Source organism: Aegilops tauschii, chromosome 1 (assembly GCF_002575655.3).
Source record: "Aegilops tauschii subsp. strangulata cultivar AL8/78 chromosome 1, Aet v6.0, whole genome shotgun sequence".
Classification (NCBI taxonomy): Eukaryota; Viridiplantae; Streptophyta; class Magnoliopsida; order Poales; family Poaceae; genus Aegilops; species Aegilops tauschii.
In genome coordinates this window covers 130,473,555-130,545,643 of record NC_053035.3, presented here as the reverse complement: position 1 = coordinate 130,545,643, position 72,089 = coordinate 130,473,555, and the positions used below count along the sequence as shown (strand labels likewise).

Genomic DNA, 72,089 nt, shown 5'->3' with positions numbered 1-72,089 from the left:
ATTTCCTCGCCGCTCCTCGTACGCGGGCGTCTTCAGGGTTCGGTTTCACCATCGAACAGATCCTTGCGTATTCTCCATGGGTCAACGTCGCGAAGCCACCTTTGATGTCCCATGAACACGGTTTTCGAAGACCCGGGATCTCTATCTAGCTGGCGATACGTTGTGTCATCCATGCACCTGACGCATCCAGAAAATCCGTGGACCACCTGCCCCGCGAGATATCCGTAACCGAGATAGTCGTGCACCGTCGTGAGCAGTGCGGCTCTCATAGGGAAATATTCTTTCTCTGCAGCGTCCCACGTATTAGCTGGCGTTTTCCACAGCGTGTCTAGCTCCTCTTTCAGCAGCCCCAGATACAGATTGATGTCGTTCCCTGGTTGTTTCGGCCCTTCAATTAGCATACTCATGTGAATGTACTTCCTCTTCATGCACAACCAGGGGGAAGGTTGTACATCCACACAAACACAGGCCAGGTGCTATGTGTGCTTCTCTGGCTGCCAAACGGATTGACTCCATCGGTGCTCGCGCCCAGCACGATGTTCCTTGGATCGTTCCCAAATTATGGGTGTTCGAAGTTCAACGCTTGCCACTGGCTCCCATCCTTAGGGTGACTCAGCATCTTGTCTTTTTTATTTATCTCCGGATCATTTGCGTCATCTTCTCGCTTCTTCTCCTCCCTATCCGCGTGCCAATGCAATAGCTTTGCTACCTTAGGGTCCGCGAAATACCGCTGCAGACGAGGAGTGATCGGAAAGTACCACACCACTTTTCAAGGAGCTTTCTTCCTCTTCTTGTATCGAGTGACGCCGCACACCGGACATATGGTAGACTCCGCGTGCTCGTCCCGATAAATGATGCAATTGTTCATGCACACATGGTATTTCACGTGCGGTAATCCAGAGGACACACGATTTTCTTCGCCTCCTCGAAACTGGTCGGGCACTTGTTCCCCTTGGGAAGACGTACGTGCCAGAATGACATGTTCTCGTCGAAGCATGCGTCGGTCATTTTGTGTTTTACCTTCATCTCCAGAGCCATGAGCATTACATTCAGGCGGGTATCCTCGGGCCTGCATCCTTCATACAATGGAGTAACCGCGTCTGTCTCCAGTTGATCCAGCTTGGCTTTCTCTCGGGCGGCAGCTCTTGCGTTATCCGTCTGCTTGAGAAGCAGCTCTTGAATATGAGGGTCTTGCACCCAGCCCATCGATGGTCCATCGTCGTCTGCTCTGGCATCTTCATCTTCATGATCATGCCCTTCGTCTGCTCCGGCATCTTCCTCATCATCATGTCCGGCATCTTCTACATGATGACTGTGTAGTGCATCTACTTCGTGATCATGTCCTAGAGATTCTTCGTCTTCTCGCCCGCCCTCGCCGCGGTTGTCTTGCTGCCTTCCTCATTTCTTGCCGGCCGGCCCCCATGGACGACTTCATAATCATCTTCATCACCTTGCCACTGATAGCCATCCATGAAACCACGCAAGAGCAGGTGGTCCCGCACCTGTACGGAATCCGGGTCCATAAGGCTCCTCAGTTTGCATCTTCGGCACGGACATCTTATCTCCGTCTCGTTATTTTGAAGCATCTCGGCCTTCGCGGAGCTCAAAAACCTATTCACGATGCCTTCGGTCATCGTGCGGACCATGGTCGCCTGCGGGGTAGAGCAAAACGATATTTTAGAACCAAGAAAAAATTTGGCATGACTTTGCCTAAAAATAGGACCAAAAAGAATGCATAGTGCCAAAATTCTCGCCGAAACGGAAATGAATCAACATTCCGGCAAAATATTGGAAACTATCACATTTCAAATACCGGTACCTACAAACACAAACATATATGCAACACCACAAACATATGCAACACCACAAACATACATAGATCTAGCTAGGCCATAAAAAGTGCATGTGCACGTTGTTGGAGGGAGAAAAAAGTAGATCTACAACATAAAGAAAGCTTTCCCCTTACTTACCGATCAAAAAAAGGTAATTTAACCACTTAATTTGGATGAATCTATGGTGCAAATGAGGTGAGGAGGAGGAGGCACCCGAGACAAGCTTGGAGGAGGAGGTGGAGAGAATGAAGTGGGGAAAGTGAGTGTGTAGGTGGCTGTCCAAAATATCTAGCTGGTCCCAGGTTACTAATGGCGCACCACCAACAAATGCGCCATTAGTAACCCTGGTTACTAATGGCACACCAGCTGGCGGTGCGCCATTAGTAGTTTTGCAAAAAAATGATAGTAGTGGCGCACGGGGTGACTGGTGCGCCATTACTAGTTAAAACTAGTAATGGCGCACTGCGCCCCGGTGCGCCATTAGTATTTTTGGAAAAAAAATTGTTAGTAGTGGCGCACCATGGTTGTGGTGCGCCATTACTGTGACAGACACTAATGGCGCACCAGCACACGGTGCGCCATTAGTATTTTTGGAAAAAAGAAAAAAAATGTTAGTAGTGGCGCACCATAGTTGTGGTGCGCCATTAGTGTCTATCACACTAATGGCGCACCAGCACACGGTGCGCCACTGCTATATAGTAGTGGCGCACCGCATGTCTGGTGCGCCATTAGTGTGCATATTGTCTATAGCCCTTTTCCTAGTAGTGGAGGGGGTGGCGCCCCCCTTTCCCTCTTCCTCTCCTTCCTTTTCCCCTCCGATGAGAAAGGAAAAAGGGGGTGAATCCTACTAGGAGTGGAGTCCTAGTAGGACTCCCCCCCATGGCGTGCCCCTTGGTGGCCGGCCTCCTCCTCCCCTCCTTTATATACGGGGGCAGGGGGCACCCCATAGCACATCAATTGTTCTCTTAGCCGTGTGCAGTGCCCCCCTCCACAGTTTACTCCTCCGGTCATAGTGTCGTAGTGCTTAGGCGAAGCCCTGCGCGGATCACATCACCATCACCGTCACCACGCCGTCGTGCTGACGGAACTCTTCCTCGACCCTCTGCTGGATCAAGAGTTCGAGGGACGTCATCGAGCTAAACGTGTGCTGAACTCGGAGGTGTCGTACGTTCGGTACTAGATCGGTTGGATTGTGAAGACGTTCGACTACATCAACCACGTTAACCTAACACTTCCGCTTTCGATCTACGAGGGTACGTGGACACACTCTCCCCCTCTCATTTCTATGCATCTCCTAGATAGATCTTGCGTGAGCGTAGGAATTTTTTTGAAATTGCATGCTACGTTCCCCAACATCTTGTCCATCACATCATTCTCCTAATGATGTGATCCCGTTCATCAAATGACAACACATGTCTATGGTTAGGAAACTTAACCATCTTTGATTAACGAGTTAGTCTAGTAGAGGCTTACTAGGGAGACGGTGTTTTGTCTATGTATCCACACATGTATCAAGTTTTTGGTTAATACAATTCTAGCATGAATAATAAACATTTATCGTGATATAAGGAAATATAAAATAACAACTTTATTATTGCCTCTAGGGCATATTTCCTTCAGGCTAAGCCCTGCGGAGATTTTTCTTCACCACCACCGTCGCCATTCCGTCGTGCTACCGGAACTCGTCTACTACTTCGCCTCTCTTGCTGGATCAAGAAGGCGAGGACGTCATCAAGCTGAACATGTACTGAACACGGAGGTGTCGTATGTTCGGTACTTGATCGGGACGGATCGTGAAGGTGTATGCCTACATCAACCGTGTTGATAAACGCTTCCGCTTAGCGATCTACAAGGGTATGTAGATGCCTTCCCCCTCTTGTAGCTATGCATCTCCATGGATAGATCTTGCGTGTGCGTAGAATTTTTTGTTTTCCATGCAACGTTCCCCAACAGTTGATTGTCGGTGTGGCGGTGGACATGTAGGGCGATGCAACATTCAGTTGATCGGCATACTTTGTTGCATTTTTTTAGGAAATACAAATGAATGCCAAATCTCATCAAAATGTTGATTAATTTTTGTTTCGTCGAGTTGGTGTCACTCAATATGTCCCATTTTTAGTAAAGGTCATGGCGAATTTTTGATTTTTGCATATTCTTGAATCAAATAGTAATCGATTACGTTATCTCTGTATGCTGCATGTGGTGATGGATCATAGATGTATGTGTAACTCCTTATTATGGGCGTCCAATGATTTTGTTAATGGTTTGCAAACAACTGCTCGTGGAGAGGCTACCGAAATGATGACTCTCGTGAAAGACTCGACAACTCCATCGTACGCTAGCTGGTTGCAAGCCGAAATACACCCACCTAAGTGTCACGATAAATCTTTTGGACATTAAGGCAAAAAGCAATAGCAGAGACACGTCCCTCGATATGAATTTCAAGTTTTTGCATGATTTTCTTCCTGAGGGAAACATGCCTTACTGTGACGCCCCCGATTCGATCTTACACTAATCATGCACGCAAACGTGTACGATCAAACTCAGGGACTCACGGGAAGATATCACAACACAACTCTAAAACATAAATAAGTCATACAAGCATCATAATACAAGCCAGGGGCCTCGAGGGCTCGAATACAAGTGCTCGATCATAGACGAGTCAGCGGAAGCAACAATATCTAAGTACAGACATAAGTAAACAAGATACCATAAGATGGCTAGCACAAACTGGGATACAGATCGAAAGAGGCACAGGCCTCCTGCCTGGGATCCTCCTAAACTACTCCTGGTCGTCGTCAACGGCCTGCACGTAGTAGTAGGCACCTTCGGTGTAGTAGGAGTCGTCGTCGACGGTGGCGTCTGGCTCCTGGGCTCCAGCATCTCGTTGCGACAACCAGGAAGAAAGGAAAAGGGGGGAAAGGGGGAGCAAAGCAACCGTGAGTACTCATCCAGAGTACTCGCAAGCAAGGATCTACACTACATATGCATGGGTATATGTGTAAAGGGGCCATATCGGTGGACTGAACTGCAGAATGCCAGAATAAGAGGGGGATAGCTAATCCTATCGAAGACTATGCTTCTGGCAGCCTCCATCTTGCAGCATGTAGAAGAGAGTAGATGGTAAGTTCACCAAGTAGCATCGTATAGAATAATCCTATCCGGCGATCCTCTCCTTGTCGCCCTATTAGAGAGCGATCACCGGGTTGTATCTGGCACTTGGAAGGGTGTGCTTTATTAAGTATCCGGTTCTAGTTGTCATAAGGTCAAGGTACAACTTCGGGTCGTCCTTTTACCGAGGGACATGACTATTCGAATAGATAAACTTCCCCGCAGGGGTGCACCACATTACCCAACACGCTCGATCCCATTTGGCCTAACACACTTTTCTGGGTCATGCCCGGCCGCGGAAGATCAACACGTCGCAGCCCCACCTAGGCACAACAGACAGGTCAGCACGCCGGTCTAAATCCTATGCGCGCAGGGGTCTGGGCCCATCGCCGATTGCACACCTGCATGTTGCGTACGCGGCCGGAAGCAGACGTAGCCTCCCTAATACAAGAGCAGGTGTTCCAGTCCAATATGGCGTGCGCCGCTCAGTCGCTGATGCCACGAAGGCTTCGGCTGATATCACGACGTCGAGTGCCCATAATTGTTCCCGCGTAGTTGGTTAGTGCGTATAGGCCAGTGGCCAGACTCAGATCAAATACGAAGATCTCGTTAAGCATGTTATTTTGAAGTAACCGCGAACGCCGACCAGGGCCAGGCCCAGCTCTCACCTAGGTGGTCTCAACCTGCCCTGCCGCTCCGCCACAAAGGTTCACTCAGAGGGCCGTCAGGACATACGTCCTTTCGGTCCCAATCCGTGAATCACTCGCAGGTACTCTGACAAGCCGACCCGACTTTAGTCACCACAGGTATCATATATTATGTATATAAGTATATACCCGTGATCACCTCCCGAGTGATCATGGCCCGATAGTATAGCATGGCAGACAGACAAGAATGTAGGGCCACAGATGGAATACTAGCATCCTATACTAAGCATGTAGGATTGCAGGTAAAGGTAACAACAGTAGTAGCAAGGACAGGCTATGCATCAGGATAGGATTAACGGAAAATGGTGACATGCTACACTACTCTAATGCAAGCAGTAGAGAGTAGAATAGGCGATATCTGGTGATCAAGGGGGGGCTTGCCTGGAAGCTCAGCCGAGAAGGAGGGGCCGTCAACACCATAATCGTACTGGGTAGCAGCGGCGTCGGTCTCGGTGTCTCGCAAGAGAAGAGGGGGAAGAAACAATACATATAAAAGGAAACATATGCATGACGATGCATGACATAACAATGAGCGTTGCTAGTGGTGCCTAATCGCGGTAGTAGGTGATACAGGCGAAGGGGGGAAACATCTGTGAAAGTATTCCCGGTGTTTCACGTTTCTGAACAGATAACCGGAGGGGGAAAGTTGCGTGTTCGATATGTTAGGGATGTGTGGCAGACGAACGGGCTGCGTATCCGGATTCGTCTCATCGTTCTGAGCAACTTTCATGTACAAATTATTTTTCATCCGAGTTACGGATTATTTTATATGATTTTCTAAAGTTTTAATCATTTTTTGATTTTAATTATTTATTTAAATTCGAATTATCCAGAATAGTAAATGATGACGTAAGCATGACATCAGGGTGATGTCAACAGGTCAACTGGTCGGTTGACCAGTCAAACTAGACAGGTGGGACCACTAGGACCCACATATCATTGTCAAGGGCACTAACAAGGGGGTTTAGACTAACTAAATGGGTTAATTAGTGGGTGGGGCCCAGTAGTCAGTGAGAGATTAAGGTTTTAATTAATTAATTTAATTAATTAGCAATTTATCTATTTATTTTTATTCATTTATGGCGTGGGGCCCGCATGTCATAGACACAGGGGAGCCACGTCAGGCTGACCGAGTCAATGATTCAACGGGGCCCACCCGTCAGCGACACAAGGGGGCCCACGCGTCAGGCCAGCTCAGCGACGGCCGGCGACTCGTCGGAATCACGCCGGCGAGCTCGTTCGCGGCGGCGTGTCCTCGGGCATCGTCGGAAATCGCCCACAGGGCACCATTTTGATCGCGGTCGGGCGCGTTAGAATGGCAAGACGACGACGTGTCAGTTGGTGGTGGTCTCGCGGGCTGCGGTAGCCGAAGACGAGCAGTACGACGTCGCCGGCAGTGGGGTGTTTCGGGCGAGCAACGGCAACGGTGATGCGGCGCGCTATTGGGCAAACGGAAGGGCGGGGCGAGGCCTACGTGCGGGCACGAGCCCGGGACCAAAGGGTCACCGGACGGCTGCCGGCGATGAGCGTGGGCGGCGACGCATACGGGAGCTCAGGAAGATAGGAGCTACGCCGAGCTAGCGAACAAACAGAGAGGCTGGGAAGGGTCTATAGGGCGCGGCGAGTGCAACCAGCACTGGCCCGTGACCATTTGGTCACCGTAGACTCGTCGGCGACGAGCTCCGCGGCGCTGAGTTCGGGTGCTACGGTGACAGCTAGCTAGGGCGCGCGAGAGAGAGAGAGAGGAGGTTGCGGGGGCTCACCGAGCGGCACACACGGTGGCCCTTGGGGGTTTAGTAGCAGCAGGGGCGTCGCCGAAGTTGGTGAAGAGCGGTGGCGAAGCTCGTCGGAGCAGAGGAGGAAGACGGCGGCGTCGTGGGCGTTGCGGTGGCTCCGGAGTCCAACGGGGTGCACCAGTCGAAGCAGCGGACGACGGCGGCCCTTGGAGACACAGTGGGGGCAGCGAGGTGGGCACGGTGGCCGTGGCTAGGCCGGAGCCATGGCGGCGGTGGCGCTCGGATGCGAAGGGGAAGGAGAGGCAGCGAGGTGGATCTGAGGGGAGAGGAAGGCGCAGGGACCGAGAGGGAGAGCGGGGGCGAGTGGGAGATGGGATCGAGGAGGCGGGGGCGTGGCGGCCTTATCCCCTCCCGGCGTCGGTGCCGGCGAGGCAGTCGGGCGGGGACGCGCCCCTGTTCCGACCCTTGTCGTGGGAACATGGAAGGGGAGAGAGCGACCGGGGGAACGGGCTGGGTCGGCCGGATGGGCCAGGTGGGCCGGCCTGGCTGTGAGCTGGGCCCTCTAGTCCAGGGGGTTTCTTTTCCTTTTGTTTTATTTTCATTTTATTTATTTTCTTTTCTGTTTTATTTCATTTTAAAATATTTAGGCACTTTCTAAAAAATTGTTTTCTCCACAACAATTACCAGTGCAATATTTGGCACCCACCGAACATTTTTGTTTCAAGGTTTGAAAACTTTTGTTGTTTGCCATATTCAAAACTGATTTTTGAATCGGTTTTGAACTAACGAAAGATTAGCAACAGTAATGGAGGTGACGTGGCATCATTAGCAGAGTTTTACTATCACTTAATTATCCGGGCGTTACAAATCTCCCCCACTACAAGAAATCTCGTCCCGAGATTTAGGAGGTAGAAGGAAACAGTACGGGGTATTCATCACGCAGGCGATCCTCGCGTTCCCAAGTGGCCTCATCTTTAGAATGGTGCGACCACTAGACCTTGAGGAACTTGATTGCCTTCTGACGTGTGCAGCATTCAGCTTGGTCGAGAATGTGAAATGGATGCTCTTTATAGGAGAGGTCCTGTTGCAATTCGAGCACTTCATGATCCACTGCTCGGATTGGGTCCTTGAAGCAGCGGCGGAGCTGTGACACGTGGAACACATCGTGAACCTGAGAAAGGTTCGGCGGAACCTCCAGTTGATATGCCACTTTTCCACGCCTTTCCAGAATAGTGAATGGGCCAATATAGCGAGGAGCTAGCTTGCCCTTGATCCCGAAGCGGTGAGCACCCTTCATTGGTGTAACTCGAAGATAGGCCTTTTCGCCAGGTTGATAGACCATGTCTTTATGATGACGGTCATACTGACTCTTCTGACGTGACTGAGCAGTCTTGACATTCTCACGAATAATGCGGACTTGTTCTTCAGCATGTTGGATAATATCCAGACCAAAGAGTGGACGTTCCCCAGTTTCTGACCAGTTCAGAGGGGTTCAGCACTTTCGTCCATATAACACTTCGAAGGGGGCCATCTTCAGACTAGCTTGATAGCTATTATTATAAGAGAACTCAGCATACGGGAGAGATTCCTCCCATTTCTTGCCGAAGGAAATAACACAAGCTCGAAGCATGTCTTCGAGAACTTGGTTGACACGTTCAACTTGCCCTTGCGACTGAGGATGAAACGCAGTACTGAATGACAGATGAGTTCCCATAGCTTCTTGGAAACTTGTCGAGAATCTTGAAGTGAATAAGCTGCCACGGTATGAGCTGATAACCAATGGAATATCATGGAGTGCAACAATCCTGGACATATAGAGCGTTGCCAGCTGACTAGCAGTGATCGTTTCTTTGACTGCCAGAAAATGTGCAACCTTAGAAAGCCGGTCAATGACGACAAGAATTGCATCATTACCTTCCTGCGATTTGGGAAATCCAGTGACGAAGTCCATCTCGAAATGGTCCCATTTCCATTCAGGAATAGAGATAGGTTGCAGAGTTCCAGCAGGCCTTTGATGTTCTGCTTTGATACGACGGCAAACGTCACACTCGGCAACATAACGAGCAATGTCTTGCTTCATATTAGACCACTAGAATCTCTGACGAATGTCTTGGTACATCTTTGTACTACCGGGATGAATAGACAAAGGCGTATCATGAGTTTCTTTCATAACCTCCTGTGTCATATCCAGGTTTTTCTCTGAACATGGCACCACTAGGCGGCCCTTGAAGTACAAGGTGCCATCATCAGCAACAGTGAAGAATGAGGGCTTTCCTTCTGCGAGGTAGTGTTTAATCTTCTCAACTTGAGAGTCATACTTCTGAATTCTCTTGATGGAGTCCAAGAGATCTGGTTCGACAGCCAGGGTATTGAGGGAACCCTGGGTAACAACACGGAGGTTCATCTTGCAAAAATCCTTAGGGGGGAGCGAGTGCACCAGGAGGAACAATATGGAGGTTCAGCTTTCTAAATTCTTCAACAAGTGAGGGCTGAACTTTGTGAACCTGGAGGTGGTTGCAGTAAGACGTGCGGCTCAAGGCATCAGCCATTATATTAGCCTTGCCTGGTGTATAGGGAATACCCAAGTCAAAGTATGCAACAAACTCCATCCATCTCTGCTGACGGAGGTTCAAGTCTGGCTGAGTAAATAGATACTTCAGACTTTGGTGGTCGGTGAAGATCTCACAACGATTACCGAGAAGGTAATGTCGCCACTGTTTTAGCGCATGAATGACAGCAGCAAGCTCGAGGTCGTGAAATGGGTAGTTCTCTTCGTGAGGGCGCAATTGCCGAGAGGCATAAGCAATCACTTTGCGGTCTTGCAGTAGGACACAGCCTAATCCTTGATGGGAAGCGTCACAGTAAATGACGAAGTCCTTCTTAGTATCAGGTGGAGCTAGCACTGGGGCAGAAGTCAACTTGTCTTTGAGTGCCTGGAAACTTTCCTGACATTTGTCTGTCCATTGGACCTTGACGCCCTTATGCAACAGGTTAGTCAGAGGCCTGGCGATCTTGGAGAAGTTCTCGACGAATCGACGGCAATAGCTGGCGAGCCCGAGAAAACTTCTGACTTGCTTAACGTTCTTGGGAGGAGTCCAATCAAGAATAGCCTGGACTCGTTCAGGGTTGACGGTAATACCATCCTTAGAGATGACATGCCCAAGATAGGTTACTTCGGGAAGCCAGAATTCACACTTAGAGAACTTGACATAGAGTTGATGCTCTCTAAGCTTTTCGAGAACAAGAAGAAGATGTTCAGCATGTTCTTCTTCATTCTTGGAATATACCAGGATATCATCCAGATAAACCACGACGAACTTGTCGAGGTAATCCATGAATATATAGTTCATCAGACGAGAGAAAGTGGCTGGAGCATTGGTTAAGCCGAAAGACATGACGGTGTACTCGTATGAACCATAGCGAGTCACAAATGCGGTCTTTGGGATATCCTCTTCACGAACACGGATCTGGTGGTAACCCAACCTCAAGTCCAGTTTAGAGAATATCGACGAACCAGCCAGTTGATCATACAGATCATTGCTCCGAGGAAGAGGATATTTGTTCTGAATGGTAGCTTGGTTTATAGGACGGTAGTCTTGGACTAATCGGTTTGTCCCATCCTTCTTCTTGACAAAGAGAGAAGGTGCTCCCCAAGGAGAGCAACTTGGGTGAATGAAACCACTGCGAAGAGATTTGTCGATTTCCTCCTTAAGCTCAATGAGTTCATGCGGCGGCATCTTGTAGGGTCGTTTGGCTGTAGGAGTGGTGCCTGGTTTCAAGTCGATGATGAATTCGACAGCTCTAGCAGGGGGAATCCCTGAAAGTTCTTCAGGAAAGACGTCTTGGAATTCGCGAACGACAGAATGTTTTCAATGCCCTCGAGGGGTGCAGCGTTCAATGCATTCAAGGCATAAAGCCGTGCGTCGGCATTTTGCATCAGATGAGCTTGGTAAGTAACTATTTCATCTGAAGGGTGTAGCAGATGGACGGTCTTAGTGGTGCAAACTATAGAAGCAGTATGCGCTTTCAACCAATCCATCCCCAAAATGAGGTCGATGTTAGACGACTTCAGGGTAATGGGCGAGGCATAGAATTCCAGCCCTTCGATTTCCACGGGGACGTCGATGCCAACCATGGAGGTTTGACATTGTCCCACGGGTGTTTTTACTACTACCGAAGTGTTCATCTCCTCACATTTAACGTCATGCTTGTATGCAAAATCTTCTGACATGAATGAATGTGATGCACCTGTATCAAATAAAAGGGATGCTGGTGCTGAATTTACGAGGAGTGTACCCATCACAGAAGCAGGCTGGTCTTGAGCTTCGTTCAGATCAACGTGGTTGGCATGAACACGACCATAAGACTTGGCATTGTTGTTGCGGGGCTGGTTGCTTCCACGGCCAGCTGCTGGAAGGGCCAGTTGATTCTGGTTCTGGTTGCATTCCCTAGCACGATGCCCTGGTTGACCACACCTGAAGCACAGACCATTATTGGGAGCGGGAGCAGGAGCTCGGGGTGGTGGTGCTGGAAGCCTTGGCTGCCTAGGTGGTGGAGGAGGCAGACGAGGTGCAGCATAGGACTGTCTTGGAGCAGGTGCAATTGGCTGGTACATGCTGTTGGGAATCCATACCCTACGCTTCTGTGAGGGCGAGCCCGAAGATGAGCCCGTGTCACGGTTGCGCCTATGAGAGCTCTGGTGTTCCTGTAGACCAGTCTCGACATTGATAGCCTTGTTCACCAAGGTGGCGAGATCAGCAAAGCCATGCACTAGAAGTGCGAGCTTGATGTCAGCTTGAAGGCCGTCACGGAACTTCTCATGTCTGCGTGCATCAGTTGCAATGTCCTCTTCAGCATAGCGGGATAAGTCCAGAAACTCCCGCTGATAAGCTTCCACAGTTTTGTTGCCTTGGGTGAGGTTGTGGAACTCACGCTTCTTCCGGTCCATGACTCCCTGAGGAATGAAGCGGGCACGGAAAGCAGCTTGGAAGTCTGGCCAGGTGATGATGGTTCCAGATGGCAGAGTACGCTTGTGGCTGTCCCACCATTGAGCTGCGGGTCCCTTTAGGAAGAAGGAAGCAAAGGTGACATAGCTCGTTGGGGCTACATCAGCAGACTCCATCTCATAGGTGATGTCACTGAGCCAGCCATCAGCATCCAGAGGCTGAGTTGAGCTACGGTACACAGTTGGGTTGAGGCGCATGAAATCCTGCAGAGTCACTTGGGCTGGCTACTGATTCATATTGGGGCGAGGGAACTGAGCCATCATATTTTCCATGAACTATCGATTCAGCTCGAACTGTTGGATCATACCAGCCATGTACTCAGGCGGTGGTGGGGCATCGCCACCACGACCACGACCACCTGGTCTAACCATCCTGCTAAAATTTAATAGGGGTAGTTCAGCATTGAGAAATTTGCAAGGACAAGAATCATTCATGATGAAACATGCATAATGAAAGGAGCACGATAGATACTACATAGTAGTCGGCATATCTTACAAAAGGGATCATGTATAGAGTTCGTACACAGAGTTCAGTACATAGACTAAAGACATCATAGGCGGCACGCAGGCTCGCGGCGAATGCATCTAACACTAACAAGCAAGACTACATCAGTCCCAGGAGGAACTGTGGAGGTAGGTGTAGCCTGAAAGCTGGTACTGTCGCATCGGGAACTCCACGTCAGCAACCTGGGGTCCGCGGATACGCTGGTGCAGAACCCGACGCTCAGGTGGCAGAACAGGACCAAGTGCGGGAGAGTAGCCTCCCACATCTGGCCAGCCGACACCCTGGGGCATCACGGTCCTGGCTGGGTAGACCGCAGAACACGACAGCCCACCAGATCGGACTAAGGGGTGCAACAGCGTCAGAGCACAGTAAAGGTGCTGACGGGTGGTGTACAACTCATGGCGAAGAGCTCGGTTAGCTCGATCCAGCCCATCAGCATGCAGAACCAGGTTCTGATGGTAGAGGGCTCTCGGGTGATGGTGGAGTAGGCAGCAGTGTAGTATCCCTCCGCACCGACATCGATGCGATAGAAATGTGCCTAAAAGGAGAGGTGTCCAACTCCCGATACTCTCCACGAAGATGTGTCAGAGTAGCATAAGCAGCATCGTGAACTGCCATATCGATGGTCACTCCAACACCATGAGCAGTGTGCAGCACAGTAGTGGAGTCATACTCCCGAGAGTAGAGGTGGACGATGGCACGATACTTCTCCTGGTTAAAGTCCTGGTACTCCTCGTAGACGGTGTACTTAGGGTGCCAGCGATAACCCAGATAGGTCATCATCTCAGCTAGCACGGCAGGTGATCCCGAGGCACCAATGGCCGTCGTGTGGTGCACGACCTGCCTCGTGGGTTCCATCTGAAAGCAAAGATGTTTCAAAGGAGTCAAATAATAGTGTGGGAATTGTTCAAAACACTATTCTAAGGAATAACTATGGCTTATCCAACTTTGGGGTGAATGTGGTCACGGGATCCTAGTGTTAGAGTTAGTAAATTCGTTATACCCGAGTAGAAGAGAGTTCAGAGTCCCAGAGTAAGGATCGAGGAGTAAAAGATCCTAGTACCACCCAATGGCGACGTGGGTCCGTAAGACACACAGCCATGTTAGTAAAAGTTTTTGCAATGTCTAGATTCGACTTCGGCCAAGGAGTGTGGAAGGGGGATTCCTACAGGCAGTCGGCTCTGATACCAACTTGTGACGCCCCCGATTCGATCGTACACTAATCATGCACGCAAACATGTACGATCAAAATCAGGGACTCATGGGAAGATATCACAACACAACTCTAAAACATAAATAAGTCATACAAGCATCATAACACAAGCCAGGGGCGGCCTCGAGGGCTCGCATACAAGTGCTCGATCATAGACGAGTCAGCGGAAGCAACAATATCTGAGTACAGACATAAGTAAACAAGATACCATAAGATGGCTAGCACAAACTGGGATACAGATCGAAAGAGGCGCAGGCCTCCTGCCTGGGATCCTCCTAAAATACTCCTGGTCGTCGTCAGCGGCCTGCACGTAGTAGTAGGCACCTCCGGTGTAGTAGGAGTCGTCGTCGACGGTGGCGTCTGGCTCCTGGACTCCAGCATCTGGTTCCGGCAACCAGGAAGAAAGGAAAAGGGGGGAAAGGGGGAGCAAAGCAACCGTGAGTACTCATCCAAAGTACTCGCAAGCAAGGATCTACACTACATATGCATGGGTATATGTGTAAAGGGGCCATATCGGTGGACTGAACTGCAGAATGCCAGAATAAGAGGGGGATAGCTAATCCTATCGAAGACTACGCTTCTGGCAGCCTCCATCTTGCAGCATGTAGAAGAGAGTAGATGGTAATTTCACCAAGTAGCATCGTATAGCATAATCCTACCCGGCGATCCTCTCCTTGTCGCCCTGTTAGAGAGCGATCACCGGGTTGTATCTGGCACTTGGAAGGGTGTGTTTTATTAAGTATCCGGTTCTAGTTGTCATAAGGTCAAGGTACAACTCCGGGTCATCCTTTTACCGAGGGACACAGCTATTCGAATAGATAAACTTCCCTGCAGTGGTGCACCACATTAACCAACACGCTCGATCCCATTTGGCCGGACACACTTTTCTGGGTCATGCCCGGCCGCGGAAGATCAACACGTCGCAGCCCCACCTAGGCACAACAGAGAGGTCAGCACGCCGGTCTAAATCCTATGCACGCGGGGGTCTGGGCCCATCGCCCATTGCACACCTACACGTTGCGTACGTGGCCGGAAGCAGAACTAGCCTCCCTAATACAAGAGCAGGTGTTCCAGTCCAATCCAGCGTGCGCCGCTTAGTCGCTGACGTCACGAAGGCTTCGGCTGATACCACGACGTCGAGTGCCCATAACTGTTCCCGCGTAGTTGGTTAGTGCGTATAGGCCAGTGGCCAGACTCAGATCAAATACCAAGATCTCGTTAAGCTTGTTATTTTAAAGTAACCGCGAACGCCGACCAGGGCCAGGCCCACCTCTCACCTAGGTGGTCTCAACCTGCCCTGCCGCTCCGCCACAAAGGTTCACTCAGAGGGCCGTCGGGACAAACGTCCTTTCGGTCCCAATCCGTGAATCACTCGCGGGTACTCTTACGAGCCGACCCGACTTTAATCACCACAGGTATCATATATTATGTATATAAGTATATACCCGTGATCACCTCCCGAGTGATCACGGCCCGATAGTATAGCATGGCAGACGGACAAGAATGTTGGGCCACGGATGGAATACTGGCATCCTATACTAAGCATGTAGGATTGCAGGTAAAGGTAACAACAGTAGTAGCATGGACAGGCTATGCATCAGGATAGGATTAACGGAAAACAGTAAGATTCTACACTACTCTAATGCAAGCGGTAGAGAGTAGAATAGGTGATATCTGGTGATCAAGGGGGGGCTTGCCTGGAAGCTCAGCCGAGAAGGAGGGGTCGTCAACACCGTAGTCGTACTGGGTAGAAGCAGCGTCGGTCTCGGTGTCTAGCGAAAGAAGAGGGGGAAGAAACAATAAATATAAAAGCAGACATATGCATGACGATGCATGACATGACAATGAGCGTTGCTAGTGGTGCCCAATCGCGATAGTAGGTGATACCGGCGAAGGGGGGAAACATCCGGGAAAGTATTCCCGGTGTTTCACGTTTCTGGACAGATGAACCGGAGGGGGAAAGTTGTGTGTTCGATATGTTAGGGATGTGTGACGGATGAACGGGCTGCGTATCCGGAGTCGTCTCGTCGTTCTGAGCAACTTTAATGTACAAAGTATTTTCATCCGAGTTACAGATTATTTTATATGATTTTCTAAAGTTTTAATCTTTTTTTGATTTTAATTATTCATTTAAATTCGAATTATCCAGAATAGTAAATGATGACGTAAGCATGATACCAGGGTGATGTCAACAGGTCAACTGGTCGGTTGACCAGTCAAACTAGACAGGTGGGTCCAGTGGGACCCACATGTCATTGTCAGGGGCACTAACAGGGTGGTTTAGACTAACTAAATGGGTTAATTAGCGGGTGGGGCCCAGTAGTCAATGAGAGATTAAGGTTTTAATTAATTAATTTAATTAATTAGCAATTTATCTATTTATTTTTATTCGTTTATGGCATGGGGCCCGCATGTCATAGACGCAGGGGAGCCACGTCAGCGCTGACCGAGTCAATGATTCAACGGGGCCCACCCGTTAGCGACACAAGGGGGCCCACGTGTCAGGCCAGCTCAGCGACAGCCGGCGACTCGTCAGAATCACGCCGGTGAGCTCGTTCGCGGCGGCGTGTCCTCGGGCATCGTCGGAAATCGCCCACAGGGCACCATTTTGATCGCGGTCGGGCGCGTTAAAACGGCAAGACGACGACGCGTCGGTTGGTGGTGGTCTCGCGGGTTGCGGTAGCCGGAGACGAGCAGTACGACGTCGCCAGTAGTGGGGTGTTTCAGGCGAGCAACGGCAACGGCGATGCGGCGCGCTATTGGGCAAACGAAAGGGCGGGGCGAGGCCTACGTGCGCGCGCGAGCACAATGGCACGAGCCCGGGACCAAAGGGTCACCGGACGGCTGCCGGCGACGAGCGCGGGCGGCGACGCGTACAGGAGCTCGAGAAGATCGGAGCTACGCCGAGCTAGCGAACAAACGGAGAGGCTGGGAAGGGTCTACGGGGCGCGACGAGTGCAACCGGCACTGGCCCGTGACCATTTGGTCACCGGAGACTCGTCGGCGACGAGCTCCGCGGCGCTGAGTTCGGGTGCTACGGCGACAGCTAGCTAGGGCGCGCGAGAGAAAGAGATGAGGCAGCAGGGGCTCACCGAGCGGCACACACGGTGGCCCTTGGGGGTTTAGTAGCAGCAGGGGCGTCGCCGGAGTTGGTGAAGAGCGGTGGCGAAGCTCGTCGAAGCAGAGGAGGAAGACGGCGGCGTCGTGGGCGTTGTGGTGGCTCCGGACTCCAGCGGGGTGCACCAGTCGAAGCAGCGGACGACGACGGCCCTTGGAGACACAGTGGGGGCGGCGAGGTGGGCACGGTGGCCGTGACTAGGCCGGAGCCATGGCGGCGGTGGCGCTCGGATGCGAAGGGGAAGGAGAGGCAGCGAGGTGGATCTGAGGGGAGAGGGAGGCGCAGGGACCGAGAGGGAGAGCGGGGCGAGTGGGAGATGGGATCGAGGAGGCGGGGGCGTGGCGGCCTTATCCCCTCCCCGCGTCGGTGCCGGCGAGGCGGTCGGGCGAGGGCGCGCCCCTGTTCCGATCCTGGTCGGGGGAACAGGGAAGGGGAGAGAGCGACCGGGGGAACGGGCTGGGTCAGTCGGATGGGCCAGGTGGGCCGGCCTGGCTGTGAGCTGGGTCGTCTGGTCCAGGGGGTTTCTTTTCCTTTTGTTTTATTTTCACTTTTTCTTTTTATTTATTTTCTTTTTTGTTTTATTTCATTTTAAAATATTTAGGCACTTTCTAAAAAATTGTTTTCTCCACAACAATTACCAATGCAATATTTGGCACCCACCGAACATTTTTGTTTCAAGGTTTGAAAACTTTTGTTGTTTGCCATAGTCAAAACTGATTTTTGAATCGGTTTTGAACTAACGAAAGATTAGCAACAGTAATGGAGGTGACGTGGCATCATTAGCAGAGTTTTACTGTCGCTTAATTATCTGGGCGTTACACTTACCGACCCATGTACACCCTTCTCTGGCTTTACGCTTTCGCTTTCGTACCTTTTTCCTTCATATCTGTTTTCACGTCTCAAAACTTGTGATTTTCTCATGTTGGCGGTATGTTTCTTCTGTTCTGTGCGGCAACCATTGGGTTTCCCTAGGGGCGAGACCACAAAGGTGGTTGTTACTTGATGGATCCCATGAAGAGCCCGGGAAAAGACTGGTTGCTTCTCAAGGACCTTCTAGATGAATGTCTTTTCGATTGGAGTACTTCAGGAGACCACCCGGTTGAAAAAAAACTACAAAGGTAGTGGAAAGAGAATAATTTTCTTCAAATGAAACAATCTATCTTGTAGGCAACAACCGGTGACTAGTCTTACTTGTGGCTTCTACGATAAAATCCTCAAATGGGGTCAAGAACTACAAAACAATATGGTCGAAACTGGCTTAGTGCTCAAACCACTACAAGCCATGTTCGCGACTATCATAAACAAGGAGGTCCGCTCGTCGTCTGGCCTTTTCTATAATAACATCGAAGAAGATGACTTAAATAAACAAAAGAGGCTTACCTAGCTAGCTTATTGAAGCGGGCACTACTGCATGCGTGAATAAACATATTTGGCATATTATGTTCTTTAACTTTATCAGCACACTGTATTTGATGACTATATATTGTTCGTTACTCGTTTATTCTTAATGTACTTCTCGTTCTTTATTCTGAGTTATTATCACTAGTTTTATTTCTTAGGTGATCCCATTTAATGAGAATTGTTCACTATTTGCATTAGCTAACGTTGTCATGGCAACAATCTACACGGTCGTGGCAATGTTTTTCATTACAACCTGGTGCAATAATCAGTGACGGGCGGTACCAACCAATGATGCATGTCCTGGGCTAGGGGGTACTCACCATGTCGTGTCCCGACCAGAAGGGCCGGGTCGAGGACCCCGTGGCAATTAATTATTGGGCCTCTTCGGGCATCCCATGACGTATACAAGGAAGATTCCACAAGACTTGACATACAAGATGAGGACTCTTCTAAATTCCAGGCCTCCGGCACATTATATAAATCGAGGCTAGGCTAGTCGATAGAACATATTCTAGACATCCTAGAAGTTAGAGACCTACACATACAATCTCGAGGCAGATCATCATGTACTTTGTAACCCCATCCACAATCAATACAACAGAAGAAGGATGTAGGGTTTTACCTCTTCGAGAGGGCCCAAACTTGGGTAAACATCGTGTTCTTCTTTTGTCCTCTTACCATCAAGCTAAGATCCACAACTCGGGACCCCCTACTCGAGATCCGCCAGATTCAACCCCGACACCAATTGTCCGCCTCACATACATCTACACAACAGTGGCGGGTGGGCAAAGCTGCCCGTCCTTGATAAAAGCGCCATCACTGCTATGAGACCGACGTCACTGGCGGGCAATTTCCAACGCTCGCCACTGTTATACTACTACTACTGGCGGGCGGGCGCCTGCCATGCCCGCTACTGATGTCATGTTAGCAGTGGCGGGAGGTCAGTAAAAGGCAGACCTGAGAGCCTCGCCCGCCACTGTTGGGCTTTTGGCGCCCGCCACTGGTATGCATTCCTGCAGTAGTGAGCAATTTGGCAAGGTGTGCATGATTGGTTTCATGAGCAAAAACAATATGAGCCCTATAACAGGGAAATGATCCATAATATAATCCGATAGCTAAGCCACTGATGGTACACCATGAACAAGTATTGTGGTGCGTATGCACTAATGGAAAACCGGTGGCCAAGTGACGCGTCACTCCTTGAGCTTGTAAGTTTTTGCATCGTGATGTTGTATATGTTGGTCATTTGATTTATTTTCTCTATGTTGCAACTTATTGAACATGTCATTCTCTTATTTTGCTACCCCGACCATGTTGCCATGTTGTGCCACAAGGCCGAGGCAAGCCATTCATGATGATGCATTGTTGGGAAAATTTGAATGCGCAACATTGCCAATTCTGTCAAAACTGCCAACGTCAAAGCAAATCATGAAGGTAGGCGGTGGAGTTGGAGGAGGGCTTGCACCGGCCATCCGTGTGGCTAGGTCGAAGGAGGGGTGGGCGGGAGGGAGAACGAAAGGAGATGCAAGAAGGGGCGGCAACCAAGATGACAGAGAAGTTTAAAAACATCACGTTGAGAAAAGGGGAAGCATGTGCCAAGCGCAATGAGATCAAAGATGAAAAGAAGGCAGAGTTGTTTAGATTGTTCATGGAAATTCAAAAGAAGAAGATTGAGCTAAAGTAGAGGAAGCTTGCAGTCAAGGAAAGGGTGCGAGGACAAAATGTCTTATACGTGAAGGCAGGCGACTTAGATCCCGATGCAGTGAAGTTTGTTCATGACTTGCGTGATAACAAGTAAATGGTTTTCTGGGAAAGAAGGGGGGATGAGAGGCAAAAAATAGAGGCATCTAGTAGGGACATCCGGTTCATTTGGTTCGATGGATCTTCGTTCATACGGAGCTGCTTGCAATATCTATAAAATTTATTGAACATACGGTGCTTTTGCTATTAGATGCATTTGTTTGCAAAATGTACGATGAAAATGTTATTAATTTAGAAAATCTGACAATGATTAGAGACCAAATAAATAGGGAAGATTATAAATGACATAGTTGGATGACCTCCATCTAGCCAGATGTCAGCAGACACGTCCGACCATGTTCACATACATTTGAAGGTGTCCATTTTAATGATGCCCTAAGTGGTTGCTCATGAGCTGCCAACAAGGCGTGTCATGTTCGTCGGAGCGGTTGCTCACGCTAACATGAGCATCACCCGTAGTTTTAGAATAGTTCATGTTCTAAGAACATCTCCAACGGTTAGATTAAAAAACTAGATATATAAAAATAATGGAGAGAGAGAAGGTTTTAAGTAGCCAAAAAATTGTCTACTTTTATAGCATGACTAAAAACTTAATATCTAAATTTCGGCTCCTACTTCTACCAAACAAATTTGTACGCAATGCTCTAAATAATAGGAAACTCATGTCAAATAAATTGTAAACAAATAAAACACTAATATTACTTAACTGCCATGCTTCGGCCGCTTGTTTTTCTCCTTGTTGATCAATATGATTATGGCACTCGTCTTTGGGTGGCAGCACAGAGAACGGCCATAATCCGCGGAATAGGGCAACGGCGACCCAAGCTTCGGCAGCGGTTGCGACAGATGTCCCAAGCGGCGGTAATGAGTGGCGGGGCTCATGGGGGCTCGGGACGGCGATGGCGTCCGGTGGCTGGAATCGGGCGGGGACGGAGGCGGGGTGAGGCATCCTGGCGGCGGAGAAACTTCAGGGGGCGACAGTTGGGGTTCCCACGACTGTGATTTGGCTTTAGGCTTTGGGTTGGTGGAAGCCTATATTTTGCAATTGGGTAGAAAAATATAGGTAATGTCAAAAAAATAGTAATCCATAAAGATTTAGATTAGTTGTTGGAGCTATTATTTGGCAAAGAAAAAACTCAAAATTTTAGTTTTTTGGTATTCACCTCATTTTTAGGCTAGCTATTGGAGATTCTCTAAGCATCTTAAATTCTAGGAGTGACTTCATCGAACAACGTTCCATCATTGTCACCCATCATTTAGCTATGCATTGAAATTTTTGTCCCCAAAACCATATATGTTAAGCTTGATGTCCAATTTGAGATCCGTTCAATAAAATCCATCGTTTCACATTTTTCAAATTCCTTACCATTGTTTTCATCTTGTAGATATATTTGAATCAAGATCAAGGCATTCGGTGTTTTGATTCAAAGGATTAGAATTTTGAAGGCCACGGGCATGGCGTCGTGCGAGCTTGCTTAGCGGCGGCCGTCGACAGTCACGGGGTTGTGTTTCCCCCGGTCCACCGGGACTGGATGGGAACGCGGGTGTGGACACCTCCTACTGTGGAGGCGTCGACCCAAACTTCGTGGCTGATGTCGGACTAGGAGTGGAAGGAGGCGCCTTCGACTCTTCCTACCGTAGTTGGTGCTCCGTGATGTGGGTGGTTGATAGTGTCTTAGACATGGATGCCAGGGTGGCGGCCCCGGAAGGCGGTCTGCATGGTTGGCTCTCTGGCGGGCGCCATGGCGGTGGTGGAGGCTCTCCTTCTTGCTCATGTGGGCGGCAAGAGGGGTAGCGGCTGGTAGCTTGGGCGTGTCTCTATCATTGGTAATGGCATTGCCCAGATCTGCCCTTGGGGTTCTGAACTCGTCGTGCGTGTCTTGGAGGCCCGAGGCTGACATGCGTGAGCTGCCGAGAGAAAGCTTCGCGCTTTGGCGACAACACTCGCGGGCATCGCTCTTCTTAAAGACATCATTGTGGTTCTCCTCTCCATGTCAGGGTTTCGGGTGAAGATCTTTATCTATTCTGGACTCGGCAACGGCGACGCTTAGCGCCGTGTTCCCTCTTGGAGGCGTTGTCGTGGAGTTTAGGTTTTCTAGGGCGTTGTGTGGTGTTGTTCTCAATTCTTCCTATGTTCTCTTTCGGTAGCATAGCCGCTTGCGTTCTACGTGATTCGGTTATCTTAGGATCTGCTTAGTAAGAGGGTTACCTCTCCACCTTGTATCGTTCGGCCGTATACTTTGATCTGTTGCTTTATATATAAAACGGGAAGAAAGCCTATTTCGGAAGGAGGATTTAAATCCTCAGGAATTTTTCCTACATGGGTTGTTTGATTCATAAGATTACACTATGGATTTTTTTTCTTAAGATTCATTTGTACTAGATTTTATAGTAATTATAGGAAAATTCTGTCTGTGTTTAGATCATGTTTTACTTCGTGTTATCTCCCGTTATGCTTAAGATAGTCTATTTGTGTTGTTCTTCTGATTTTCATCTATAGCTACTTAGTTGTCTTTAGCTCTCATGAACATCTCACAATAGCTGGTTAGTTTTTTATCTCAGTGTTTTCCTTTGGCAGTTTATTTTCAGTAAACCTGCTTTTGATAGTTTATTTCCGATGTGCTTATGGAGTTTCAAAAGAAATTTTAAATCTCTCATTCACGCCCCTCCGATCGATATACTTAGATTCTATACAAATGAAAAGTGATTAGTTTCCATATTACTGAAGAAAGAAGATGTGGTGCCATGAAAAGAAAGTTTAAAATAAATCAAGAGGGGGTGTGAATTGAAGGGAAATGAGATGCCGGGCAAATAAAATTGGAAATAAATCAGATGGAAACGATTGCAAATAAATAAAATTACAAATAAATCAGATGGAAATAAAATTTAAAATAAATCAATGTATTGAAGGGAGAATATCACATGGAAACCAACATTCGGTGGAAACCATGCGGAAATGATGTTTTGAAGTTTAAAAAAAAAATGGGATGCTAAGATGGTGACGTTCTATTGCCACATGAAAATTCAAGTTCCATCACGGGATGCGAGATATGGAAAGACAAAATCCTGAATAGTGTTAATACAGAAACATCACTATTCATAGTCAGTTTGTTTTTCATAACTCACATCCGGTAATGTGTTTCAGCTTGGAATTTCTCGCATGCATGACAATAGAACTTGCCCCTCTTAACATTTCATGTAATGCAAATGTTCAACGACTACATCACGGACATGGGGCTCCGTGAGCTAGATAGAGTTGGTGTCAGGTTCACCTGGACCAATCGCCACGCGGATCCGACCCGGTCGGTCCTGGACCGGGTCTTCGCATCTCCAGAATGGGACATTTGTTGTCCCCTAGCATCGCTTCGCGCGATTACTCGGATTGGATCCGATCACGTTCCCCTCCTTCTCTCCTCTGAGAACGAGCGCCCCCCTCCCCCCAGCCACCCCGCTTCCGCCTCGAAGCCTTCTAGTTGAACCAGCCAGGCTTTGCCTCGGCGGTGGCCGCACGTTGGCTTGAGGCACGTGATGCACCCCACCGCTCGCTCTCAGCCATCGACTCCTGGCATTTTTTTGCTAAGCGGTCGCGCCAATTCATGAAAGGTTGGGGTGCTAACTTGGGCCGCGACATCCGGGAGCGGAAGAAAGCTCTCCTAGAGGGCATCCAGGCCCTTGATCTTCGGGCGGACTCCTCAGGCCTCTCGGCGGAGGAATGGATGCTTAGGTACGATTTGGAAGACCAGCTCGTGGTTATTTACACGGACGAGGAGGCTTACTGGCGCCTACGGGGTACGCAGAATTGGGTCCTCAAAGGGGACGCCAATACCGCCTACTTCCAGGCCATAGCTAACGGCCGCCGTCGCCGTAACTTCATCCCGCAGCTATGGGACGGAGACACCCTCCTCCAGCAACCGGAGGCCATTGGCTTCTACAAAGACCTATTCTCTGCCTCCCCTCGGGGAGGGCTAGCCCTTGCCCAGGATATATGGCCACCTAGCTGTTGTGTCTCGGATGCGGACAACGTGGCTCTTACAGCCCCGTTCTCCAAGTTCTCCGAGGCAGAAGTGTGGACGGCCATTAAGGGCATGAACCCGTCCTCGGCTCCTGGCCCCGATGGCCTTCCGGTAAAGTTCTTTCGGACCTTCTGGAAGGTCATCAAACCTGAGGTGATGGCCCTGTTTGAGGAGTTCTACGTTGGGGTCGTCGACCTCTCCAGGCTCAACTTTGGGATTATCACTCTCATCCCCAAAATAATTGGCGCTTTGGAGATCCGTCAATTCCGCCCGATCACGGTGATCAATGTCATCTTCCGCATCCTTGCGAAGGGGTACGCCAATAGGGTGGCCCCTCTAGCCGATCGCATCACCACCCGGAGCAGTCAGCCTTTATCCAGGGACGCTATATCCTGGACGGCATCCTTGTATTTCACGAGGCTCTCCACGAGGTGCACTCCAAACACCTCAAGGCGGTCTTTCTGAAACTGGACTTCCACAAGGCTTACGACACGGTGAGTTGGGCCTTCCTTCGGGAATGCGTGCTCCGGAAAAGCTTCGATGACCGGTGGGTGACCCGCGTGATGCAATTGGTCTCCTCGGGCCAGACCGCGGTCAACATTAACGGCGAGATTGGTCCCTACTTCCCCACCTTCTGTGGGGTCCGGCAGGGCGATCCATTCTCCTCGTTCCTCTTCAACATGGTGGTTGATGCCCTGGCAGCCATCTTAGATAGAGCCAAGGCGGCAGGGCATATCAAGGGCATAGTACCACATCTGGTTGGCGGGAATGGGCTCTCCCTCCTCCAGTACGCGGATGACACCATTATAATGGTGTTAGGCTCTGCTAGTGACATCACGAACTTGAAGTTCCTCCTGCTCTGCTTTCAGCAGATGTCTGGTATTAGGATCAACTTCGATAAGAGTGCGGTGATGGTCTTGGGTTACCCTCAAGACGAATGTAAGAGCATCGCGGACCGGCTTAACTGTCAGCTCGGGAGCTTCCCCACAACTTATTTGGGGATCCCCATTAGTGACTCGTGGCTAACTGTAGCCGAGCTGCGCCCTACGGTGGGCAAGCTCCAGCACCGCATCGAACCTTGGCAGGGGCAATGGCTTTCAAAAGCAGCTCGGACCGTGCTCATTAACTCCTCCTTGTCCAGCCTGCTCCTATTCATTATGAGCTTCTACAGCCTGCCCGAGACGCTGCATCACGAGATAGCTCGCGTCCAGGGCCGCTTCTTCTGGGCTGGTGAGGGCGATAAGCAGAAGTACCACATGGTGCGGTGGACTGAGATATGCAAGCCTCGTGATCAGGGCGACCTCGAGATCATGTCCTCCAAATGCATGAACATCGCTCTGCTGACTCGATGGCTCTGGCGGATCGCAAACGGAGAGGGCTGTCTGTGGCTCCGCATCATCCAGCAGAAATACCTCCGTGGCCAGCCTCTCGCCTTCTGTCAGCGGTCTGGGGGCTCCTAGTTCTGGCAATCCATCATACAGCTCCTCCCTGTCCTCCGCATTGGAACTTCGGTCGCGGTTGGATCGGGCACTGCCACGCTGTTTTGGTTCGACCATTGGGCTGGGGACACCCCCATCGTGGCCCGCTTTCCTGGCCTGTTCGCCATTGCGGTGGAGCCTAGGGTTTTGGTTGCGGTGGCCCTTACTAACTTAGGGCAACTCGCGTTTTAGCGACCGTTTGGTCCTGCGGACACCGCCGATTGGCATGACCTACTCGACTGCATTGCTCTGCACGAGCCTGACCTCGCAAGGGGAGATGACCGCGTCAGGTGGTGGCTAGAGCCATCTGGCCAGTTCTCCATTAAATCACTATATCAGGCGATCGCCCCCTCCCCGGGCCCCGAGGCTCTCACCACCATTTGGGAGATCTGACTCCCCCTAAAGATTAGAATATTCATGTGGCAATGGATCCGCGGCCGCCTCCCGTCCGGCGTGGAAGTCTTGAAGCGCAACGGCCCTGGTGACGGTTGTTGCCCGCTTTGCGGGCCCGAAGAAGACTCGAACCATATCTTCTTCTCCTGCGTGTCCGCGCAGTTCCTTTGGAGCTGTTTCCGTGAATTAATGGGCGGAAGTTGGGACCACAACAACTTTCCCGCTCTCTTCACCGAACTTCAGGCATCACCACCCTCGTCTCGCCACATTAGGTGACTGACTATCGGTGTGCTCGCTTGGACGCTGTGGACTGTTAGGAATAGGCTCGTGATTCAGCGTATACCTCTTCGCCACGCTACTGACGCTCTGTTTAAATGGTCTGAGTACTTGCAGCTTTGGCGGCCGCTTAGCCACCCCAGGAAGAGAGACGCCAGCACCTCCATCATCACCCAGCTTCGCGCGATGGCTCTCCGGTTGGCTCCGCCGCTTCCCCCACCACCTCCAAAGCCGGATTAGATCTTCCCTGCGTCGCCGCCGCCACCGCCATTTGTTTGTGTGTGCGTGTGTGTTGGGCTTGTTGTGCTGTGCCCACAACTGAACTTATCTGTGTGTGTGCTTGTGTGTGAGACCTTGTTCGCGATGGCAGTGTGTGTGTGTTCGCGACTGGTACTTTGTGAACGTTGTGCTCGATGGTTGCTTTATTTATAAAGCGGGGCGTAAGCCTTTTCGATAACATTTCATGTACAGTTTTTCTTTGATGATTTTTTCTTGGAATGCTCGTTTTCATGTGATATTCCCCCTTAGACTACCCACAATGGGAGTAACATAGGTAGTAACATCACGCATATCTAGATAAAATAGATGATGTGGCAAGCAATAAATGAAGAAAGAGAGCAAAGTGATAACATAGCTAGTTACTAATAGTATGAGTAACATCACACATATCAAGACAAGATGAGTCTATAGCCTAATAAATAGAGTGTTGCATGTTACTACACATATGTCACTCCCCACTATAGAGGTAGTAACATAGCATGTTACTAGTCTATGTTACTATCCATTGTGGCTAGTCTTATTTGAGACTGTGTGACCAAAATGCCATTTCTGACGAGTGTAGAAACATCTAGGTTCATAGTTTCAAAGTCTTGATCATATACTCCCGAAAGGTTAATAAACATGAAGATCAGATGCAATCGACGATATCTTTCTTTAAATGCTGGTTTCCATGTGATTTTCTTCCTTATTTGAGACCGTATGACCAAAATGCCATTTGTGATGAGTGTAGCAACATCTAGATTCATAGTTTCAAAGTCTTGATCATATACTCCCGGAAAGGAGGGAAAACATGAAGATCAGATGCAATTGACAATAGACCTTTGTACTCCCTCCTATCCATATTACTTGTCTTGGATTTCTTGGATTTGTTAGATACGGATGTATCTAGACATGTTTTAGTGTTAGATATATCTACATCTAGACAAATCTAAGAAAAGTAATATGAATCGGAGAAAGTACTAAAAATAGGAATGCATTCGTTACATGACACAATGCTTCGGATGGAAACTTCTAGCTTATCAAACCAACATTGAGCCTCTGATGAGGGTTTTAGATCACCCCAGCAACTAACGGCGGGCATGATGCATCAGCCCACTAGATCAAACAAAAATGCCAAAAATGGTAATTTGTTGTGTTCATCGAATTGGACCACGAACAGGGTAATTTCATATTTGATCATTTGCCCTCACCCATCCCACTATCTGTATATGTCGGTGATTAGCTCTGGTAAAGTTGTAAGCCTATGGTGTCTAAATCCTATAATGAATGGATGACTTAAACCTTCTTATCTACAAGGAAAATGTTATGGCTGCGCAAGATTAACAGCAAACTACAAGCATGCATATGTAGGAATTCTACTTTGTGCTTGCTTCCTCTATCTGGTCGACAAAGAATGGGCTAGCTTTCTAGCCTTCGTTTTATCAACTCCCAAAAACTCGAGTTGCAAAAAGCTCCCATGACCACTTCGGTGATCCGTATGCCATCACTGCCAGAATATAGTTGGGTCTTTGCTGTATACCGCACGATCCTGGATCTCTAAGATGGACACGTGCCAATCAACAAGCCTTGCTTGGATCAATTTACACAACACGAGTCCAGTTGGGAATAACCACCAGCTAGTTTCATCCCTGAAAATATTTGAAGTCCAAGTTGTTAGGTGCTACACCCTCTGTTCCTAAATTGAACTGCAAAAACGTCTTACATTTATGAACAGACCTCCGCTCCTAAATAATCCCTCCGTTCGGAAATAACTGACGTGGTTTTAGTTCAAATTTGAACTAAAACCACATCAGTTATTTGAACTAAAACCACAACAGTTATTTCCAAACGGAGGGAGTATAAGATATGGCCGACCAATTGCATTTAATGCTCATGTAACCCTTCTTCACAGAGCGGGCAAAGATGCTTACCCGCCCAAATTCCATGGCTGCATGCTTGGATGTCTTTTTGTTGATGACTTATAATGCACAAGTCCGCATACAAAGGCCACAACCTAAGTCAAGTGCAAATAGGTTACAAAGAGCTTAAAAAAAACATTGAAACTGGTATTGGAATAGCAAGCACAAAAACATGATAATGATAGGTATAGCTGAACTTGCTAGTATTCAGCCAGCAGTAGAATATGATAATGATTGTATAGTCGTAAAATCAGTAGGCATGCTTGTCTGTGAAAGGTGCAACAAACTCAAACACTGACGATATACTCCCTCCGTCCGGAAATACTTGTCTAGATACAACCATTTCGAGGACAAGTATTTCCGGACGGAGGGAGTATTACTGTTGTAACGAGCAAATATTCAAATGACATGAAATCTGATTCTGCATGACAGCCAGACAAACCACTGAACATAATTGCCTAGTTTTACAGCTTGATAAATACGGATAAGTAATGTTATATGTGTATGTGCTCTGTTTTGCTTGTGAATGTGTGTCTGCACGTGCAAAAACTTTATGATAATATCAAACACAATAAACCAATGAAAACACCCTGCAGAAAACAGTGATAATTTTAACCCTGGTTATACTCCCCAAAATATACAACATTCGAAATGAACTAGTAATAGCAAAATACATATACAGGCAAAGAAGAGTACTTACAACATTAACCAGAGATGTAATGTTCCACAATGCATACACACGAGCAAGGCCTGCTGAGCGACGTGGGCCATGACTAAAGAGAGCATTTATCCCAGCTGGAAATGGTGCCAGTATTCCAAGAGGAAGAACAAACAAGACTAACAAAATGTCGACCATAGAGTAAGAATATAGCTGGAGAGACGTAAGCAACACTAAGCTAAAATCTGCAAGAAGCAATATTGAGATGACCAAACCAACAAGATCCTGCAGTTAAGAAAGCAAAATAACCATGACAGGTGTAAGATACTCTGAATCTCTTCATAACCACACTAGGGGTTGAAATAGTGGTTAGTCTCTGCAAAACAAGTCACCTGATGTCCAACCGGTTTAGTGTTGTGCAAGATAAGAGACAGAGGATGAAACAAGTCACTCCTGTCTTTGAGCATCATCAAGTTGTCAACATTGAGAATTCCACCGGTTATACTTTTACACATATAAGCATCATTGTTCCTTGAGTGGCCTAGTTGAGAGTCAGCATCTACATTCTGATTTCTGCTCGACATAGGATCATTAGTTAGAGATAAATTGTGATAAGAGAAGAAAATGAAGAAATAAGGGGAGCTAGTAACAGATAACTCACAATGAATGTTGATCAAATATTATTCTAGAGCCAACTTGAAGTTCAGCAGCCACTGCTTCTCCCCCCACAGCATGAATAACAAGGCCGTATTGACAGTATCCTAATGCTGTAGCTTGGAACCATGCAAGGTCAACACGTACATGGTATGTGTCTAAGGCAGGATTTGCATGAGTTTCAAGCCATTTGAGCATAGGAAGAAAGGTTACTTTCAAATTTCCATGACGAACCAAACGCAGCTGGGCATTCAGTCCAGCAACAAGACGGTGCCATATTGATGATGGTACAACCTACAAAAGATATTTATCAGGAACTGAATAAAACGTTATTTCAGTGATTCGGCACAGAAGGAAATGTTTCAGAATCAACCTGGCTTATAAGACTTGTGACTACACTATCACTGTGAAGTGAAAATGGAGCCATGTAACTTCCATCACCGCCAAAAATCAAGGACATTGGAAACCTTTGATGAAGACGAGTGGGCAGATCGGGCCTTTTCTCATCCCCACCAAGGTAAAAATCCAAATAACCCAGCATTAAATCTGGAGTGGCAGCTACCTATAAATTGGAAAAAATAGACCACCCTCAATCCATAATATCCGTCTGCTAGTTATATAACAACTGGAATTGTAGGTGGCAGGTGCAACCTACAATATGTACTGCTATAGCAGCCGATAATGCAGAGTCAACATGGCCACACTTATAAATCAAACACCACATTCCTTTTATCTATTTGGATACCCTGGATATTTCTAGTTACTACTCCCTCCGTCCGGAAAAACTTGTCTCAAGCTTGTTCCTCAAATGGATGTATCTAGCACTAACTTGGTGCTAGATACATCTATTTGGGGGACAAGCTTTTTTGGACGGAGGGAGTATGTATCTATGGACTCAAAATATTGGATAAGTCACTTAAATCAAGCAGATAACACTTGAGAGACATTGGTTTCGTACGAAAAAGCGATACCAAACAGCCTAATTTCAGGAAAAAATAATCATTCGTAACAAACTGCAATTTTCTATGAAAAAATTGGTATTGGAAAACACAATACCTTCAGCCCTTCGTAAAGGGCACGTGAACGGCACGACCGTAAGCACGAATGATCATATTCAGATCGAACAAACTCACGTAGTCGTTGTAACTTTTTTCTTCGGCGCCACTGTTGCCAGGACCACGCCAAGGGGTAGGAAAGTATACACAGAATACTACAAATTGATCCCTCCCACCACTGATAAGCTGCCAGAGCATTGATCTCATCGACAAACTTGTTAAACGCATCCTCGTATCTGACAACAGAAGACAAACAGCACAACAGCAGTCAATACTCAGTTATATATTTCTATAAGACAAAAGGCTACGTAAAATTCATGAAAAAAAAACGTGAATATTGGGAAAAATTATAACAAGACAGCTAAATGACTGAAGGGAATTTGTGCAAATGTAATCTTGACCACGGGCATTACACAATATCTGTAATCTGTTCAGGCGGCGTGTGCGGGAGATGCCAAGGTTCACTGAAGGTATTTGGGCCCATGAAAAACATCCTGTGCACATGGCAGTGAGATTCTTCGGCCCTATTTGTTTCCAATACCTATCACATTAGCAGAAATTTCAAACAACACCCAACATGATCATGCAACAGCTTAATGCACTGAGCCATGACAACAGAATGTATTCCACTACCTCATTCAGTGATTCTAGGAAGGGAAAAGAGTGATCAATTTGGGAGCCATGTTGAGTTGGTGCTGGTCCAGGAAACTCATCAGTACCAACAAATTTCATCCGAGCAATACTCAAAACAAGAGCCAATAAAACAAGAAGGCCTGAAAGAAGCAAGCCAAAGAACCAAGGTCCACCAAAAGTGTATATTAGCTCTTCAAGAGCAGTAAAACAGTGAGGCATACGATATCTATCTGATACACATTTGTATGGGCATGGGGTTTCAGCGACACCTCCTGTGAAAAATGTTATTTAAGATTAGAAAACCAAGGTTAAACTAACAGAAATATTGATTGTGAACACAAATGTTCTGAAACTAGAAAAAATAGAAGTGTAACAAAAGAACACAAAAAAAAAACTTGTAATCCAGTTTAAGCTGTCTTCTTGAACATAACACAATGAGCTAAAAGCAAATGGCTCGGTGATTGAGCCACACACAAAGCTCTGGCATCTACCCACAGGTTCTTTTGCAAACAAGACCATTAGGTATATGAATTTATAAATAACACCACATCATAAAAAAAACATTGGGGCTGGCTCCCACCCCCCCCCCCCCCCCTAAGGATCTCAAACCTTGGGTCTGGCTCCCACCCTCTAGCCCCGCCGAGCCCTCCCCTGCCTGCCGCCGACGCTCCCCGCCGGCCGGCCGCACCCTAGCCCCCTCCCCTCCGTCATGGAAGCCCCTGGTGCCGCCCCTGTCGACCGCCGGGCGACCCTCTCCGGCGAGCGCGTGTCCTCAGGTGACCGCTGGCTCAGCTCGGAGAGCGAGTCCTCGGCGCGCTCGTACAGGGACGTCGCCCTCACCCCGCCGGCCACCGCTGCGTCGCCGGCAGCTAGGGCCTCTGGACGCATCTCGCCGGCCGCCCACGTGCCCGCCAGGCAACGCCTGGGCCCCCGCTCGGAGGTCCACCACGTCTCTGGCGGAGCTATGCTCGACGCTGATGGGTTCCAGCAGCCGCGGCGCAGGAACCGCCGCCGCCGCCCGAGCCAGGACGGCACCCCCAGTCCTTCGCCTCCTCACCGCCGCAGCCCGTCACCGGAGGAGATTGCCAGGTTGTGCTTTCGCTGCCTCGACCACCGCCATCGAGTGCGTGACTGTACCAACGACGTCCGGTGCAGGCGCTGCCTCGCCTCGGGCCACGAGTCCCGCGACTGCGACTACCGGCACAACGGCGGCGCGCGGCCTCACCGTGACGCCCCTGGCAGGGACGGCCCGCCCCCGGCCCCTCCTGCGCGTCGTCGCGCCGCCACCCCACCGGCGCCTCCTGCGGTCCCGCCGCGCCCCGACGTGCCCGTGCGGGTCATCATGGCGCAGTCCACGGAGATGGAGGACGCTGAGCGGGTCCTTGGCCGCACTATGGTGGCCTCCATCACCAGCAACAGGCCGCACGTGGCCGCGGCTGAGGTGGCCGAGCTGCTCTACCGCTCCCTCGAGCTCTCCGAAGGCGACTTCACCGTCCACAAGCACCACCCCGAGGACTTCCTCATCCTCTTCTCCTCCCTGGACACCATGCGTCGTCTCAATGGCGAGCACTTCATCAGCTCGCCGCGGTTCGCGTTGTCGCTGCGGCCATGGTGCATGCTTGCGCATGCTGGGGCCGGCGGGTTCAAACACCGCGTCGAGCTCGAGCTCCGCGGCATTCCCGCCCAAGCCTGGCATCTCTCCACCGCCGAGCACATCCTCGGGGAGAGTTGCTGGATTGAGAGGCTGCATCCTCGCACGTGCTCTCATGAGAACCTGGCCGTCTTCCGTCTTCCGTCTGTCTGGCCACGTGCACGACCCTGCCGACACCAGCCGCGCCGCCATTCTGGAGATCGTCGAACTGCTACCGGCTCGTGTACGATCGGGAGCGCCGGAGGTCAGGACGCTCACATACCCCATCTCCATCGCGCTCGCACGTGCTGTCCCGCTCAGGGCGCCCCCTCCCGGTGTCCAGGCCAATGACGACCCCGGCCGAGGTGGCGCCGGCAATGGGCATGGCCAAGGCCAGGGCACCGGACCTGGACGGGCGCGACGCCGCGGCCGGAAGCGCAGGCGGACTGACGCAGTGCCGAGCGGCCGGGCCGACGGCATGGCCATGGACGCGTTTGCCTGGCGCGCCTGTGGCAGCTCGGGGCGGACTGACGGGTTGAACACGGCGACCTCCTGGCCCCGGCCGGCGACCACGGCGGCGGGGCCGCCCGCCCGGCCGTCGAGGGATGGCATGCTGTCATGGCCGGGTCAGCAGGGCCCCGCTCGTTCTCGTCACCGAACTAAAAGAGGAAAAAGAGGAAAAAGAAGGGGCCCACAGCAGCAGGCTTTGGCGGCAGGCCCGACGCGAGCGGCTGTCTCATCCGCTGACGACGCCAGGACGGTTGTGCAGAGGCCAGCTGGCGAGCTCCCACTGGTCGCTGGCGCACCGGAAGGCCCTGGAATTTCAAACACTGGCTCCCCCCACGATCCCGAGGACGATCCCGCAGGACCCACCCCTGTCGCAGCTGATCCAACGCCGTGTCGGGACCTTGCCCTTTTGAGCCAGGTCCCAGACTCGCAGCCTGTGGCGCCAGAGGCTTCAGAACTGCCAGGATCGACTGCCGCCTTGTCGGGGCAAAGTGGCATATCGCCCACTCCTGTCGCCCTGGCGAGCCCAGGAATCTCCACTGACCGGTCATCGCAGCCCCACGATCCCACATCGGCGGTTTCGGCGGGAAGAGGCGCACCTGTTATCGCCTCACCCGCTAACGCGCCCGCGCCCGAGCCCTCTTCCGAAGCCGGGGCCCTTGCTCATCCCCCGGCTGCTGTTGGGCCAAATGTGGCTGGGCCGCCCACTGTTGAGCCCACACCTCCAGCACCGCTGTCCCTTGTGGCTGCTGCCGGATCCCCCGCCTCTGGATCTCCGGAGGCCGAGGCCCAGAGCCCAATTTCTATACTGCAGCGGCCTCGGGGTCACTTCACGCCTGCGCCCAACGCTGATCACCGTTCGCCTGCCCCCGGACCCCGTTCCCCGGCATCTGGACGGTTTGCATCGCCGCCAATCACGATGCGGCAATCGCGCAGCCGTGCAACCACGCAGCAGGCTTGGACGCTCGACGATTTTCTGGCCACGGCCACGAAGCACATCAGTGCATCGTTGCCGACTCCCGGGAAGCGGCCACATCGCCCCCTCAACTTCGCCCCACGGCGAGACCGTTCCGCGGCTGCAGCCACGCCTGTGGCGGCGCCGCCGACGGCAGAACGGAGGGCCCATGTGCAGATCCTGCGCACCCTGGGGATTGTAGGCACCAACCAGAAGATCACGGCCATTGAGATGAAAGCCTACGACGACATGTTCGCGGCGCGAATCCCCCTGTCTGTGCTCAAGGCCATCGCAGCCCTGGTCGATCGGGAGATCCCAGCGTGCTTCGCCTCCCCCACACGCGAGGCCGTTGCCTGCGAGAGCTAGGTCCGCCGGCCCAATCATCGTCGACCCCTTGTTCATGGATCACGGACTAAAGATCGCAGTTTGGAATGTTCGCGGCCTTAACTCGCGCGCCCGGCGTAGTGCCATCCGTTCTCTGTTGGGCACTACCAGCGCCCCCATTGTATGCCTACAAGAAACTAAGATGGCTTTGATCTACTCGCCCATTGTGCTAGACATCCTCGGCTCCGAGTTCGACGACTACACTTACCTCTCGGCCGATGGCACACGAGGCGGCATCCTCCTTGCCTTGAAGAGCAGGGTTGTCACGATCTCTGACCCCCTGCTCCCCCAGAACGCACTCACGGCCAAGGTGTTCGTGGCCTCTGGGACGCCGGGGTGGCTGACGATGGTCTATGGACCCCAGGATGACGCAGATAAAATCCTATTCCTTCAGGAACTGCGTGATATACGTGCGGCCTGCCCCGGCTCATGGATGCTATGTGGTGGTTTCAACCTCATATACCGTGCTGAGGACAAAAACATGGGTGGCCTGCATCGGCGCATGATGGGAAGATTTCGCCGCTCCATCAACGACCCCGCCATTAAGGAGATATACCTCAACGGGCGTCGCTTCACGTGGTCGAATGAGCAATCGCCGCCCACGCTGGTGCACCTTGACCGCGTTCTTTGCACCTTTGATTGGGAAGATGCGCACGGCGAATGTCACCTCCGATGCCTTGCTTTGGTCGTGTCGGACCACTACCCGTTGCTGTTGGATTGCTCTCCCATGCCGACGGCCCACAAACGCTTCCACTTCGAGGACTATTGGCTTCAGCCGCCCGCTTCGAGCTCTCTTGATCCCGGACGCCCACGGTGGACACTGCCACGTGAATTGGCGCCGGGTCTGCCGCCCGCTCGAATATGGCGGCGTTGGCGTCCGGGATCTTGAGCGCACTTGGCTATCGCTACGGCTGCGTTGGCTATGGCTTGCGCGTACAGATACAGATCGAGCATGGCAGGGGCTGGACCTGCAATTTACTTCGGAGGAGCGCGTGCTCTTTTACGCCTCCACGACCATGGCCATCAGGGACGGCAGGACCGCCCTTTTCTGGGAGGATCGCTGGCTCGGCAGCCAATCCGTCCGCGAGCTCGCGCCCATGCTCTTTCAGTGCATCCCCAAGCATCGCCGGAAGTCGAGAACGGTGGCGGAGGCCATGACCGGTAATAGCTTGGTGCGCGACATCCATGGTCTGCCCGGCCTTCCCGAGATTGGACAGTACCTGAAGCTTTGGCACTTAGTGCAGCATGTCGAACTGTCCAACGAGCCGGACAAGCTGCTCTGGAGCTGGACCGCCAACGGCACATACACCGCCCAGTCTTGCTACCGGGCAACCTTCCAGGGAGCGACGGGCTGCCACTCCTGGAAGCTCATTTGGAGGAGCTGGGCACCACCAAAAGTGAAGTTTTTCCATTGGCTGGCATGTCAAGATCGCTGCTGGACCGAGGAGCCACTCGCACGTCGTGGCCTGCAGCACCACCCGCGGTGCCTTCTGTGCGACCAAGAACTGGAGACGATCAGGCACTTGATGCTCACGTGCCCATTCACTAGGCAGACATGGCATGAGGTCCTATCTTGGCTGCGCTTGCCGGGGCCGGCACCCGAGCACGACGACTCGCTCATGGACTGGTGGCTGCGCGCGAAGGAATCCACACCGCCAGCGCTATGCAAGGCGCTGAAATCTGTGGCGCTTTTGGTGCCGTGGATGATTTGGAAGCATAGGAACGCGTGCGTTTTTGACCATGTGAGCCCATCGCTCAATGAGCTTGTCGACAGGATCAAGGACGAGGCCCGATGTTGGGCAAAGGCTGGGGCTCAAGGGCTCAGGGTCGTTTTGCCATCATCCTGGGATGTCCACTGAGCCCCTGACGGCTGTGTAAATCTGCCTCCTAGGAGGATGTAAATTCCCTCTCTTTCCAATGCAATGAAACGCAAAGGCCATTTGCGTTTTCTCGAAAAAAAATAAAAAAAACATAGATCCCACAAGGTATGTATTTTCATACCCACAGGTTCTTTTGCAAACAAGACCATTAGGTATATGAATTTATAAATAACACCACATCATAAAAAAAACATAGATCCCACAAGGTATGTACTTTTATATAAAACACATGTATGATACACTGGCTATTGAATTAATTTGACCTGTATTGAAGATACAAATTTCTCATACAGCAATAAATACAGTAAGAGTTACCTCGGATATGCATGTAAATAGCCCGATGAGGGAGCTCATATGCAGGGCATGGAGAACACAAGGAATTAGAAGACCCAGTAATGTTCTTGTATGTTCCTACAGGACACTCCTGCATTTCGCCGCAGAAATCATTGCAACAATGTTAATTACTCCCTCTGTCCCATAATATAAGAGCGTTTTTGACACTAGTGTAGTGTCAAAAACGCTCTTATATTATGGGACAGAGGGAGTAGTAAATTTAGTTACATTAGTTAACTGAGCTAAAATGATAATAGGTATGACAATGGCACGCTGCTATCTGGGTACATTTATCTTATCTGTCTTAAACACTGAAACATGGTAAGCGCACCAATATTCAATATTCAAAAATAGCAATGCACCAAATGGTGCCAATAAAAAAGGTATTATGTGCCTCAAGAAACCGTAATAGACAGAAGAAGAAAAAAATAATGGGCAACTGACCTTCTGTTCATAACATAATAAATAACGGCACAAAGGAGTGAATAAAACGTGCTTCTCGTTTACCTTGCAAAATGTACCATAAAGACCTTTCGGGCAATCTTTTGCTGTAACTGTGCCATTCTCACCAGGAAAACCTCGGCCTTCGACAATTCCTCCTCTGTAATAACAACACAGAGTCAGCCTACAGGTTTAGCAATGTCCTGTGCATTAAGACATCTTCAGTTGTTCGACAACAAATAAGATGGCAGTAAAAATCATAGAACCCTGACACGGCAGAGGGAACATGAAGAAAGGGATTTCTTTTTAATGGAGCCCCGACAGTAAATTTTACTGAAAAGAGATGTACTTACAGGAGAGGGGGACTGTACAAGGGAGGGGAATAAACAGCAGGGGGAGGGGGGGGGGGGGGGAGCTATACAGGACTAACAGAGTAGTGAAGCCAGAGCTGGAGGGGTGGTGCCAGCACCCCTTTCATTCAAAATGAGAGAATAAAGAGACAAGTTTTTAAAAAGCAACGTAACACCAGTAGGAAATAAGTTTTGAATAAAAAGCAAGGTATACAAAAACTGGCTTTAGATAAGACAAGGCCACCCAAAATCCTTTAAACTACTTCAAGATTCAAATTAAGGAACTGCAAAGCTACATATGTTATTCTGAAACACCAGTGCAACAAGGAATAGCCTTAAAAAACTTACAATACAAATAAAAAGCTAAAAAAGAAAGACAACCTTACTTACTTCCTGAATAAAATAGCAGGTCAAACGACAGGGAAAAGGCCAACAGAGAAAGCATCAGATTTTCAGGACGCACCTCGCAAGTATTGATCCTTTGACAGTTGCAAAAGGAACATAGTCATCTCCAGTGGGAATGTCGGACCAGTGGAAGTGAATGCGACCGCCTCCACCTCCACCACTACCATTGCTTCCAACCCCACCAACACTAGAAAGTACTGAGCTGTTCTCTAAGGATAAAGTCCGCACAAATAGAAGAATTGTGCCCCCAGAACCACCACCAGGTCCTCCATTTGCAGCATGAGTCACCACACGAGTGAAACTGCCACCGTTGGCTTCCACTGAACCAGAGAGAGAGAGAATAGGCAGAGATTGCTCCAAAGAACCCATCACTGAATGTGGAAATGAAAAGGCAGTAAAGGCCAGTGCTATTAAGAATATCATGACTTGATAGAGGATGGTCATGGTCCATGTACACCATCATTGTTACCTATTATACCACCACCAGCTGTTGAAGATGTTGTACTGACATTACCACTGCCACTGCCAAGTTCACAAGGCAAATCAGCACTACCATATGCAGCTCCACCACCTGAATGCTTGCCGCTGTAAAAACCGTCCCCGCCTTTACCACCATGCCCACCCCCACCACTAAGGCCGCTGCTTAACATTCCTCCTCGTCCAATTCCACCTCGGCAGCCTGCCATCAGAAAAAGGAAATTTAAATTCTACAAAAGTTGGTAGAACACACATGGCCAGAAGACAAGACATCGGAAGAAGCTTAATACACATGCCTAGAAAATTAAACATATGTAAGCACTGACAAATTTAAACAAGGGTCATTTCCTTCTTGACCTGCATACAGATAATTATGACAGTTCACCTCAAACTAGAAAACTGAAAACTATATAATTAGAAAACTGAAGATAAATGTAAACAGCAGGCTGCACAAATAAATGGCGAAATAGCAATTCAACCCAGAAAACTAAATCAATTGCCAGTTGAAGAGGCATAAGATTATATTTGTCGGTACAAAAATTATGACATGTTATTGAGCCTCATGCCTAACAGGACGAGTGGATAGTGAATATCATCAGGCACAAAAGCACATTCAAAACTGCATAGGTATGTTTGTAGTAAGAAAGAATTTACAGAAAATCTCACGCCGCTGCAACGAGGTCTGCCTCCCAGCTATAACTAGCCACCATGGAAAATATGCTACATAGCAATTTTTTGTGGCCTTAAAATTCACAGTACAAAAGAATTAGCAATTACTCCCTCTGTAAACTAATATAAGAGTGTTTAGATTACTAAAATAGTGATCTAAACGCTCTTATATTAGTTTACGGAGGGAGTAGAAGATAAACATAATGATCATAACAGCACTATGTCCAAAATAATCATTTTCTTCCTTTAAAAAATATAACATATAGTGCAATATATATGCATGATTGTAAATTTCCTGATTTCCGTTGCAGTTCAAGGATTTCATACTACATGATAAATGAATTGTGAATCAGACCTATACTAATCTTAGTTTAGTGAAAAAAGTAACTCGATTTCATTTTGGTGCTTAAATTTAGAAATCAAGTTCTAGATAGAACCTAAGGGCAACTCCAACGCGGTTCATCAAATGTCCGCGGACACGTCCGGACGTGCCCACGGAAAGCATTAGGGGAGCCAGCCATCCAACCATATGCACCAAATGTCCAGCGCTAGTTTAAACATGCATTTTTAAAAATGAACGATATTTGTTAAATTTCCAAATATTTGAACCAAAACAGACAAAATTTAACGAAATTTTAACTAATAACAAACAAAAAGAACTACGCGAGGTACCGAAAGGTGACCTCATAGGCATGGCCTCCGAGGCCACTGGCACCTCCGTCGTCGTCCAGTCTGCTGTCACCGCCGTCCTTCCAGCGGTTGAAGGCCTCCCAAGGGTCGCGGGCAACCCTGATCGGCCACTAGGCTCACCACTGCGTACTTGCACGCAGCCGCTAGGCTGCCTCCACCTGGTGCAGACACTCGACCGCTTCTGCCTGGCGGTGACGGTCGGGCACAGACTCCGGCCCGCGCCACCCAACCTTGCCCTTGCCGGCGAGGCGGCGGGTGAAGCACTCGGACGCGTCGCTGATCCGGAGCCGGCGGCGGGTGGACGTCTGTGTAGTGGTCCTGTACCAATCCTCGGCCCGGGCCAACGCGAGACTGGGGTCGGCGAGGACCCATATCGGCGCCACGTCCGGCGTTGCGAACGCCGGCAGCGCGAGGACGTACCACCGCTGCTACCAAGGTAGTGCAAAAAGCGGCTGCACGCGTTGGCGATCACGGGGGAGGGCGCCTCCTCCTTCACGGCAACTGGGCACCACTGGCCCCCGGACTGCCGACGAGGCGGGATGGCGCGCCACCTCCTTGCCGCGCCGGAGTCGGAGCGGCGGGGACGTCAGGTGCATGAGTCGTCTGGCATGGCTGCGCGGTGGGGACGTCGGCTCCTTGAGATAGCATCCGTGGATGGGTGGCAAGGGCGGCGTCGAACCGCAGTCGTTGGCGCGACTACTCGAGTTGTTGCGCCATCTGTGAGGCGAACTCCTCGTCCGTCACTGCGGCCTCGGTGAGGAGGTGCCGCTGCTGCTGCTCCTTATCGCCTGACAAGAGCACCACCTTCATCTTCACCGTCGGAGTGGTGGACGCCGGCAGGCACGGAGATCATGGGCGGCGGCATTTTGTTTCCAAGGCATCACCTAGGCGTCAGGGCGCCCTCCAAGCTCAAGGCATCGAGCTTACCTTAGATAGCTGCATAAGGCATTCACCTTGACCTTCAGAGCCAAGCGCCCACTTAGGTGTCCCCCTAGTACATATTGGACCCCTTGAGCTTGCCAGGCAGGGCAGCAATTATTCCAGGCGGGAAACTGAGTCTTGGTGGGAAAGGAGGTATTGGCGCCAACAGGTAAGAGGAGAGAGAGAGAAACAATCCCCAATCCACACGCTCCTCCCCCTCCTCTCCAGCGGCTCCAGCAGATCCTCTCCGGCAGCTCCTCCCTCTCCTCTCCAGCACCTCCTCCTCCTCTCCAGTACAGCAGCAACCAGCAACAGGCAACAGCAAGGAGCCAAGGATACAAAGTGGCAACTGCCAAGGTAGACCTCCCCCATCCTCCACTCTTGTCCCTCTCGCTTCTCCCCCAACCTCCTCTGCTCTCTTTCTTCCATGTTCAGTTGTTCACTGCTTGCTGCTTTGTTGGTGTGTATGCCTAGTTGCCTAACCAAATTCTACTCTATTCTGCTGCTTAAAACTCTCTAAGGCGTTGCCCCCCCCCCCCTTGCCTCTCCTTAACCGCCTTAAAAACATTGTGTGTCGGCCCCACGATCCAGATCTCCCGGAGAACCACCTGTTGCCGGCACCGCTTCAACACAGGAGCAGCGGCCCGAGTAGGCTTGGTTGCCGGCGTCCTCATTGAAGCGTTTGTCCTCATTGAAGCAACGCTGGTCAGCCATCCAGGTCACGTCGGTCTGACCGGCATGAATGCGGTTGGCGCCCATCCGGTCGTGTCCGCTCTGAGCGCATTGTCAGTGTCTCAAGAGACATGGCCACACCGATCCGCCAGGATGGCCTGGTGTTGAAGTGCATATTTGGATTGCCTAGCCCTTTCCATCGGTTCAGACTTTTGGTTGCGTTGGCTAGTGCATGAAGCTTAACATGGTGTCAGAGTCTAAGGTCTCCTAGCTTTCGCAATTTATTCAAAAATTGTTGCTGCCCCCCTGCTCCCCTTTGTGTTCACGTATAGGCCTCTTGAGCCATAACTCTGAGTCTATTCACGTGCTGACTTTCCGCGTCACACATGAGAGGGGGTATTGAAGTGTATATGTGGATTGCATAGCCCTTTCCATCAGTTCGGACTTTTGGGTGCGTTGGCTAGTGCATGAAGCTTAACACCCGGTACCACGCCATCCCAAAAATTGTGGACCGAGGGCAAGCGGGAGCCTAGGTTGTTTTCATGCATCCCGAGCGTGTTCCCCGAGCACCCCTTCCCAGGCACCTACGACGATCGGTCAGCCCTGCCCTCCCAGAGGAGGAATGGTTAGCAAGTCTCTCGGCGCTCGAGGGCTTGGACACCCAGGAAAGGTCTGGCCGGGTTAGCGGGTACGACCACGAAGGGGCCTGCCCTTGCCGCCTGGGGGTCATCATGACCAGCACACGATGGCCAGTGACGCCCATCGATCGGACTTGTCATCCAACGGGCGAGATGAGCTTGCAAGTCCTTTTGACTTCGGCCTCTCCTAAGGACGACGTGACGTTTCCCACCCGCCTTGATGACGGTTAGATCCGACGAAACAGACAAAGACATGGCATTGCGTCGCTACAGGGCGACGCCGCTAGCTTCTACCAACTACATGGGGCCCATGCTGATAAGACCCAGGCAAGTCAAGAGGATGGGGGTTCAGCTGACCCCGGCACCAAAAAAGGTATATTGTGGTTGCCCCCGTGATATATAGGGGTGGAACCGGAGCCAGGAAGAAAGAGGAGCAATCTTGTAATCACACACACACACTTGTCTCTAGAGCAAGAACTAGCACGCATGACGTAGGGTGTTACACCTCTCGATGCCCTCAACCTGGATAAACAAAGCCTCAATCCTTGAAGTGTTTGACTCCTGGCCGAATCTCTAAAAGGGATCCCCACGATCTCTGATCTCAACAATCACCCGTTGACATCTGGCGCGCCAGGTAGGCGGTCAAGGCTTCAGTTTCTCTTTAGGCCATCATCGTGCCCTCGCGTGGATCGCAGGCACAGCAGCCAACAAACTGAGAACCACCCAGCGTGGGACATCGTCGCGGCCACCCCCCAGCCGTTCCCAGAACGTAGCGTATCAACTAGTGCATCGTTGTTCGGGCGCTGACGAGGCCACCTAGGTGGCCGCGCTCCAGACCGTGCTCGTTCTCCTCCGACACCCGCATGTGCCGTTGGAAGAGGAGTCCCCCATGCGCCCGCGGCTCCAGGAAATCGCCAGATGGTGGAAATTGCTCGCCGCCGCCCAACATCTAGGGACGCCAGCGCTTCCTCGAGGGAAAGCCTCCTTCGGTCACCGGAGGGATGTCGCCACCACCTCAGCAGGGGAGCCCCGCGACCGGCGGAACAGGTAGCCGTCATGCAGGCCCTGTCTCTCCGAGACTACCACCACCCGTGTTGACGACCTCGACCGTAAGAGGGGAACTGGCGCTTCCGAGGAGGACACCGGCAAGTGGTACCCAGTGCATCTTTCCACCAGGAAGAGAGGTGATTGAGCACCACTTATCCGTGTGCCTAGGCGTGCACCCCGTCCAGCAGAAGGCGTGCCGACAAGCACTCGAGCGACAAGATTTCATCCGTGCGGAGGAGAATCGGCATCAGGAGGCTCGTTTCATCCGCGAGGTGATTCACCTTGAGTGATTCACCCAGGAGGCTCGTCAAAGGCCAACAAAAAGCAAAGGATTAGTGTGGACTTCAACGACCTCAACAAGGCGTGCCCAAAGGATCCCTTCCCACTGCCTTGCATTGACCAGATCATGAACTCCACTGTGGGGTGCGATCTCCTGTGCTTCCTAGACGCATATTCTGGTTGCCACCACATATGCATGGACAAGGAGGACGAGGAAAAGACAACTTTCATCACCCTCCAGGGACTTTTTGTTATACATGCATGCCTTTTCGTCTAAAGAATGCAGGTCCAATGTATCAGCGAGCCATGCGCATCACTTTGGAGCACCAACACGGCCGCAACGTCGAGGCCTACATCGACGATCTCGTTGGAAGAAGGACCAGGCCATGCTCCTCGACTGCCTATCGGAGACTTCCGCTAACCTGCGCCGCATGTGCATGAAGTTGAAACCCAACAAATGTGTCTTCGGGATACCCTCGGGGAAGCTCCTCGGTTTCCTCGTGTCTAGCAATACCATCAATGCTAATCTCGAGAAGATCACCGCCATCAACCAAATGCGCCCCCGGCACGTCTCAAGGACGTGCAACACTTGTCGTGCTGCATGGTGGCCTAGCAAAGGTTCATGTCCAAGCACGGGGAGCGGGCCTGTTCAAACTCCTCAAGAGGTTGGACCCGTTCAAGTGGACACCAAAGGCCGAGCAGGCATTGCGGGACTTGAAACGGTACTTTTCCTCCCCGCCGATCCTGATGGCGTCAAGGCCAAGGGAGCCTTGCTGTTGTATATCACGGTGAAAGATCGTGGATGTCGCCTAGAGGGGGAGGTGAATAGGCGCTTTAAAATAATTACGGTTTAGGCTTGAACAAATGCGGAATAAACCTAGCGGTTAATTTGACAAGCACAAAACCTACAACAACTAGGCTCACCTATGTGCACCAACAACTTATGCTAAGCAAGATAAACAACTAAGTGATAGCAAGATATATGACAAGAAACAATATGGCTATCACAAAGTAAAGTGCATAAGTAAAGGGTTCGGGTAAGAGATAACCGAGGCACGCGGAGACGACGATGTATCCCGAAGTTCACACCCTTGCGGATGCTAATCTCCGTTTGGAGCGGTGTGGAGGCACAATGCTCCCCAAGAAGCCACTAGGGCCACCGTAATCTCCTCACGCCCTCGCACAATGCAAGATGCCGTGATTCCACTAAGGGACCCTTGAGGGCGGTCACCGAACCCGTACAAATGGCAACCCTTGGGGGCGGTCACCGAACCCGTACACTTTGGCAACCCTTGGGGGCGGTCACCGGTACCCGTCAAATTGCTCGGGGCGATCTCCACAACCTAATTGGAGACCCCGACGCTTGCCCGGAGCTTTACACCACAATGATTGAGCTCCGAACACCACCAACCGTCTAGGGCGCCCAAGCACCCAAGAGGAACAAGCTCAAGGGCACCAAGCACCCAAGAGTAATAAGTTTCTCAACTTGTAACTTCCACGTATCACCGTGGAGAACTCAAACCGATGCACCAAATGCAATGGCAAGGGCACACGGAGTGCCCAAGTCCTTCTCTCTCAAATCCCACCGAAGCAACTAATGCTAGGGACGAAAAAGAGAGGAAGAACAAGAAGGAGAACACCAAGAACTCCAAGATCTAGATCCAAGGGGTTCCCCTCACATAGAGGAAAAAGTGATTGGTGGAAATGTGGATCTAGATCTCCTCTCTCTTTTCCCTCAAAAACTAGCAAGAATCCATGGAGGGATTGAGAGTTAGCAAGCTCGAAGAAGGTCAACAATGGGGGAAGAACACGAGCTCAAGAGATAAGGTTCATTGGGGAAGAAGACCCCCTTTTATAGGAGGGGGAAAATCCAACCGTTATGTGCTCAGCCCGCACACGAGCGGTACTACCGCTCCACGAGCGGTACTACCGCTCGGGCGGAAGAAGCATGGAAACGGATCAACAAAACATGAACCTTGGGGCGGTAGTACCGCTTATAAGCGGTACTACCGCTCACCCCAGCGGTACTACCGCTCGACCGGAGCGGTACTACCGCTTATAGGCGGAACTAACTGCCGCGCGACTACCGCTGAACCCAACACGAAAAGAGCAGACCCAAAATCGAGGCGGTAGTAGAGCGGTACTGGAGCGGTACTACCGCTTGACGCTACAAGCGGTACTACCGCTGCCACCGCGGTACTACCGCAGGGAGAAAAACAGAACTGCCAAAACTTCTTCATATGAGCTCCGAATTGAGCAAACTCAAGCTTGTTGGATAGAGGAAGACGAGTAGCATCAAAACAGCGACTGGTTATAGTAAGAAGAGGCAGGGGAAGTATGCCAACAAATAGAGGAGTGAAACCTCCAACCGAGAAGAACCGGCATAACCTCCAACATCGAAAACATCATAGAAGATGTGAGTGAACTCCGTTTTCGATGAACTCGAGCTTGTCATCAAGATGACCATAAGCTCCAAAACCCACAAAGAGAAGAACCAAACAAGAACCAATAAAGATGATGCAAGGATGCAATGGTCTGAGCTCTCTATGAACGATACGATCAAGCTACTCATCGAGAGCCCCCCTTGATAGTATGGCAATCAATCCTATAACCCGGTCTCCCAACTACCATCATGAAACCGGTAAAATAGAAAACCTATCAAGAGCAAACCTTTGCCTTGCACATGTTCCACTTGAGCTAGATGATGACGATCTTGACTCCCTAAAGATGGACCACCTTTCTTGACTGCGTTGGCTCGATGAAGACTAGTTGATTGCTCCCCCATACTCCACTATGGGTGAGCCACCCTTCCGCACATCTTCACAAGTCCATTGTCACCACAATGGCTTCAAGCATTTGATCTCTTCGTGATGCTTTACTTGAACTTGCCCGCTTCACTTGAACTTGCACACCGCAACCTAACCCCACAAAGAACTCTCACGAAGACCATGGGTTAGTACACAAAGCGTAATTGACAATGCTTACCATACCATGGGATCGCTTGATCCCTCGGTACATCTTGTGCGCTTTGTGTGTTGATCAACTTGATTCACTCTTGACTTAGTCTTGATCAACTTTGACTCATTCCAACTCTCTTCATTTGGATGATGTCTTGAAGGTAAACATGAATGATCACACAATCTTCTTCTTCAAGACATGCTTGCAATAAGCTCAACTCTCACATGACCAATCTTTGGATAATTCCATAATAACACCTTGGTCACCACATAAACTCCTTGAAACCAACACATGGACTTCAAGAAATGCCTATGGACAAATCCTTCAAATATAACTCAAGGCAACCATTAGTCCATAGATATTGTCATCAATTACCAAAACCAAACATGGGGGCACCGCATGTTCTTTCACACGGCCACCCCCTAGGTTTCAAGCGCAGTCCTCGTGGTGGAAAGGAAGGAGGTGGGCAGGGCAGCACCGCCGACCCCGCTCATCTCGCCCTTGGACGACGGAACCTCTCTCTTGACGTCCTCCGCGGAAGCAATCGGCTCCAAGCTGCCGACAACTCCCAAGCACGCTCCCACAAGCCGGGGCACCTCGTCCAGCGTCCCATCTACTTCGTCAGTGAGGTTCTTCACGACACCAAGTCATGATACCCTCAAGTTCAGAAGATGCTCTACGCCGTCTTGATAGCGTCAAGAAAGCCGCGACACTACTTCCAGCCCCACGAAGTGTCAGTGGTCACCTCTTTCCCACTCGAGCGCGTCATGTGCAATCGCAAGTCACGGACCGCGTGGTGGGATGGGTGATCAAGCTCGGGAAGTTCGGCCTCCATTTCGCCTGCTCCAACACCCTCAAAGCCACGCCCTGGCAAACTTTGTCACAGAGTGAACTCAAGTGCCCAAGGACAAAGAAGAGGTCCCGACCACCGATCTCAGGCAATGGGATCCCGAGCATTGGACCATGCATTTCGATGGCTCCTTCAACTTCAATGGCACGGGGGCTCGGGTGGTGCTTACCTCACCAACAGGCAAACAACTCGAGTACGTCGTAGAACTATTGATTGAGAAGGCCACCAACAACATGGCGGAATATGAAGGACTGCTCGCCAGGCTACGCGCAACGGCCCTCTCAAAATTCCCCACCTTGTCATCAAAGGCGACTCCCAGCTCGTCGTGAATAAGGTGACCAAGGATTACCCGTGCCAGGACCTGCAGATGGGCAGCCTACCTGACTAAGGCAGGAGGATGAAGCAACACTTCAATGGACCACTGATGAAGCACATACCTCGTCACGACAACGCGCTCGCTGACAAACTATCCAAATTGGCCTCCATTCGGGAGCAGATCCCAGTCGGCACCTTTGAAGAAAGGATCTCCCGACCGTCTGCCCTGGTCACCAACCAGGACAGAAGGGCATCCACTCGCGCCGATGAGGTTGCGACTCACTACGGTGAGTGTCCTGCGGCCAGCTCTGCATGGACGCCACCACCCGATGATCACGCCATGTTCGGCGACATTTATTAGATGCCCCTAGAGATGATCCCTAAGATTCGAGGGAACATGAACGCAAGGGACCGGGTCGGAGCCTTCCCGGAAGGAGTACTTCCCCACGCACCCGAACCCCCGAAAAGGACGAAGGGGTTTCTCTCACTCCAGCGAAGGCGCCTGGGTGGCGTCGACTACAAGGATCCCCGCCGAGGCAAGCCCCGAGTAGGTAGCACCACCTGACGAACACCCCGGACTCCCCAGCCATTCACATGAGCCCTCATGGATCACAGAAATCCAGGGCTACCTCAAGGAAAATGCCCTCCTCGAGGACGACACAACCGCGGAAAGGATCGCTCAATAAGCCAAGGGCTACACCTTGATGGATGGGGACTTGTATCGGCGCAGCGCCCACCGGGTCCTGCTCAAGTGCATCCCAAGGAAGGCCAAGAGCTGCTCGTGGGTATTCATGGAGGCGAATGCGTTATCCACACATCTTCGCGCACCCTGGTCGGAAAGGCTTTCAGAAAGATTTTTTACTGGTTGACTGCTCTTCAAGACGCCGCCGAGATGGTCTGACGCTGCGAGACGTGCCCGTTCCACGCAAAGCAAATCCATCAGGCAACTCATGCTCTCCAGACCATCTCCCTCTCATGGTCGTTCACGGTTTAAGGGCTGGATATTCTTGGGCCCTTTCCCCGTGCAGTGGGGGGCTGAGTATCTCTGTGTCACCGTCGACAAATTCACCAAGTGGGTGGAGGTCATCCCCGTCGCCGAGATCACTGCAAGCACGGCGATCAAGTTCTTCTAAGGAATTGTCTACCATTTCTTGAGTCCCTAACCGGATCTTCACCGACAACAGCATGCAGTTCACCAGTGCCGCCTTCATCAAATACTGCGAAGAGCTCGGGATTAGGCTATGTTTCGCCTCCATTGCCCATCCCCATAGCAACAGGCAGGTGGAACGAGCCAACACCCTCGTCCTCAAAGGGCTCAAGACCCGCACCTTCGACAAGCTTAAGAAGAGTGGCAGGCATTGTGTCGACGAGTTATCGTTGACCCAAGGCAGGGTCACCGGTGACCCTTTTCGCCCTCGTCTACAAGGCGGAAGCGGTCCTTCCATCGAAGACATGACCTCCCTGAAGAATTCCAATGCTTGGCCTCGATCCGCGCCGCCCTATATCAGCAAAGCCTCAGACCTTATCATCAACACCACGTCCGCTCCTGGGCGCTCGATGTTGGAGATCTCGTCCTTCGTCGGGCCCAAACTCGTTAAGGGAAGAACAATCTCTCGCCCATGTGGGAAGGTTCTTTCTTGGTAATCAGCGTCTCCCGACCAGTATGCGTGCAGCTGGAGACTGAAGAAGGCATGCTCGTGCCCAACCCTTGGAACGTCGAGCACCTTGCAAACTATTCCCGTAAAAGCTCTGTGAATCATCCATGCGGACCAATGTCCCGAGCACTATACAGGGTGGTGTTACATGGGTCAAGCTCCTAATCAATAGACATCCCAGGATGTGGGCAAAACAACCCTGAGCCCCTGTGCCCCGGCTTGTGCCCAACATTTGGCCTCAGCTTTAATCCTATCCACTAATGCTTCGATCGAGGGTCGCGCGTTTTCAAAGATGCATTCGTTCCGCTGCTTCTAGATCATCCAGGGAATGAGCATGGCGATGGATTGCAAGCCTTTGTGCAGCGCGTTAGTAGTTACTTGTTACACAAATCTGTTTTCTAGAATACATTTGGGTCAAAGCATCATTCCCCATATATTAAGACACAATTGAGGGTATTTTCTAGAATATACCACACATTTAAGACATCTCCAACATTGAAAAGATGTTCCACAAATAGAAAAAACATACAAGGAAAAAATGTGGATATCACTGGTCTTTGGGGAACTCATTAAGGTTTTAACAGTTTAAAAGTTCTAAAAATTATGAAAATAATACTTGAACGTCACGATTATGATATAAGACGATCCAACGGAGCGATTGCAAAAAGACGACTTCATGTACCCAACAACAACAACAAAGTCTTTTGTCCCAAACTAGTTGGGGTAGGCTAGAGGTGAAACCCATAAGGTCTCGCAACCAACTCATGGCTCTGGCACATGGATAGCAAGCTTCCATGCACCCCTGTCCATAGCTAGTTCTTTGGTGATACTCCAATCCTTCAGGTCTCTCTTAACAGACTCCTCCCATGTCAAATTCGGTCTACCCCGACCTCTCTTGATATTCTCCGCACGCTTTAGCCGTCCGCTATGCACTGGAGCTTCTGGAGGCCTACGCTAAATATGCCCAAACCATCTCAGACGATGTTGGACAAGCTTCTCTTCAATTGGTGCTACCCCAACTCTATCTCGAATATCATCATTCCGGACTCGATCCTTCCTCGTGTGGCCACACATCCACTTCAACATACGCATCTCCACCACACCTAACTATTGAACATGGCGCCTTTTAGTCAGCCAACACTCAGCGCCATACAACATTGCAGGTCGAACTGTCGTCCTGTAGAACTTGCCTTTTAGCTTTTGTGGCACTCTCTTGTCACAGAGAACGCCAGAAGCTTGGCGCCACTTCATCCATCCGGCTTTGATTCGATGGTTCACATCTTCATCAATACCCCCATCCTCCTGCAGCACTGAATCCAAATATCGAAAGGTGTCCATCTGAGGCACCACCTGCCCATCAAGGCTAACCTCCTCCTCCTCACACCTAGTAGTACTGAAACCGCACATCATGTACTCAGTTTTAGTTCTACTAAGCCTAAACCCTTTCGATTCCAAGGTTTTGTCTCTATAACTCTAACTTCCTATTTACCCCCGTCCGACTATCGTCAACTAGCACCACATCATTCGCAAAGAGCATACACCATGGGATATCTCCTTGTATATCCCTTGTGACCTCATCCATCACCAAGGCAAAAAGATAAGGACTCAAAGCTGACCCCTGATGCAGTCCTATCTTAATCGGGAAGTCATCAGTGTCGACATCACTTGTTCGAACACTTGTCACAACATTATCGTACATGTCCTTGATGAGGGTAATGTACTTTGCTGGGACTTTGTGTTTCTCCAAGGCCCACCACATGACATTCCGCGGTATCTTATCATAGGCCTTCTCCAAGTCAATGAACACCATATGCAAGTCCTTTTGCTCCCTGTATCTCTCCATAAGTTGTCGTACCAAGAAAATGGCTTCCATGGTCGACCTCCCAGGCATGAAACCAAACTGATTTTTGGTCACGCTTGTCATTCTTCTTAAGTGGTGCTCAATGACTCTCTCCCATAGCTTCATTGTATGGATCATCAGCTTAATTCCACGGTAATTAGTACAACTCTGAACATCCCCCTTGTTCTTGAAGATTGGTACTAATATACTTCGTCTCCATTCTTTTGGCATCTTGTTTGCCCGAAAAATGAGGTTGATAAGCTTGGTTAACCATACTATCGCTATGTCCCCGAGGCCTTTCCACACCTCAATGGGGATACACTCAGGGCCCATCGCCTTGCCTCCTTTCATCCTTTTTAAAGCCTCCTTGACCTCAGACTCCTGGATTCACCGCACAAAACGCATGATGGTCTCATCAAAGGAGTCGTCTGGTTCAAATGGTAGAACTCTCATTCTCCCCATTGAACAGCTTGTCGAAGTACTCCCACCATCTATGCTTAATCTCCTCGTCCTTCACCAGGAGTTGGTCTGCCCCGTCCTTGATGCATTTGACTTGGCCAATATCCCTCGTCTTCCTCTCTCGGATCTTGATCATCTTATACCTTTCGCCTTCCTTCATGCCTAACCGTTGGTAGAGGTCCTCATACGCCCGACAACTTGCTTCACTAACAGCTCGCTTTGCGGCCTTCTTCGACATCTTGTACTTCTCTATGTTGTCTGCACTCCTATCCAGGTATAGGCGTCTGAAACAGTCTTTCTTCTCTTTAATCGCCTTCTGAACATCACTCCACCACCAGGTATCCTTATGCTCGCTTCTAAGGTTTTGACTATGTAGACGACTTCATGTACCCACGGCGGAAAAAAAAAACAATCATTGCAGCTGACCACGACATAGGTGAACTCAACTATATGTTTTTTTCGTCTGGGGGACATAAAGCCGTAATTTTTCAATCGCTCCGCTCGACCATCTTACATCATAATCATAAGTGTTACGGCGTTCTTTTCATGATTTTTAGGAACTTCTACACAGATGAACTCAACTATATGTTTTTTTTCGTCTGGGGGACATAAAACCTTAGAAGAGTTCCACAGTAACCATTGAGAGAAAATTCTTTACGTACATGTATACATACACAAATTTATGTTAGTTCAGAAATAATAATTGAGTTACTACTTTCAATGCTTTTAGGTCATTATGCAATATAAAGTACCATTATATGTTTTTCTATCAAAAAATGGAGCATCTTTTCAACTGGAATAAAAAGTATATTTACTTATATACGAATTGAGGCCTTGTATTTTTGTCTCATCCCGGGGCTTCCAATATCGATATGTCAGGACCAGGCCTGCTCACAGCTAACGCTAGATATTTAAAACGCAGAAGTGTTGACACATGGTGAACAACTAAATGTGAAGAGGACAGGTAGGTACCCTATGAATTAGGTGTCCAGACTGCAGTCAAGCAAAAATAACTAAGCATAGTATGGTAATTGGTAACACCAAACACTTGAAACTTCCAATAGAGCAACTGCAAACATATAGAAGACACATGCAATGTAACAAACATACAAATATAGTCACATAACATGTTATGCAAGCTGTCTGCAGGGTTATAGACATAAGGATCAATTTGTTCTTGTGATGTTGTGCGATACTGCCCTACAACATCTAGTTAGTTATGGGAATATTTACCAATTCTAGTAAGTTTGTTCTGTGGTGGAATCCAAGAGGATGGTTTCAGCTAACTGTGGCATCCAAAAGTAGAAAAGGTGGTTTTCAAAAGCGGCGACAATGACAACAAAGACTTAATAGTAATTCTGGCAAACAAGAAACAGTGATGTGTTTACCTAATCCTGTTGCACTAATGCTCCCATGTCGCTGTATGGTGACATTTCTTGCTCTATTAAAATTTATGACAGTTCCTTGCACAAGGCCAGACACATCAATATCTTCAACACGGCATATCTGCATGACAAAGTCCACCATGGATTACATGTTAAAAGGTATTATAAGAAATATGTGAAGCATCATTGCATGTGGGATGTTTAAAAATTTAAGAGTGCACCTGTAGAGTAAAAGATAAGGAAGAATTCAGATTGCAATCCTCGGGCGGATGAAAAATTTCCATAGGACAACTCTCATTTTCGCAATTCAACTTTGGGGCCCTAGAGTAGCCACAAAATCTCATTAACCATTTGAACATCTCCATTACAAAAGAAAATAGCACAAGAGAAGTATTTAACACTAGAACTGAAGGACGCGGTATTTACACATCATCACCGCTCGCGTTTATAAGTGGGCCCCGTAGAACAGCTCCACGTCCAACCTAAAACGAATTATGACTCAATTAGCACATTATGTTCTTTGAATGACTATGAAAGATCAGAAACATCTAAGTGCAAAAATGGTGTATGAAACTGAATAAGTTAGACTGGAAATATCAAAAACCGCAAAAGGGTTTATGCTACACCGCATAAGGAATAGAAAACAGAAGGAATACTTCGAATGTTTGTACTCTGCATTGTAAACAATTGGCAAAAATATTGAACAGTTCACTTATGGAAAAATAAAATAGTTCATCACATAAGATAAGTTCCAACAATCAAATTCAGCATCTTCATTCTTGAGTTTCAAGAGAAATGAATAAGTGAACAACAGGATGAACGATACTGTGTATAAAACATGCAAACTGGTGATCAAGCTCCTAAAGAACAACTTCGCGATGCATCAAATTAAGATGACATCAATGGCAGTACCAAACCTCTGGATACAACTTAACTTAAACCCAGAAAGTTCTCCCAATAAAGGCATAAAGCACAATAAGGAAGGAAAACTTTCGCCCAATCAACAAACAAACCAAAATCACTTGATTTACCAGTATGTTGTAGAATAGTGATAAAATAAGACGTTGTGCCTCAATTGTGTCTCCATTTCCGGATAAATTCAGAACGCCTTGACCATGAATTCCAAGATTACCATTAGAATGTATCACTGATGATTCCTGACAAGCACGTAAACAAAAATATCATACAGAAGGTAATGGCAGGTAAAGGGGGGTGTACAACTTACAATAGTAGGCCAATAACGTACCCTCAGAACTATCAAATTGCTTCCTTCCAGTAAAGAAGTTGCAACTCCTGAATCTCTGCCACCATCAATAACCATCCTAGAGTTCCACATAAGGAGCATCTTTACGGACATTCGTAGAGCACCAAAGACCTGAAATTATTTAGTGGTGAGGTGTAAATGCACCAAGTAGAGGGCCAAATTTTTCTGAAAATAGGTAATAAACCTGTATTGTAGAATCACTCATAAGAAGTTCCTCAGCCAATAGTTCAAACTCTGAATAAGGGTAATGTGTCAGGCCAAAAGTTAGAGTAGCCCGAGATAGAAGACTAATTTGTCCTTGTGCCTGAAAATAAGAAAGCAAACAAAAATGATTATTGGAACATCTTTTGGATAGGATGGAAGAAACAAGTAAAGAAAACATGAATCCACTTATAGTCACAATAAATGCACAATAAATGTTTGCCAGTTGACCTTTTCATATCAGTGCAAACAATAGGTGATAGGTAAGTCTTAGGCACTAAGTCAGCAGAAACAAAATTTGTTTTGTCATCCTGTTTAGCAGCCACTTGTACTCTGTAACTTGAGGTGTAAACACTAATGAAAGTTTGTGGGCTGTCAGGTTCCTTGTACAAATCAACTTACCTCTGTACCAACCTACCCCTTGCCCCTTGTACTCTCTCTCTCTCTCTCTCTCCACACACACACATAGATATATATACATATAGCACGTTATAAACCATCTAGCCGCATACCTGATACCTGTGTATGTTAGGAAGAAAGATTTCCCACAATAGGTACTATTCTACTCCCTCCATTCAAAAATATATGCCGTATTACTATATGTGTGGTCAATGTTTTAAAACTTGCCACTAATATATGTGGAAGTATATGGATTGGCATGTAAGAGTGTTATCATTCTATTTGAATTGCAAAACATGTTTATGTCATATATCATTTTACGAAAATAAATTTTGTGAAAATCGCACATTGGAGGCTGGAAAGTCAAGCAACACCTTATATTTTGGATTTTGGAACGCAGGGGGGGGGGGGGGGGGGGGGGTTACATTTCAGGCAGCTAGCTTCACTAGCAGGGAGCTGCGACTACTTACGAGAAATGCAGCACAAATGTATACAAAGGCATATTATGTGACTTTAATGGTTCAAGAAAGCACAAGAGAAGTCACCTGAATAACAGCAATCTATTAACCTGACTAAAAATGGCAAAAGAGGATTTCTGTAAAGAAAATTGTTGCGCGAGTTTATCTCCACAAAAGTAAGAGAAAAAATGCAGTGCTAGTAGCAAGATCATTATAATACACTGTCAATGGAGATGATATTTTAGGCCTCAGACCTGAAGACGACTCCAGCGCAGCGGCAGAGAAACTTTTGCATGATTCTTGATAAAAACATTTGTCCAGAGTGGCTCATATGGGGGGTCTAAAAAAACTGTATCAGTTTGTGTGCTCAAGTTATTGTTGCTAACAGTAATACTCTTAGGTACTTCTTCATAAAGTGTCCCAGCTGCTCCTGCGTTGTCTGGACATCCTGAACTCCTCCCCCCTTAAACGTAGCATAGGTCAAACACCAACAAAAAGTATGTCAATAAGCTTGTACAAACTGGTCCATTTCCATCTAATAACTACACAGTTAATACAAATATTGATAGATAGCAGAAATTGCTAATGGCGCTTGAGCTCCATGGAGCCCGAAATTTAACAAGTTCAAAAAATAAATTTTTAGGTTTCAAAAAATTATGAAAAAAATACACACATACCTATGGATGTATACAGCTTATCTGTAAAGTTTCATGGCAAAATAAATTTTTATGCGAGCTATACACAAAAAAACATGTATATCTAGCACATACTGTTCACTATAAAAGTACATGATTTTTTTGTAGTCACATCAATATGTATTTCATAATGAAATTTTACACACATCTATTATACATCTATAAGTACTTGTGTATTTATTTTCAGAAATTTTTGAAACTTAAAGTGTCGAATTTTGAATTTTTGAAAATCCTCACTCGATAGCTAGTCCTTTTATAATGAATGACCTTATAAAATATGACCAAAAGATAGGGGGTATTATTAAATTGACCAATTTGTTTGGTAGCAAATTACAGCTACAAATTCCAACATAAAATACTTTGTCAAATTAGAGGGTCAAAACTCTGGACCAGCACGATAAAGTTCGCTACCTAAACTAGATCAGATCTCGTAGTTTCACTTCACAATCGACCAGTGTGAAACAAATGAGAATGAGGAGAAGTCGAGTACTATCATTTTGTCATTCCTCTCTCAGAATTTTTTGAAGCATATCAGGAACTGAAGCTACCCTCTTCCAGGACACCAGTACCACTTTCTAACAGGTTACTGGCAAAAACTAGTGGTTCTGGTCAGTAAGATTCATGATGTTTAACCCAAGTCCATAACCTAAATTTAGTCAGAAGAAGTTATGCTGATTGAAAATTTAGGCTCAGGGGAAATCTGGGCAAACTTTGCAACCAAGTTAATTTTTTCCATTCAAAGGTTAGTTTGAAGTAGTATGCTTAGTTGGTCAGATTAATAAAAATGTAAAAGGTTCCCAAAATAGGCCACAATATTACAATAACTAAACCCTATGCAATGGCTCTCCAAACCTCAACAAAGTAGCATCCATAAACCAAATCAACATTCTTTTGCACCTTGATTGACACTTAGCCCAAACAATTGTGAAGACCAGAAAACAAATTCAACTCTATCAGAAAGAAGTGTGAATAGTATGAATATTGCGTGTTATAAGCAAAAATAACTCGATGCAGCCCAGCAGCTAGAACAGCAATGCAACGATCCAACTGGAAGCCCGTATTGGATTACCATGAACAAAAAAATGAGTGTCATCATGCCTACTGAAAACATCAATAGAAACACGTCCTCCACCTCCCCCAGACAAACCGTTGCCTCCACATGCACTTATTTTGCCACCGCCTTGCCTGTTCCAAGAAAATATTAGATAGGGTCAACTGAATTACCAATGGCCTATAACCAACATATTTGAGTAAAATGGAATTCTAGACCATCATCAATTAATTCTGTTTTTAGAAACAGAGTCTTGATAAGCATGAGTTAAAGTTCTTCAAAAAATATATAATAAGTTTGAGAAATGTACATACGAAGGGCCCTGTACTTATAGCAGAGAATGATACATGAATGTATGCTATCATTCCATCAAGCCTAAAATGAGAATGATAACATGAATGTATACTATCATTCCATCAAGCCTAAAATGATTCAAATATCACTCCCTCTTCACATACTAAGCAGATCAAAACACTGTTCCTAAACTAGAGATGGTGAAATTGCATTGAGTGCACTTCACTATTGAATTAAATTCTAAACTGTTCCAAAATCAGGTAGGTATGCACACTATGAAGTGCAGATGTTTACCAAAATCTTTCTAAAAAAATTGCTCCAAAATCATTGCAAAAATACTCACATGGTTGCAGCCTTAAGATAGATGCTTCCCCCGGAGCCACCCCCACCCTTGGTGCCACCATTACCGCCATCTGCAATAACTGTTCCATTCATGACAATTTCATCTGCAAACAACCACACTACTCCGCCACCCCCGCCACCATAGTCCTTCTCAACGCTAGTAGATCCCCCTTTGCTCCCATAGCTATTCGGGGTCTTGAGCTCAGACCAGGCATAGGTATCGCCACCCCACGAGTCCTCCTGCGTTTGCCCCTTATTGACGTAGCAGCTTGCGCCGCGGCCACCATGCCCACCACCATCTCCATATGTCCCGGTGGGTACGCCGCTGGTCTTATCCGGCGGGTTGCCGGCAAGCGCAGTGGTGTCGATAACGGCGTCCTTGCCGAGAGTGATGTTGGTGGCCGCGAGAGAGACCCATCCGGCTACGACACGGGCGCCATGGCCGAAGCGGATATCACCAGACAAATTGGCGGAGACAACGCACCCTGGCCTCTGGCAGGTGACAGAGACACCGTCCAGGAGCTGGAGGCTGCCATTCCCGCCGATGAAGACGCCGCCGCCGTCGAGCCGCACGGACGCGGGGACTACGCAGCGCGTGTCGAGGTCGCCCACGCCACCGAGGTCGCCGGCGCAGGTCGCCGCCGGGGCGGCAGGCGGGGGCGGCAGCGCTGGGGGAGGCGGCGGTGTGTAGTCGTGAAATGTCAGGATCGAGTACGCCTCCGCTTCCTCGGCCCCCCGATCGTACACCCCGGGGCTAGGGTTACCTGATGCGACGGCGAGAAGGGCAAGGAGGAAGAGGTGGTGGAGGCGGCGACGAAGGGGAAGGGGAAGGGGACGGGGAATGTGGTGGGCCATGGGGTGGGAAGCATCAGAGTACGAGCGCCACGGGCGGTAATAGGGGCAGGGTTGGGGTTGGGATCAAGGCCAGCGCGGCGACGGCGATCGCCGGAGACGGCGAGGTGGGCCGTCGGGGCTGGGGTTTGGTGATGGTTGTTTGCTTTCCACTCTTCAGTTAGCGAATGGGATTCAGTGCGCACGGTGCGGCGGGAGAGAGGAGAGTTGGGCCGTTGGATGTGCCTAGTGATGTGGTCGAGCTAGTGGGGTCGTGGTGCAGAGGCAGCGGAGAAAAGGATCAGGCGTTTTCGCTTTCCGGATGTTTGAGATGTGTTTCTGTTAATCGGTTTTTTAGTTTGAAACTTTTGGTTTTGCTCATTCTAAATAGTTTCGATTTTTTATGACTAATTACGTTTCTCACTTTCTAAAAAAGTTTAGGTCGTATTTTTAACTAAACATAGATCAATTTAGGCATAAAGAAATTGAACCGACTATTTTTTGAAGAAATATTCAACCGACTTAAGTGCAGATAGATCCTTGTTTACCACATTTTTAACTGTGATGTGCTTGCTACCAACAAATTGGACATCTTCGGTAATCACTATACCATAATGTATTTTTTATCTTAGTACAACATGTTAAGCAAATGTTAAAGAGTTATGGTTTTGATATCTATACGTAGGATATCATTTACACGGCAAAGTCATCTTTATAGAGGTCACGTTTCTTTTTTTTTTGCAAAAGGAGATCACGTTTCTTTTGTACATGTTTTTTCTTCATGTCAATGTCTTTTTCCTCTTCCACGTTAGCATATTTCGCGAATTCTAGAGGATTTTATCGCCGATAACTCAACGGCACCTCCGCGATGCATCAGGTGGTGGTGTGATCCCAAACAAGGCCATGTCACATGGTGAAGGATTAACTTGGTGAAGGATTTCCACAAGGTATTGCACAACGAACTACTTATTTTGCATGTATCACCTTGGCTCTGCAAGCCACCAGGTTGGAGTAAGCTTGCGGGCTTGTGCCGACGTATGCACTCTAATAAAATCTCTATACTATAGTGTTTACACGTTATCTTTTTATAGTTAAAGTTGTATATCACATCTGTTTCCATAGAAATAAATGTAAACTTTGATACTATGCTTAGATTTAAAATACGAAGATGTTGTTTCTCATGTTCTTTAACTACTATTGTGTCATCTCTAGGAAAAACAACAACCATACGCTTCTCCATGAGAGACTTCTACACGTCTTATATACCTTACTTGCCCATTAGTTAGTGGGCCTATCTTAGGAACGGGAGTTCTTGTTCTCCGAATTCAAATTTTAGATTGTTTTGTAAATATTGATGCTACATTGTTAAATACTTGTCAAGTTGAGAAAACAATCTCTTTACCAAAATAAGACATGACTAAAACACAATGCAATGTTGGCCATTCTTTGATATTTAGTTAAGCTTTGTCGCTCGTTTGAGTATGACCTAAAATATCAAAGAATGGCCTCTTGTTCATATCAATGAATATATTATATATCGAGAACATAGCGTTAGAGTCCTGCAGCCATGCTCCGGTGGGATATTCAATCAATGTATATTCAACCAACATATATTAAATCATAAATACCTTGGTATTACTTAACTATCTTTTCTATGTTGTTTTTCACTGTCAACTACATTTAAGGACTCTCACTAATTATCTATGAACGTGCTAGTTATCGACTAGAGGGGGTGAATAGGCGATTTTTATGAAAGTCTTCAAGACAGGCAATGTCTTTGAAGACAGACAGTAAAAACAACAACTAAACAGAACACGGCGAAAGATAGTAGCTAGGTAGATAGATCAGAATTGGAAGACAGTATGAAGCCAAATATCCAATCAGGGGTGAATGTCTTCACACAATGAAGATAATGAGAGCAGGCAAGCAATGACTTCACGAAGCTAAATTGTAAGTAAATGGGTCAAAGTGATAGAATCAGTTGCTTGACGATGACAAGGATTTGGTAGACCAGTTCCAGTTGTTGTGACAACTGTACGTCTGGTTAGGTAGGCTGAGATTGAACTCGGAAGACCACGTCTTTGCCTTATTCCCCTTGAGTTAAGGTCACTTAGTCCTCGCCTAATCACTCAGGTAAGTCTTCAAGGTAGACTTCCAAACCTTCGCAGACTTCGTTCACTGGCGATCCACAAGGACTCTTGGATCCTCAGAACACAACGCCTAACCGACTGGAAGATCACAGTCTTCAGATCACGCGGACAGTAAGACTTCAGTGATGCCAAACACTCTTTGGGCTCTGGGTGTTTTGGGTTTTTTCCTCGCAAGGATTCTCTCTCAAAGGCTTCAGAGGTGGGTTGCTCTCAAACGACAAAAGTCATGCACTAACTCTGAGCAGCCACCAATTTATGGTGGAGGGGTGGCTATTTATAGCTAGGGCAACCCAACATGATTTGTTCGGAATGACCCTAGGTCATTGGGGAACGGACACGTGTCCAACGGTCGGATTTCAAACAGCGGCAGCTTGACTTGGGCTACAAGTAAAGTTGACTTATCCAACTCAGGATAAGATTTTCTCTCATTGTCTTCACTTGAAGACATAGGATTTGGGTTGAGCATCACGTCAGTTTTTTGACTTCGTTCACTTGGACCCCACTTGACAGTTCGGTGGTTCCTATGACTCAAGAAAGAAGAAAATGAAACTATGAAAGAAACTACATCTTCGCACTCCATTGTCTTCAAGCGAATGTCTTCAAGCAAATGTCTTCACGCGTCATTGTCTTCGACGCGAATGTCTTCGCGAACCACCAATGTCTTCAGTGTCTTCATACATTTTTAGGCGGCGTCTTCGATGGGTAAACCGAATCAATAGGGACTTCTACCTGTGTTTTCCTGTGAATCTCACAAATACATTAGTCCCTCAACCACGTTTGTCATCAATACTCCAAAACCAACTAGGGGTGGCACTAGATGCACTTACAATCTCCCCTTTTTTGGTGATTGATGACAAACTGGTTGAAGTTTTCAACGAGGATAAAAGTATATGAAAGTTAAAGAACGTGGTCATTGGCTTCATGAAGTTGAAGGACTCCCCCTAAAGATGTGCATATAAGTAATTTGCCTTTGAATGCAAATGCACATTGCAGGTTTTGCTTTGTGAGATCTTCCTCTGTTCATGAAGTCAAATCAAAGTACATACAGAAATGTATTGAAGATAATGTCATGCACAATGACAAATGGGCGTCTGCAGAATGACTTCATGTGCATAAGATAGAGTTTAAACGGCACATAACCAAAAACAGCAAGTGTAGCAGACATCCATCAGGACTTAAGTGTTACAACTCAAAACCAAATGTTCACGAACGAGAGTTGCAAATTTAACAAAAATAACACCCGACCCAATAATCCCGCTTGAAGACTATCAACCCACATGCTTCTCCCCCTTTTATCATCGAATGACCAAAAAGGAATGAAGACATAGGGTGCCTAAGCGTTCCCGGAAGTCGGTTGCGAAGATGTTGTTGCGGCAGGGTTGACGTTGGAGTTGGGTGGTGCAGTGGGGCCTGATGCAGCATCTTGGTGCAGTGAAGCTATTGCTGGGGAAGTGGCGCCGTCCTCCTCATCAATGACACGCGTAACAACTGTTGGGGAGAATGATGAGTAGTCTGAATCTTCGATTGACGGTGTAGGACGCCACTTAGCCGATTCTGGGGTCTTGGAGTCAAACTTGAAGCGCTCTGTGAAGCCATCAACAATGAGATCATCTTCAGAACAAAGCAGTGTGAGGCTCTTCCAAGCTTGCCGGCAGGCTTCATGTGCGACAAAGGAATTCTTGGTGGAGAGATTGCGGATGCGATTGACCTCAACAAGAAGATTTTGCATTTGGCGTTTCATCCAATCATGATGCTTATCATGCTTTTGATGAAGAGAAACAAGGAATTCCCTATCAGACAATGTACGAGCACGCTTCTAAGGCCTTTGTGGTACTGTGCTAGTGGTCGCATCAGTGTTTGCGCGATGAGGCAGACGAAGCTAACCTACAAGGGGACCCAGAGCAACAGTATTTGGAACATGAGTGGCTTCAAGAGGAGTGGAGAAGCTTTGATAAGCAGCATTGTCTTCACGGAGTGGTTCTTTGGCTGGCTGAGGATAGATGGCTTCATGCGACATATCAACATCAGGCAAGAAGACAACATGATTGCGAGATAGTTGATGGTGGAGCGAAGCTTAATCAGCCGCATTATCCATGGAGCATAAAAATTCTGGCCAAAGATATCAATGCCTGAAGCAACCAGCTGTCTGATGAAGAAATCATGCGTGTTGAAGCGTATGCCATTAAGAATATAGAAGACCAATGTCTTCATGGTGCCTTCAAGTTTTGTAGAAGATGAGTGCCCTTTGATTGGCCACAGAGTATGCCTCACAATGTGATAGATGGTGCGGGGCAAGTACTCAAGGTCATTGACAAAGAAATGAGTGGGATACTCAGCATCAGCAGGCAATGGCTTCATCATGGAGAGCATCTGGCTCATGTTTGGCTCTGGCTTCTGAAAGATGCTTTCTAACTCCTTCTAATAGGCTTGGCAACCTAGCTCACAGAGATCACCAGGAGTGGGAAGGGATGTGAGCTCGAGGATATCTTGAGCTTTGGCTTCATGATGGATATCGCATGTCATCCACTCAAGGACCAATGTCTTCAGATCCCTGTTGTAGCCTGAGATATGTAATGTGGCATAAAATTGGACTAGCAGCTCCTCATTCCAGTGTTCCTTGTCGATGACAAATGGAAGCAAGCCAACATCTTCTAAGCAATCAAGAGCTTCTTCCAAGGAGGGCAGACCAGCCATGGCATCACAACAGAGGCGCTTGTGGGGAAAAATCTTGTCCTGATTGTATAGGATGCACATGTAGTAGTTGCACTGCAGATAACTCCAAAATCTATCCGAAGACATCCATAGCTTCTTGTAAGGATTCTTGGCCCTGTCAAAGAAGGTATTGTGCTCTCTAAAGTTTTGCACATTGAAGGAGCTCTCAGTTGTAGCAGCACTGGGAAGCCTTGGCATGCGGGGCATTGGCTTCTGAGTTTGAGGCCTATGTTCGACATGGTACTGAAGGAAATATGCCCTAGAGGCAATAATAAATTTGTTATTTATATTTCCTTATATCATGATAATTGTTTATTATTCATGCTAGAATTGTATTAATCGAAAACTTAGTACATGTGTGAATACATAGACAAAACAGAGTGTCCCTAGTATGCCTCTACTTGACTAGCTCATTAAATCAAAGATGGTTAAGTTTCCTGACCATAGACATGTGTTGTCATTTGATGAACGAGATCACATCATTAGAGAATGATGTGATGGACAAGACCCATCCGTTAGCTTAGCATAATGATCATTTAGTTTTATTGCTATTGCTTTCTTCATGACTTATACATATTCCTCTGACTATGAGATTATGCAACTCCCAAATACCAGAGGAACACCTTGTGTGCTATCAAACATCACAACGTAACTAGGTGATTATAAAGATGCTCTACAGGTGTCTCCGAAGTGTTTGTTGGGTTGGCATAGATCAAGATTAGGATTTGTCACTCTGTGTATCGGAGAGGTATCTCTGGGCCCTCTTGGTAATGCACATCACTATAAGCCTTGCAAGCAATGTGACTAATGAGTTAGTTACGGGATGATGCATTATGGAACAAGTAAAGAGACTTGTCGGTAATGATATTGAACTAGGTATGATGATACCGACGATCGAATCTCGGGCAAGTAACATACCGATGACAAAGGGAATGACGTATGTTGTTATGCGGTTTGACCGATAAAGATCTTCGTAGAATATGTAGGAGCCAATATGAGCATCCAGGTTCCGCTATTGGTTATTGACCAGAGATGTGTCTCGGTCATGTCTACATAGTTCTCGAACCCGTAGGGTCCGCACGCTTAACGTTCGATGATGATTTGTATTATGAGTTGTGTGTTTTGGTGACCGAAGTTTGTTCGGAGTCCCGGATGAGATCGCGGACATGATGAGGAGTCTCGAAATAGTCGAGAGGTAAAGATTCATATATTGGAAGGTTATATTCGGACATCGGAATGGTTCCGAGTGATTCGGGTATTTTTCCGGAGTACCGAGGGGTTACCGGAACCCCCCGGGGAAGTGTTGGGCCAGCATGGGCCTAAGGGAGAGAGAGGGAAGCCCGCAGGGGGTGGCCACGCGCCCCCCCCCCTCCTAGGGAGTCCGAATAGGACAAGGAGGAGGGGGCGGTGCCCCCCTTCCCTTTCCCTTTCCCTCTCCCTCTCCTTCCTTTTCCCTCTGGTGGAAGAAAGGAAAAGGGCGAATCCTACTTGGACTAGGAGTCCAAGTAGGACTCCCCCCATGCCGCGCTCCTCCTGGCCGTCGACCTCTCTCCCCCTCCTTTATATACGTGGGCAGGGGGCACCCCAAAGACACAACAGTTGTTTCTTAGCCGTGTGTGGTGCCCCCCTTCCACAGTTTACTCCTCCGATCATACCGTCGTAGTGCTTAGGCGAAGCCCTGCGCGGATCACATCACCATCACCGTCATCACGCCGTCGTGCTGATGGAACTCTCCCTCGACCCTCTACTAGATCAAGAGCTCGAGGGACGTCATCGAGCTGAACGTGTGCTGAACACGGAGGTGTCGTACGTTCGGTACTTGGATCGGTTGGATCGTGAAGACGTTCGACTACATCAACCGCGTTAACATAACGCTTTCGCTTTCGGTCTGCGAGGGTACATGGACACACTCTTCCCGTCTCGTTGCTATGCTTCTCCTAGATAGATCTTGTGTGATCGTAGGATTTTTTTTTGAATTGCTACGTTCCCCAACAGTCGTATCCGAGCCAGCTCTATGCGTAGATGATATGCACGAGTAGAACACAATGAGTTGTGGGCGATAATAGTCATACTGCTTACCACCATCGTCTTACTTTGATTCGGCGGTATTGTTGGATGAAGCGGCCGGGACCAACATTACATGACCGCGTTCATGAGACTGGTTCTGCCGACGTGCTTCGCACACAGGTGGCTGGCGGGTGTCTGTTTCTCCAACTTTAGTTGAATCGAGTTTAACTACGGCCGGTCCTTGTTGAAGGTTAAAACAACACACTTGACGAAAAATCATTGTGGTTTTGATGTGTAGGTAAGAACGGTTCTTGCTAGAAGCGCGTAGTAGCCACGTAAACTTGCAACAACAAAGTAGAGGACGTCTAACTTGTTCTTGCAGGGCATGTTGTGATGTGATATGGTCAAGACGTGATGAGATACAAATTGTTGTATGAGATGATCATGTTTTGTAAAAGTTATCGGCAACTGGCAGGAGCCTTATGGTTGTCGCTTTATTGTATGAAATGCAATCGCCATGTAATTGCTTTACTTTATCACTAAGTGGTAGCGATAGTCGTAGTAGTTGGCGAGACGACAACGATGCTACGATGGAGATCAAGGTGTCAAGCCGGTGACGATGGAGATCATGACGGTGCTTTGGAGATGGGGATCAAAGGCACAAGATGATGATGGCCATATCATGTCACATATTTTGATTGCATGTGATGTTTATCATTTATGCATCTTATTTTGCTTAGTACGGCGGTAGCATTATAAGATGATCTCTCACTAAATTTCAAGGTACAAGTGTTCTCCCTGAGTATGCACCGTTGCTATAGTTTGTCGTGCCGAGACACCACGTGATGATCGGGTGTGATAAGCTCTACATTCACATACAACGGGTGCAAGCCAGTTTTGCACATGCAGAATACTCGGGTTAAACTTGACGAGCCTAGCATATGCAGATATGGCGTCGGAACACTGAGACCGAAAGGTCGAACGTGAATCATATAGTAGATATGTTCAACATAGAGATGTTCACCATTGAAAACTACTCCATCTCACGTGATGATCGGACATGGTTTAGTTGATATGGATCGCATGATCATTTAGATGACTAGAGGGATGTCTATCTAAGTGGGAGTTCTTAAGTAATATGATTAGTTGAACCTTAATTTATCATGAACTTGGCACCTGATAGTTTTTGCATGTCTAAGTTGTTGTAGATCAATGGCCCGTGCTACCGTTCCCTTGAATTTTAATGCGTTCCTAGAGAAAGCTAAGTTGAAAGATGATGGTAGCAACTACACGGACTGGGTCCGTAACTTGAGGATTATCCTCATTGCTGCACAGAAGAATTACGTCCTGGAAGCACTGCTAGGTGCAAGGCCCGCTGCAGGAGCAACTCCGGAAGTTATGAACGTCTGGCAGAGCAAAGCTGATGACTACTCAAAAGTTCAGTATGCCATGCTTTATGGCTTAGAATCAAGACTTCAAAGACGTTTTGAACGCCATGGAGCATATGAGATGTTCCAGGAGTTGAAGTTAATATTTCAAGCAAATTCCCGAGTTGAGAGATATGAAGTCTCCAACAAGTTCTATAGCTGCAAGATGGAGGAGAATAGTTCTGTCAGTGAACATATACTCAAAATGTCTGGGTATCATAACCACTTGACTCAGCTAGGAGTTAATCTTCCTGATGATAGTGTCATTGACAGAGTTCTTCAATCACTGCCACCAAGCTATAAAGGCTTCATGATGAACTATAATATGCAAGGGATGGAAAAGACAATTCCTGAGCTCTTCACGATGCTAAAGGCTGCAGAGGTAGAAATCAAGAAGGAGCATCAAGTGTTGATGGTTAACAAGACCACTAGTTTCAAGAAAAGGGGCAAAGGGAAGAAGGGGAACTTCAAAAAGAACAGCAAGCAAGTTGTTGCTCAAGGGAAGAAGCCCAAGTCTGGACCTAAGCCTGAAACTGAGTGCTTCGACTGCAAAGGGACTGGTCACTAGAAGCGGAACTGCCCCAAGTATTTGGCGGATAAGAAGGATGGCAAAGTGAAAGGTATATTTGATATACATGTTATTGATGTGTACCTTACTAATGCTCGTAGTAGTGCCTGGGTATTTGATACTGGTTCTGTTGCTCATATTTGCAACTCGAAACAGGGGCTACGGATTGAACAAAGATTGGCTAAGGACGAGGTAACGATGCACATCGGAAATGGTTCCAAAGTTGATGTGATCGCCGTCGGCACGCTACCTCTACATCTACCGTCGGGATTAGTTTTAGACCTGAATAATTGTTATTTGGTGCCAGCGTTGAGCATGAACATTATATCTTGATCTTGTTTGATGCGAGACAATTATTCATTTAAATCAGAGAATAATGGTTGTTCTATTTATATGAGTAATATCTTTTATGGTCATGCACCCTTGATGAGTGGTCTATTTTTGTTGAATCTCGATTATAGTGATACACATATTCATAATATTGGAGCCAAAAGATGCAAAGTTAATAATGATAGTGCAACTTATTTGTGGCACTGCTGTTTAGGTCATATTGGTGTAAAGCGCATGAAGAAACTCCATGCTGACGGACTTTTGGAATCACTTGATTCTTGCGAACCATGCCTCCTGGGCAAGATGACTAAGACTCCGTTCTCCGGAACAATGGAGCGAGCAACTGACTTATTGGAAATAATACATACTGATGTATGCGGTCCAATGAGTGTTGAGGCTCGTGACGGGTATCGTTATTTTCTGACCTTCACAGATGATTTGAGCAGATATGGGTATATCTACTTAATGAAACACAAGTCTGAAATATTTGAAAAGTTCAAAGAATCTCAGAGTGAAGTGGAAAATCACTGTAACAAGATAATAAAATTTCTACGATCTGATCGTGGAGGAGAATATTTGAGTTATGAGTTTGGTCTTCATTTGAAACAATGTGGAATAGTTTCGCAACTCACGCCACCTGGAACACCACAACGTAATGGTGTGTCCGAACGTCGTAATCGTACTTTATTAGATATGGTGCGATCTATGATGTCTCTTACCGATTTACCACTATCGTTTTGGGGTTATGCTTTAGAGACGGCTGCATTCACGTTAAATAGAGCACCATCTAAATCCGTTGAGACGACACCATATGAACTGTGGTTTAGCAAGAAACCTAAGCTGTCGTTTCTTAAAGTTTGGGGCTGCAATGCTTATGTGAAAAATCTTCAACCTGATAAGCTCGAACCCAAATCGGAGAAATGCATCTTCATAGGATACCCAAAGGAGACTGTTGGGTACACCTTCTATCACAGATCCGAGGGCAAGATATTCGTTGCTAAGATTGGATCCTTTCTAGAGAAGGAGTTTCTCTCGAAAGAAGTGAGTGGGAGGAAAGTAGAACTTGATGAGGTAATTGTACCTTCTCCCGAATTGGAAAGTAGTTCATCACAGAAATCAGTTCCAGTGATTACTACACCAATTAGCGAGGAAGCTAATGATGATGATCATGAAACTTTAGATCAAGTTACTATCGAACCTCGTAGGTCAACCAAAGTACGTTCTGCACCAGAGTGGTACGGTAATCCTGTTCTGGAAGTCATGTTACTAGACCATGACGAACCTACGAACTATGAGGAAGCGATGATGAGCCCAGGTTCCACGAAATGGCTTGAGGCCATGAAATCCGAGATGGGATCCATGTATGAGAACAAAGTGTGGACTTTGGTTGACTTGCCCAATGATTGGCAAGCCATAGAAAATAAATGGATCTTCAAGAAGAAGATTGACGCTGACGGTAATGTTACTGTCTACAAAGCTCGACTTGTTGCGAAAGGTTTTTGACAAGTTCAAGGAGTTGACTACGATGAGACCTTCTCACCCATAGCGATGCTTAAGTCTGTCCAAATCATGTTAGGAATTGCTGCATTTTATGATTATGAAATTTGGCAAATGGATGTCAAAACTGCATTCCTTAATGGATATCTTAAAGAAGAGTTGTATATGATGCAACCAGAAGGTTTTGTCGATCCTAAAGGTGCTAACAAAGTGTGCAAGCTCCAGCGACCCATTTATGGACTGGTGCAAGCATCTCGGAGTTGGAATATACACTTTGATAGTGTGATCAAAGCATATGGTTTTATACAGACTTTTGGAGAAGCCTGTATTTACAAGAAAGTGAGTGGGAGCTCTGTAGCATTTCTGATATTATATGTGGATGACATATTATTGATTGGAAATCATATAGAATTTCTGGATAGCATAAAAGGATACTTGAATAAGAATTTTTCAATGAAAGACCTTGGTGAAGCTACTTATATATTGGGAATCAAGATCTATAGATCAAGACGCTTAATTGGACTTTCACAAAGCACATACCTTGATAAAGTTTTGAAGAAGTTCAAAATGGATCAGTCAAAGAAAGGGTTCTTGCCTGTGTTACAAGGTGTGAAGTTGAGTCAGACTTAATGCCCGACCACTGCAGAAGATAGAGAAAAAATGAAAGTCATTCCCTATGCCTCAGCCATAGGTTCTATCATGTATGCAATGCTGTGTACCAGACCTGATGTGTGCCTTGCTATAAGTTTAGCAGGGAGGTACCAAAGTAATCTAGGAGTGGATCACTGGACAGCGGTCAAGAACATCCTGAAATACCAGAAAAGGACTAAGGATATGTTTCTCATTAATGGAGGTGACAAAGAGATCTCCGTAAATGGTTACGTCGATGCAAGCTTGGACACTGATCCGGATGACTCTAAGTTGCAAACCAGATGCGTGTTTATATTGAATGGTGGAGCTGTTAGTTGGTGCAGTTCCAAGCAGAGCGTAGTGGCGGGATCTACGTGTGAAGCGGAGTACATAGCTACTTCGGAAGCAGCAAATGAAGGAGTCTGGATGAAGGAGTTCATATCCGATCTAGGTGTAATACCTAGTGCATCGGGTCCAATGAAAATCTTTTGTGACAATACTGGAGCAATAGCCTTGGCAAAGGAATCCAAATTTCACAAGAGAACCAAACACATCAAGAGACGCTTCAATTCCATCCGCGATCAAGTCAAGAGGGAGAAATAGAGATTTGCAAAATACGTATGGATCTGAATGTTGCAGACCCATTGACTAAGCCTCTTCCACGAGCAAAACATGATCAGCACCAAGACTCCATGGGTGTTAGAATCATTACTATGTAATCTTGATTATTGACTCTAGTGCAAGTGGGAGACTGAAGGAAATATGCCCTCGAGGCAATAATAAAGTTGTTATTTATATTTCCTTATATCATGATAAATGTTTATTATTCATGCTAGAATTTTATTAACCGGAAACTTAGTACATGTGTGAATACATAGACAAAACAGAGTGTCCCTAGTATGCCTCTACTTGACTAGCTCATTAAATCAAAGATGGTTAAGTTTCCTGACCATAGACATGTGTTGTCATTTGATGAACGGGATCACATCATTAGAGAATGATGTGATGGACAACAACCATCCGTTAGCTTAGCATAATGATCGTTTAGTTTTATTGCTATTGCTTTCTTCATGACTTATACATATTCCTCTGACTATGAGATTATGCAACTCCCGAATACCGGAGGAACACCTTGTGTGCTATCAAACATCACAACGTAACTGGGTGATTATAAAGATGCTCTACAGGTGTCTCTGAAGGTTTTTGTTGGGTTGGCATAGATCAAGATTAGGATTTGTCACTTCGTGTATCAGAGAGGTATCTTTGGGCCCTCTCGGTAATGCACATCACTATAAGCCTTGCAAGCAATGTGACTAATGAGTTAGTTACGAGATGATGCATTACTGAACGAGTAAAGAGACTTGTCGATAATGAGATTGAACTAGGTATGATGATACCGACGATCGAATCTCGGGCAAGTAACATACCGATGACAAAGGGAATGACGTATGTTGTTATGCGGTTTGACCGATAAAGATCTTCGTAGAATATGTAGGAGCCAATATGAGCATCCAGGTTCCGCTATTGGTTATTGACGGAGATGTGTCTCGGTCATGTCTACATAGTTCTCGAACCCATAGGGTCCGCACGCTTAGCGTTCGATGACGATTTGTATTATGAGTTGTGTGTTTTGGTGACCGAAGTTTGTTCGGAGCCCCGGATGATATCACGGACATGACGAGGAGTCTCGAAATAGCTGAGAGGTAAAGATTCATATATTGGAAGGTTATATTCGGACATCAGAATGGTTCCGAGTGATTCGGGTAT

General features: G+C 48.0%; 1 protein-coding gene across 1 annotated transcript; it reads right to left on the bottom strand.

Annotated features, from left to right (window-relative positions):
• Positions 1–27,766: 27,766 nt before the first annotated feature.
• LOC109755623 (uncharacterized) lies at positions 27,767–59,215 on the bottom strand. Its single transcript, XM_020314523.4, has 22 exons — positions 58,172–59,215; positions 57,553–57,668; positions 56,043–56,251; positions 54,915–55,034; positions 54,713–54,841; positions 54,498–54,623; positions 53,893–53,948; positions 53,688–53,787; positions 53,470–53,587; positions 39,081–39,290; positions 38,670–38,982; positions 37,923–38,016; positions 37,398–37,506; positions 31,727–31,998; positions 31,507–31,634; positions 31,095–31,329; positions 30,412–30,600; positions 30,046–30,332; positions 29,777–29,957; positions 29,427–29,669; positions 28,739–28,821; positions 27,767–28,456 (listed from the first exon to the last, which is right to left on the bottom strand). Exons 1-22 carry the CDS (start codon positions 59,023–59,025, stop codon positions 28,312–28,314), a joined length of 4,317 nt encoding a protein of 1,438 aa, XP_020170112.1. The 5' UTR covers positions 59,026–59,215; the 3' UTR covers positions 27,767–28,311.
• Positions 59,216–72,089: the final 12,874 nt, after the last annotated feature.

What these genes read in the sequence shown, in the direction of transcription:
- LOC109755623 (XM_020314523.4), bottom strand. Translation starts at nt 59,025, where the DNA reads ATGGCCCACCACATTCCCCGTCCCCTTCCCCTTCCCCTTCGTCGCCGC. An exon ending in TATCTTAAGGCTGCAACCAT is followed by an intron (nt 57,669 to 58,171) that starts GTGAGTATTTTT and finishes TTCTTGGAACAG; the next exon opens with GCAAGGCGGTGGCAAAATAA. An exon ending in CAGCCATGGAATTTGGGCGG is followed by an intron (nt 28,457 to 28,738) that starts GTAAGCATCTTT and finishes AAATATTTTCAG; the next exon opens with GGATGAAACTAGCTGGTGGT.